This window comes from Anas platyrhynchos, chromosome 7 (assembly GCF_047663525.1).
Source record: "Anas platyrhynchos isolate ZD024472 breed Pekin duck chromosome 7, IASCAAS_PekinDuck_T2T, whole genome shotgun sequence".
Lineage (NCBI taxonomy): Eukaryota > Metazoa > Chordata > Aves > Anseriformes > Anatidae > Anas > Anas platyrhynchos.
The window spans coordinates 42,820,969-42,893,057 of record NC_092593.1 but is presented as its reverse complement, the minus strand read 5'-3'; positions in this window follow the sequence as shown (position 1 = coordinate 42,893,057).

Genomic DNA, 72,089 nt, shown 5'->3' with positions numbered 1-72,089 from the left:
AATCCAAGCCCCATGGACCCCCCCCCCGGTGCGCCCCGCAAATTCGTCCCCCCGGCAACCGAACCCCGCACACTTGGTTCCCCCTTCATTTTGGTTCCCCCCCGGTGCGCTCCGCAAATGCGTCCCCCCGGCAACCGCACCCCGCACACTTGGTTCCCCCCTCATTTTGGTCCCCCCCCCGGTGCGCCCCGTAAATGCGTCCCCCCGGCAAGCGCACCCCGCACACTTGGTTCCCCCCTCATTTTGGTTCCTCCCCCGGTGCGCCCCGCAAATGCGTCCCCCCGGCAAGCGCACCCCGCACACTTGGTTCCCCCTTCATTTTGGTTCCCCCCCGGTGCGCTCCGCAAATGCGTCCCCCCGGCAACCGCACCCCGCACACTTGGTTTTCCCCTCATTTTGGTTCCCCCCCCCCGGTGCGCCCCGTAAATGCGTCCCCCCGGCAAGCGCACCCCGCACACTTGGTTCCCCCCTCATTTTGGTTCCTCCCCCGGTGCGCCCCGCAAATGCGTCCCCCCGGCAAGCGCACCCCGCACACTTGGTTTTCCCCTCATTTTGGTTCCCCCCAACCCTTGCGGTCCCCCCAAGCCCCATGGACCCCCCCCCCTTGGTGCCCCCCCCCAATTTTGTACCCCCTGCCGTCCTACCCGTGCCCGCAGCAGCCGCTCGCGCTCCGCCAGCGCCTCCCGCACCCGACGCTGCATCTCGGCCAGGTGGAGGCAGGCGCTGGGGGGGGGGGAATAAATTGGGGGGGGGTCAATTTGGGGGGGGTCTGGGGGCATTTGGGGGGCTGGGGCGCATTTAGGGGGCGGAGGGGACTGGTTCTCACCTGTAGGACTCGGCGTCGAGCCCCCCCGGGGGCAGCTGCAGCGCCAGGATGCCTGGGGGGATGCGGGGGGGGGCATGTCAGCACCCCCCAGACCGAAACCCCAAAACCGCTGCCGTTGACCCCAAAACCGCCGCCGTTGACCCCAAGGTGGCCGCTGGTGACGCCGGTAGGGCCACCGGGCGCCCCGCGGGCCACTGGGAGCGGAAGACGGGCATGAAGCTGCCGGTGGACGGCGGCCACGCTAAAATGCTAGGTCAGCCGCGGGTTGGGGCTCTGGGGGGGGCACCCCATATGGTCACATCCCCCCCAAAACCCCCCCGGCCCCATAGAGACCCTCCCCAGCCCCACAGATCCCACCCCAAACCCTGTAGGTGCTCCCCCAAACCCTACAGGCACCTTCTCCAGATGTTCCCCACAACCTCCCAGCCCCACAAGTACAATGTGTCCGGGCGGCGCCGCGCTAAAATGTGTCCGGGCGGCGCCGCGCTGAAATGTGCCCGGGCGGCGCTGCGCTTAAATGTGTCCAGGCGGCGCCGCGCTAAAATGTGTCCGGGCAGCGTTGCGCTAAAATGTGCCCTAACCCTAACCCTAACCCTAACCCTAACCCTGCATTTCCAGGCATGCTCTGGGCACCCAACATGGCCTCCCGGAAGCCTGGTGCCGGAAAACTATATTGACCAGCATTCCTTGGACAGCCGGCACAGCCAATCACGGGCCGAGTTTTCAAGAATTACATTTACCAGCACGCACTGTAACCCTAGCCCTTACCGCCTTTACAGAAAAGCCTCAAGCCCTAACCCTAAAAATCCTCGAAACCCCTACAGACATAACCCAAAATATTTACCACACTAAACACCTGAAGACCTATGCCTAAAACTCCTAAGCCAATAAATTAAGACGTTCAAATCCCAAGCCCACAAAATTAAGACGTTCAAATCCCAAGCCCAAAAAACATGAATCTCAAAACCTAAACCCAAAAACTAAAACCTAAAAACCCAAAAACCTAAACCCAAAAACGCTCCAAACAATAATCCAAAAAAATAAGACGCTCAAAGCACTAACACAAAATATTAAGATGCTCAAAACCCTAACGCAAAAAATTAAGATGCTCCAAACCCTAACCCAAAAAATTAGGACACTCAAAACCCTAACCCTGGAGAACCTAACCTGAAAAAATAAATAAATAAATAAATAAATAAAAATAAAATTTTAAAATCCTAACCCTAAATAATTGACCAAAAAGAAAATCCTAAGACCCTAACCCTAAAAAACCTTTCAACACTACAACCCATAAACTCTAAAACCCTAACACACTAACCCTGAAAAACTTAAAACCTTAACCCCCAAATCCCTAAAATACTAACCGTTAAAAATCCAAACCTAAACAACTTAAAATCCTAAACATAAACCCTGAGAACACTTACGCTGAAACCCAACGCTAGTGCCCTACCCCTGAAACCTTAAAAGCGTCAATCAATCTTTGGAAAATAACATAGGCTCAGGAGAGGATCTCACTACGCTTACCCTGACTCTGACCCTAACCCTAACCCTAACCCTAACCCTAACCCTAACCCTAACCCTAACCCTAACCCTAACCCTAACCCTAATCCAAGCCCCATGGACCCCCCCCCCGGTGCGCCCCGCAAATTCGTCCCCCCGGCAACCGAACCCCGCACACTTGGTTCCCCCTTCATTTTGGTTCCCCCCCGGTGCGCTCCGCAAATGCGTCCCCCCGGCAACCGCACCCCGCACACTTGGTTCCCCCCTCATTTTGGTTCCCCCCCCCGGTGCGCCCCGTAAATGCGTCCCCCCGGCAAGCGCACCCCGCACACTTGGTCCCCCCCTCATTTTGGTTCCTCCCCCGGTGCGCCCCGCAAATGCGTCCCCCCGGCAAGCGCACCCCGCACACTTGGTTCCCCCTTCATTTTGGTTCCCCCCCGGTGCGCTCCGCAAATGCGTCCCCCCGGCAACCGCACCCCGCACACTTGGTTTTCCCCTCATTTTGGTTCCCCCCCCCCGGTGCGCCCCGTAAATGCGTCCCCCCGGCAAGCGCACCCCGCACACTTGGTTCCCCCCTCATTTTGGTTCCTCCCCCGGTGCGCCCCGCAAATGCGTCCCCCCGGCAAGCGCACCCCGCACACTTGGTTTTCCCCTCATTTTGGTTCCCCCCAACCCTTGGGGTCCCCCCAAGCCCCATGGACCCCCCCCCCTTGGTGCCCCCCCCCAATTTTGTACCCCCTGCCGTCCTACCCGTGCCCGCAGCAGCCGCTCGCGCTCCGCCAGCGCCTCCCGCACCCGACGCTGCATCTCGGCCAGGTGGAGGCAGGCGCTGGGGGGGGGGGAATAAATTGGGGGGGGGTCAATTTGGGGGGGGTCTGGGGGCATTTGGGGGGCTGGGGCGCATTTAGGGGGCGGAGGGGACTGGTTCTCACCTGTAGGACTCGGCGTCGAGCCCCCCCGGGGGCAGCTGCAGCGCCAGGATGCCTGGGGGGATGCGGGGGGGGGCATGTCAGCACCCCCCAGACCGAAACCCCAAAACCGCTGCCGTTGACCCCAAAACCGCCGCCGTTGACCCCAAGGTGGCCGCTGGTGACGCCGGTAGGGCCACCGGGCGCCCCGCGGGCCACTGGGAGCGGAAGACGGGCATGAAGCTGCCGGTGGACGGCGGCCACGCTAAAATGCTAGGTCAGCCGCGGGTTGGGGCTCTGGGGGGGGCACCCCATATGGTCACATCCCCCCCAAAACCCCCCCGGCCCCATAGAGACCCTCCCCAGCCCCACAGATCCCACCCCAAACCCTGTAGGTGCTCCCCCAAACCCTACAGGCACCTTCTCCAGATGTTCCCCACAACCTCCCAGCCCCACAAGTACAATGTGTCCGGGCGGCGCCGCGCTAAAATGTGTCCGGGCGGCGCCGCGCTGAAATGTGCCCGGGCGGCGCTGCGCTTAAATGTGTCCAGGCGGCGCCGCGCTAAAATGTGTCCGGGCAGCGTTGCGCTAAAATGTGCCCTAACCCTAACCCTAACCCTAACCCTAACCCTGCATTTCCAGGCATGCTCTGGGCACCCAACATGGCCTCCCGGAAGCCTGGTGCCGGAAAACTATATTGACCAGCATTCCTTGGACAGCCGGCACAGCCAATCACGGGCCGAGTTTTCAAGAATTACATTTACCAGCACGCACTGTAACCCTAGCCCTTACCGCCTTTACAGAAAAGCCTCAAGCCCTAACCCTAAAAATCCTCGAAACCCCTACAGACATAACCCAAAATATTTACCACACTAAACACCTGAAGACCTATGCCTAAAACTCCTAAGCCAATAAATTAAGACGTTCAAATCCCAAGCCCACAAAATTAAGACGTTCAAATCCCAAGCCCAAAAAACATGAATCTCAAAACCTAAACCCAAAAACTAAAACCTAAAAACCCAAAAACCTAAACCCAAAAACGCTCCAAACAATAATCCAAAAAAATAAGACGCTCAAAGCACTAACACAAAATATTAAGATGCTCAAAACCCTAACGCAAAAAATTAAGATGCTCCAAACCCTAACCCAAAAAATTAGGACACTCAAAACCCTAACCCTGGAGAACCTAACCTGAAAAAATAAATAAATAAATAAATAAATAAAAATAAAATTTTAAAATCCTAACCCTAAATAATTGACCAAAAAGAAAATCCTAAGACCCTAACCCTAAAAAACCTTTCAACACTACAACCCATAAACTCTAAAACCCTAACACACTAACCCTGAAAAACTTAAAACCTTAACCCCCAAATCCCTAAAATACTAACCGTTAAAAATCCAAACCTAAACAACTTAAAATCCTAAACATAAACCCTGAGAACACTTACGCTGAAACCCAACGCTAGTGCCCTACCCCTGAAACCTTAAAAGCGTCAATCAATCTTTGGAAAATAACATAGGCTCAGGAGAGGATCTCACTACGCTTACCCTGACTCTGACCCTAACCCTAACCCTAACCCTAACCCTAACCCTAACCCTAACCCTAACCCTAACCCTAACCCTAACCCTAACCCTAACCCTAACCCTAATCCAAGCCCCATGGACCCCCCCCCGGTGCGCCCCGCAAATTCGTCCCCCCGGCAACCGAACCCCGCACACTTGGTTCCCCCTTCATTTTGGTTCCCCCCCGGTGCGCTCCGCAAATGCGTCCCCCCGGCAACCGCACCCCGCACACTTGGTTCCCCCCTCATTTTGGTTCCCCCCCCCGGTGCGCCCCGTAAATGCGTCCCCCCGGCAAGCGCACCCCGCACACTTGGTTCCCCCCTCATTTTGGTTCCTCCCCCGGTGCGCCCCGCAAATGCGTCCCCCCGGCAAGCGCACCCCGCACACTTGGTTCCCCCTTCATTTTGGTTCCCCCCCGGTGCGCTCCGCAAATGCGTCCCCCCGGCAACCGCACCCCGCACACTTGGTTTTCCCCTCATTTTGGTTCCCCCCCCCCGGTGCGCCCCGTAAATGCGTCCCCCCGGCAAGCGCACCCCGCACACTTGGTTCCCCCCTCATTTTGGTTCCTCCCCCGGTGCGCCCCGCAAATGCGTCCCCCCGGCAAGCGCACCCCGCACACTTGGTTTTCCCCTCATTTTGGTTCCCCCCAACCCTTGCGGTCCCCCCAAGCCCCATGGACCCCCCCCCCTTGGTGCCCCCCCCCAATTTTGTACCCCCTGCCGTCCTACCCGTGCCCGCAGCAGCCGCTCGCGCTCCGCCAGCGCCTCCCGCACCCGACGCTGCATCTCGGCCAGGTGGAGGCAGGCGCTGGGGGGGGGGGAATAAATTGGGGGGGGGTCAATTTGGGGGGGGTCTGGGGGCATTTGGGGGGCTGGGGCGCATTTAGGGGGCGGAGGGGACTGGTTCTCACCTGTAGGACTCGGCGTCGAGCCCCCCCGGGGGCAGCTGCAGCGCCAGGATGCCTGGGGGGATGCGGGGGGGGGCATGTCAGCACCCCCCAGACCGAAACCCCAAAACCGCTGCCGTTGACCCCAAAACCGCCGCCGTTGACCCCAAGGTGGCCGCTGGTGACGCCGGTAGGGCCACCGGGCGCCCCGCGGGCCACTGGGAGCGGAAGACGGGCATGAAGCTGCCGGTGGACGGCGGCCACGCTAAAATGCTAGGTCAGCCGCGGGTTGGGGCTCTGGGGGGGGCACCCCATATGGTCACATCCCCCCCAAAACCCCCCCGGCCCCATAGAGACCCTCCCCAGCCCCACAGATCCCACCCCAAACCCTGTAGGTGCTCCCCCAAACCCTACAGGCACCTTCTCCAGATGTTCCCCACAACCTCCCAGCCCCACAAGTACAATGTGTCCGGGCGGCGCCGCGCTAAAATGTGTCCGGGCGGCGCCGCGCTGAAATGTGCCCGGGCGGCGCTGCGCTTAAATGTGTCCAGGCGGCGCCGCGCTAAAATGTGTCCGGGCAGCGTTGCGCTAAAATGTGCCCTAACCCTAACCCTAACCCTAACCCTAACCCTGCATTTCCAGGCATGCTCTGGGCACCCAACATGGCCTCCCGGAAGCCTGGTGCCGGAAAACTATATTGACCAGCATTCCTTGGACAGCCGGCACAGCCAATCACGGGCCGAGTTTTCAAGAATTACATTTACCAGCACGCACTGTAACCCTAGCCCTTACCGCCTTTACAGAAAAGCCTCAAGCCCTAACCCTAAAAATCCTCGAAACCCCTACAGACATAACCCAAAATATTTACCACACTAAACACCTGAAGACCTATGCCTAAAACTCCTAAGCCAATAAATTAAGACGTTCAAATCCCAAGCCCACAAAATTAAGACGTTCAAATCCCAAGCCCAAAAAACATGAATCTCAAAACCTAAACCCAAAAACTAAAACCTAAAAACCCAAAAACCTAAACCCAAAAACGCTCCAAACAATAATCCAAAAAAATAAGACGCTCAAAGCACTAACACAAAATATTAAGATGCTCAAAACCCTAACGCAAAAAATTAAGATGCTCCAAACCCTAACCCAAAAAATTAGGACACTCAAAACCCTAACCCTGGAGAACCTAACCTGAAAAAATAAATAAATAAATAAATAAATAAAAATAAAATTTTAAAATCCTAACCCTAAATAATTGACCAAAAAGAAAATCCTAAGACCCTAACCCTAAAAAACCTTTCAACACTACAACCCATAAACTCTAAAACCCTAACACACTAACCCTGAAAAACTTAAAACCTTAACCCCCAAATCCCTAAAATACTAACCGTTAAAAATCCAAACCTAAACAACTTAAAATCCTAAACATAAACCCTGAGAACACTTACGCTGAAACCCAACGCTAGTGCCCTACCCCTGAAACCTTAAAAGCGTCAATCAATCTTTGGAAAATAACATAGGCTCAGGAGAGGATCTCACTACGCTTACCCTGACTCTGACCCTAACCCTAACCCTAACCCTAACCCTAACCCTAACCCTAACCCTAACCCTAACCCTAACCCTAACCCTAATCCAAGCCCCATGGACCCCCCCCCCGGTGCGCCCCGCAAATTCGTCCCCCCGGCAACCGAACCCCGCACACTTGGTTCCCCCTTCATTTTGGTTCCCCCCCGGTGCGCTCCGCAAATGCGTCCCCCCGGCAACCGCACCCCGCACACTTGGTTCCCCCCTCATTTTGGTTCCCCCCCCCGGTGCGCCCCGTAAATGCGTCCCCCCGGCAAGCGCACCCCGCACACTTGGTCCCCCCCTCATTTTGGTTCCTCCCCCGGTGCGCCCCGCAAATGCGTCCCCCCGGCAAGCGCACCCCGCACACTTGGTTCCCCCTTCATTTTGGTTCCCCCCCGGTGCGCTCCGCAAATGCGTCCCCCCGGCAACCGCACCCCGCACACTTGGTTTTCCCCTCATTTTGGTTCCCCCCCCCCGGTGCGCCCCGTAAATGCGTCCCCCCGGCAAGCGCACCCCGCACACTTGGTTCCCCCCTCATTTTGGTTCCTCCCCCGGTGCGCCCCGCAAATGCGTCCCCCCGGCAAGCGCACCCCGCACACTTGGTTTTCCCCTCATTTTGGTTCCCCCCAACCCTTGGGGTCCCCCCAAGCCCCATGGACCCCCCCCCCTTGGTGCCCCCCCCCAATTTTGTACCCCCTGCCGTCCTACCCGTGCCCGCAGCAGCCGCTCGCGCTCCGCCAGCGCCTCCCGCACCCGACGCTGCATCTCGGCCAGGTGGAGGCAGGCGCTGGGGGGGGGGGAATAAATTGGGGGGGGGTCAATTTGGGGGGGGTCTGGGGGCATTTGGGGGGCTGGGGCGCATTTAGGGGGCGGAGGGGACTGGTTCTCACCTGTAGGACTCGGCGTCGAGCCCCCCCGGGGGCAGCTGCAGCGCCAGGATGCCTGGGGGGATGCGGGGGGGGGCATGTCAGCACCCCCCAGACCGAAACCCCAAAACCGCTGCCGTTGACCCCAAAACCGCCGCCGTTGACCCCAAGGTGGCCGCTGGTGACGCCGGTAGGGCCACCGGGCGCCCCGCGGGCCACTGGGAGCGGAAGACGGGCATGAAGCTGCCGGTGGACGGCGGCCACGCTAAAATGCTAGGTCAGCCGCGGGTTGGGGCTCTGGGGGGGGCACCCCATATGGTCACATCCCCCCCAAAACCCCCCCGGCCCCATAGAGACCCTCCCCAGCCCCACAGATCCCACCCCAAACCCTGTAGGTGCTCCCCCAAACCCTACAGGCACCTTCTCCAGATGTTCCCCACAACCTCCCAGCCCCACAAGTACAATGTGTCCGGGCGGCGCCGCGCTAAAATGTGTCCGGGCGGCGCCGCGCTGAAATGTGCCCGGGCGGCGCTGCGCTTAAATGTGTCCAGGCGGCGCCGCGCTAAAATGTGTCCGGGCAGCGTTGCGCTAAAATGTGCCCTAACCCTAACCCTAACCCTAACCCTAACCCTGCATTTCCAGGCATGCTCTGGGCACCCAACATGGCCTCCCGGAAGCCTGGTGCCGGAAAACTATATTGACCAGCATTCCTTGGACAGCCGGCACAGCCAATCACGGGCCGAGTTTTCAAGAATTACATTTACCAGCACGCACTGTAACCCTAGCCCTTACCGCCTTTACAGAAAAGCCTCAAGCCCTAACCCTAAAAATCCTCGAAACCCCTACAGACATAACCCAAAATATTTACCACACTAAACACCTGAAGACCTATGCCTAAAACTCCTAAGCCAATAAATTAAGACGTTCAAATCCCAAGCCCACAAAATTAAGACGTTCAAATCCCAAGCCCAAAAAACATGAATCTCAAAACCTAAACCCAAAAACTAAAACCTAAAAACCCAAAAACCTAAACCCAAAAACGCTCCAAACAATAATCCAAAAAAATAAGACGCTCAAAGCACTAACACAAAATATTAAGATGCTCAAAACCCTAACGCAAAAAATTAAGATGCTCCAAACCCTAACCCAAAAAATTAGGACACTCAAAACCCTAACCCTGGAGAACCTAACCTGAAAAAATAAATAAATAAATAAATAAATAAAAATAAAATTTTAAAATCCTAACCCTAAATAATTGACCAAAAAGAAAATCCTAAGACCCTAACCCTAAAAAACCTTTCAACACTACAACCCATAAACTCTAAAACCCTAACACACTAACCCTGAAAAACTTAAAACCTTAACCCCCAAATCCCTAAAATACTAACCGTTAAAAATCCAAACCTAAACAACTTAAAATCCTAAACATAAACCCTGAGAACACTTACGCTGAAACCCAACGCTAGTGCCCTACCCCTGAAACCTTAAAAGCGTCAATCAATCTTTGGAAAATAACATAGGCTCAGGAGAGGATCTCACTACGCTTACCCTGACTCTGACCCTAACCCTAACCCTAACCCTAACCCTAACCCTAACCCTAACCCTAACCCTAACCCTAACCCTAACCCTAACCCTAATCCAAGCCCCATGGACCCCCCCCCCGGTGCGCCCCGCAAATTCGTCCCCCCGGCAACCGAACCCCGCACACTTGGTTCCCCCTTCATTTTGGTTCCCCCCCGGTGCGCTCCGCAAATGCGTCCCCCCGGCAACCGCACCCCGCACACTTGGTTCCCCCCTCATTTTGGTCCCCCCCCCGGTGCGCCCCGTAAATGCGTCCCCCCGGCAAGCGCACCCCGCACACTTGGTTCCCCCCTCATTTTGGTTCCTCCCCCGGTGCGCCCCGCAAATGCGTCCCCCCGGCAAGCGCACCCCGCACACTTGGTTCCCCCTTCATTTTGGTTCCCCCCCGGTGCGCTCCGCAAATGCGTCCCCCCGGCAACCGCACCCCGCACACTTGGTTTTCCCCTCATTTTGGTTCCCCCCCCCCGGTGCGCCCCGTAAATGCGTCCCCCCGGCAAGCGCACCCCGCACACTTGGTTCCCCCCTCATTTTGGTTCCTCCCCCGGTGCGCCCCGCAAATGCGTCCCCCCGGCAAGCGCACCCCGCACACTTGGTTTTCCCCTCATTTTGGTTCCCCCCAACCCTTGGGGTCCCCCCAAGCCCCATGGACCCCCCCCCCTTGGTGCCCCCCCCCAATTTTGTACCCCCTGCCGTCCTACCCGTGCCCGCAGCAGCCGCTCGCGCTCCGCCAGCGCCTCCCGCACCCGACGCTGCATCTCGGCCAGGTGGAGGCAGGCGCTGGGGGGGGGGGAATAAATTGGGGGGGGGTCAATTTGGGGGGGGTCTGGGGGCATTTGGGGGGCTGGGGCGCATTTAGGGGGCGGAGGGGACTGGTTCTCACCTGTAGGACTCAGCGTCGAGCCCCCCCGGGGGCAGCTGCAGCGCCAGGATGCCTGGGGGGATGCGGGGGGGGGCATGTCAGCACCCCCCAGACCGAAACCCCAAAACCGCTGCCGTTGACCCCAAAACCGCCGCCGTTGACCCCAAGGTGGCCGCTGGTGACGCCGGTAGGGCCACCGGGCGCCCCGCGGGCCACTGGGAGCGGAAGACGGGCATGAAGCTGCCGGTGGACGGCGGCCACGCTAAAATGCTAGGTCAGCCGCGGGTTGGGGCTCTGGGGGGGGCACCCCATATGGTCACATCCCCCCCAAAACCCCCCCGGCCCCATAGAGACCCTCCCCAGCCCCACAGATCCCACCCCAAACCCTGTAGGTGCTCCCCCAAACCCTACAGGCACCTTCTCCAGATGTTCCCCACAACCTCCCAGCCCCACAAGTACAATGTGTCCGGGCGGCGCCGCGCTAAAATGTGTCCGGGCGGCGCCGCGCTGAAATGTGCCCGGGCGGCGCTGCGCTTAAATGTGTCCAGGCGGCGCCGCGCTAAAATGTGTCCGGGCAGCGTTGCGCTAAAATGTGCCCTAACCCTAACCCTAACCCTAACCCTAACCCTGCATTTCCAGGCATGCTCTGGGCACCCAACATGGCCTCCCGGAAGCCTGGTGCCGGAAAACTATATTGACCAGCATTCCTTGGACAGCCGGCACAGCCAATCACGGGCCGAGTTTTCAAGAATTACATTTACCAGCACGCACTGTAACCCTAGCCCTTACCGCCTTTACAGAAAAGCCTCAAGCCCTAACCCTAAAAATCCTCGAAACCCCTACAGACATAACCCAAAATATTTACCACACTAAACACCTGAAGACCTATGCCTAAAACTCCTAAGCCAATAAATTAAGACGTTCAAATCCCAAGCCCACAAAATTAAGACGTTCAAATCCCAAGCCCAAAAAACATGAATCTCAAAACCTAAACCCAAAAACTAAAACCTAAAAACCCAAAAACCTAAACCCAAAAACGCTCCAAACAATAATCCAAAAAAATAAGACGCTCAAAGCACTAACACAAAATATTAAGATGCTCAAAACCCTAACGCAAAAAATTAAGATGCTCCAAACCCTAACCCAAAAAATTAGGACACTCAAAACCCTAACCCTGGAGAACCTAACCTGAAAAAATAAATAAATAAATAAATAAATAAAAATAAAATTTTAAAATCCTAACCCTAAATAATTGACCAAAAAGAAAATCCTAAGACCCTAACCCTAAAAAACCTTTCAACACTACAACCCATAAACTCTAAAACCCTAACACACTAACCCTGAAAAACTTAAAACCTTAACCCCCAAATCCCTAAAATACTAACCGTTAAAAATCCAAACCTAAACAACTTAAAATCCTAAACATAAACCCTGAGAACACTTACGCTGAAACCCAACGCTAGTGCCCTACCCCTGAAACCTTAAAAGCGTCAATCAATCTTTGGAAAATAACATAGGCTCAGGAGAGGATCTCACTACGCTTACCCTGACTCTGACCCTAACCCTAACCCTAACCCTAACCCTAACCCTAACCCTAACCCTAACCCTAACCCTAACCCTAACCCTAATCCAAGCCCCATGGACCCCCCCCCCGGTGCGCCCCGCAAATTCGTCCCCCCGGCAACCGAACCCCGCACACTTGGTTCCCCCTTCATTTTGGTTCCCCCCCGGTGCGCTCCGCAAATGCGTCCCCCCGGCAACCGCACCCCGCACACTTGGTTCCCCCCTCATTTTGGTCCCCCCCCCGGTGCGCCCCGTAAATGCGTCCCCCCGGCAAGCGCACCCCGCACACTTGGTTCCCCCCTCATTTTGGTTCCTCCCCCGGTGCGCCCCGCAAATGCGTCCCCCCGGCAAGCGCACCCCGCACACTTGGTTCCCCCTTCATTTTGGTTCCCCCCCGGTGCGCTCCGCAAATGCGTCCCCCCGGCAACCGCACCCCGCACACTTGGTTTTCCCCTCATTTTGGTTCCCCCCCCCCGGTGCGCCCCGTAAATGCGTCCCCCCGGCAAGCGCACCCCGCACACTTGGTTCCCCCCTCATTTTGGTTCCTCCCCCGGTGCGCCCCGCAAATGCGTCCCCCCGGCAAGCGCACCCCGCACACTTGGTTTTCCCCTCATTTTGGTTCCCCCCAACCCTTGGGGTCCCCCCAAGCCCCATGGACCCCCCCCCCTTGGTGCCCCCCCCCAATTTTGTACCCCCTGCCGTCCTACCCGTGCCCGCAGCAGCCGCTCGCGCTCCGCCAGCGCCTCCCGCACCCGACGCTGCATCTCGGCCAGGTGGAGGCAGGCGCTGGGGGGGGGGGAATAAATTGGGGGGGGGTCAATTTGGGGGGGGTCTGGGGGCATTTGGGGGGCTGGGGCGCATTTAGGGGGCGGAGGGGACTGGTTCTCACCTGTAGGACTCAGCGTCGAGCCCCCCCGGGGGCAGCTGCAGCGCCAGGATGCCTGGGGGGATGCGGGGGGGGGCATGTCAGCACCCCCCAGACCGAAACCCCAAAACCGCTGCCGTTGACCCCAAAACCGCCGCCGTTGACCCCAAGGTGGCCGCTGGTGACGCCGGTAGGGCCACCGGGCGCCCCGCGGGCCACTGGGAGCGGAAGACGGGCATGAAGCTGCCGGTGGACGGCGGCCACGCTAAAATGCTAGGTCAGCCGCGGGTTGGGGCTCTGGGGGGGGCACCCCATATGGTCACATCCCCCCCAAAACCCCCCCGGCCCCATAGAGACCCTCCCCAGCCCCACAGATCCCACCCCAAACCCTGTAGGTGCTCCCCCAAACCCTACAGGCACCTTCTCCAGATGTTCCCCACAACCTCCCAGCCCCACAAGTACAATGTGTCCGGGCGGCGCCGCGCTAAAATGTGTCCGGGCGGCGCCGCGCTGAAATGTGCCCGGGCGGCGCTGCGCTTAAATGTGTCCAGGCGGCGCCGCGCTAAAATGTGTCCGGGCAGCGTTGCGCTAAAATGTGCCCTAACCCTAACCCTAACCCTAACCCTAACCCTGCATTTCCAGGCATGCTCTGGGCACCCAACATGGCCTCCCGGAAGCCTGGTGCCGGAAAACTATATTGACCAGCATTCCTTGGACAGCCGGCACAGCCAATCACGGGCCGAGTTTTCAAGAATTACATTTACCAGCACGCACTGTAACCCTAGCCCTTACCGCCTTTACAGAAAAGCCTCAAGCCCTAACCCTAAAAATCCTCGAAACCCCTACAGACATAACCCAAAATATTTACCACACTAAACACCTGAAGACCTATGCCTAAAACTCCTAAGCCAATAAATTAAGACGTTCAAATCCCAAGCCCACAAAATTAAGACGTTCAAATCCCAAGCCCAAAAAACATGAATCTCAAAACCTAAACCCAAAAACTAAAACCTAAAAACCCAAAAACCTAAACCCAAAAACGCTCCAAACAATAATCCAAAAAAATAAGACGCTCAAAGCACTAACACAAAATATTAAGATGCTCAAAACCCTAACGCAAAAAATTAAGATGCTCCAAACCCTAACCCAAAAAATTAGGACACTCAAAACCCTAACCCTGGAGAACCTAACCTGAAAAAATAAATAAATAAATAAATAAATAAAAATAAAATTTTAAAATCCTAACCCTAAATAATTGACCAAAAAGAAAATCCTAAGACCCTAACCCTAAAAAACCTTTCAACACTACAACCCATAAACTCTAAAACCCTAACACACTAACCCTGAAAAACTTAAAACCTTAACCCCCAAATCCCTAAAATACTAACCGTTAAAAATCCAAACCTAAACAACTTAAAATCCTAAACATAAACCCTGAGAACACTTACGCTGAAACCCAACGCTAGTGCCCTACCCCTGAAACCTTAAAAGCGTCAATCAATCTTTGGAAAATAACATAGGCTCAGGAGAGGATCTCACTACGCTTACCCTGACTCTGACCCTAACCCTAACCCTAACCCTAACCCTAACCCTAACCCTAACCCTAACCCTAACCCTAATCCAAGCCCCATGGACCCCCCCCCCGGTGCGCCCCGCAAATTCGTCCCCCCGGCAACCGAACCCCGCACACTTGGTTCCCCCTTCATTTTGGTTCCCCCCCGGTGCGCTCCGCAAATGCGTCCCCCCGGCAACCGCACCCCGCACACTTGGTTCCCCCCTCATTTTGGTTCCCCCCCCGGTGCGCCCCGTAAATGCGTCCCCCCGGCAAGCGCACCCCGCACACTTGGTTCCCCCCTCATTTTGGTTCCTCCCCCGGTGCGCCCCGCAAATGCGTCCCCCCGGCAAGCGCACCCCGCACACTTGGTTCCCCCTTCATTTTGGTTCCCCCCCGGTGCGCTCCGCAAATGCGTCCCCGCGGCAACCGCACCCCGCACACTTGGTTTTCCCCTCATTTTGGTTCCCCCCCCCCCGGTGCGCCCCGTAAATGCGTCCCCCCGGCAAGCGCACCCCGCACACTTGGTTCCCCCCTCATTTTGGTTCCTCCCCCGGTGTGCCCCGCAAATGCGTCCCCCCGGCAAGCGCACCCCGCACACTTGGTTTTCCCCTCATTTTGGTTCCCCCCAACCCTTGGGGTCCCCCCAAGCCCCATGGACCCCCCCCCCTTGGTGCCCCCCCCCAATTTTGTACCCCCTGCCGTCCTACCCGTGCCCGCAGCAGCCGCTCGCGCTCCGCCAGCGCCTCCCGCACCCGACGCTGCATCTCGGCCAGGTGGAGGCAGGCGCTGGGGGGGGGGGAATAAATTGGGGGGGGGTCAATTTGGGGGGGGTCTGGGGGCATTTGGGGGGCTGGGGCGCATTTAGGGGGCGGAGGGGACTGGTTCTCACCTGTAGGACTCGGCGTCGAGCCCCCCCGGGGGCAGCTGCAGCGCCAGGATGCCTGGGGGGATGCGGGGGGGGGCATGTCAGCACCCCCCAGACCGAAACCCCAAAACCGCTGCCGTTGACCCCAAAACCGCCGCCGTTGACCCCAAGGTGGCCGCTGGTGACGCCGGTAGGGCCACCGGGCGCCCCACGGGCCACTGGGAGCGGAAGACGGGCATGAAGCTGCCGGTGGACGGCGGCCACGCTAAAATGCTAGGTCAGCCGCGGGTTGGGGCTCTGGGGGGGGCACCCCATATGGTCACATCCCCCCCAAAACCCCCCCAGCCCCATAGAGACCCTCCCCAGCCCCACAGATCCCACCCCAAACCCTGTAGGTGCTCCCCCAAACCCTACAGGCACCTTCTCCAGATGTTCCCCACAACCTCCCAGCCCCACAAGTACAATGTGTCCGGGCGGCGCCGCGCTAAAATGTGTCCGGGCGGCGCCGCGCTGAAATGTGCCCGGGCGGCGCTGCGCTTAAATGTGTCCAGGCGGCGCCGCGCTAAAATGTGTCCGGGCAGCGTTGCGCTAAAATGTGCCCTAACCCTAACCCTAACCCTAACCCTAACCCTAACCCTGCATTTCCAGGCATGCTCTGGGCACCCAACATGGCCTCCCGGAAGCCTGGTGCCGGAAAACTATATTGACCAGCATTCCTTGGACAGCCGGCACAGCCAATCACGGGCCGAGTTTTCAAGAATTACATTTACCAGCACGCACTGTAACCCTAGCCCTTACCGCCTTTACAGAAAAGCCTCAAGCCCTAACCCTAAAAATCCTCGAAACCCCTACAGACATAACCCAAAATATTTACCACACTAAACACCTGAAGACCTATGCCTAAAACTCCTAAGCCAATAAATTAAGACGTTCAAATCCCAAGCCCACAAAATTAAGACGTTCAAATCCCAAGCCCAAAAAACATGAATCTCAAAACCTAAACCCAAAAACTAAAACCTAAAAACCCAAAAACCTAAACCCAAAAACGCTCCAAACAATAATCCAAAAAAATAAGACGCTCAAAGCACTAACACAAAATATTAAGATGCTCAAAACCCTAACGCAAAAAATTAAGATGCTCCAAACCCTAACCCAAAAAATTAGGACACTCAAAACCCTAACCCTGGAGAACCTAACCTGAAAAAATAAATAAATAAATAAATAAATAAAAATAAAATTTTAAAATCCTAACCCTAAATAATTGACCAAAAAGAAAATCCTAAGACCCTAACCCTAAAAAACCTTTCAACACTACAACCCATAAACTCTAAAACCCTAACACACTAACCCTGAAAAACTTAAAACCTTAACCCCCAAATCCCTAAAATACTAACCGTTAAAAATCCAAACCTAAACAACTTAAAATCCTAAACATAAACCCTGAGAACACTTACGCTGAAACCCAACGCTAGTGCCCTACCCCTGAAACCTTAAAAGCGTCAATCAATCTTTGGAAAATAACATAGGCTCAGGAGAGGATCTCACTACGCTTACCCTGACTCTGACCCTAACCCTAACCCTAACCCTAACCCTAACCCTAACCCTAACCCTAACCCTAACCCTAACCCTAACCCTAACCCTAATCCAAGCCCCATGGACCCCCCCCCGGTGCGCCCCGCAAATTCGTCCCCCCGGCAACCGAACCCCGCACACTTGGTTCCCCCTTCATTTTGGTTCCCCCCCGGTGCGCTCCGCAAATGCGTCCCCCCGGCAACCGCACCCCGCACACTTGGTTCCCCCCTCATTTTGGTTCCCCCCCCCCGGTGCGCCCCGTAAATGCGTCCCCCCGGCAAGCGCACCCCGCACACTTGGTTCCCCCCTCATTTTGGTTCCTCCCCCGGTGCGCCCCGCAAATGCGTCCCCCCGGCAAGCGCACCCCGCACACTTGGTTCCCCCTTCATTTTGGTTCCCCCCCCCCGGTGCGCTCCGCAAATGCGTCCCCCCGGCAACCGCACCCCGCACACTTGGTTTTCCCCTCATTTTGGTTCCCCCCCCCCGGTGCGCCCCGTAAATGCGTCCCCCCGGCAAGCGCACCCCGCACACTTGGTTCCCCCCTCATTTTGGTTCCTCCCCCGGTGCGCCCCGCAAATGCGTCCCCCCGGCAAGCGCACCCCGCACACTTGGTTTTCCCCTCATTTTGGTTCCCCCCAACCCTTGGGGTCCCCCCAAGCCCCATGGACCCCCCCCCCTTGGTGCCCCCCCCCAATTTTGTACCCCCTGCCGTCCTACCCGTGCCCGCAGCAGCCGCTCGCGCTCCGCCAGCGCCTCCCGCACCCGACGCTGCATCTCGGCCAGGTGGAGGCAGGCGCTGGGGGGGGGGGAATAAATTGGGGGGGGGTCAATTTGGGGGGGGTCTGGGGGCATTTGGGGGGCTGGGGCGCATTTAGGGGGCGGAGGGGACTGGTTCTCACCTGTAGGACTCGGCGTCGAGCCCCCCCGGGGGCAGCTGCAGCGCCAGGATGCCTGGGGGGATGCGGGGGGGGGCATGTCAGCACCCCCCAGACCGAAACCCCAAAACCGCTGCCGTTGACCCCAAAACCGCCGCCGTTGACCCCAAGGTGGCCGCTGGTGACGCCGGTAGGGCCACCGGGCGCCCCGCGGGCCACTGGGAGCGGAAGACGGGCATGAAGCTGCCGGTGGACGGCGGCCACGCTAAAATGCTAGGTCAGCCGCGGGTTGGGGCTCTGGGGGGGGCACCCCATATGGTCACATCCCCCCCAAAACCCCCCCGGCCCCATAGAGACCCTCCCCAGCCCCACAGATCCCACCCCAAACCCTGTAGGTGCTCCCCCAAACCCTACAGGCACCTTCTCCAGATGTTCCCCACAACCTCCCAGCCCCACAAGTACAATGTGTCCGGGCGGCGCCGCGCTAAAATGTGTCCGGGCGGCGCCGCGCTGAAATGTGCCCGGGCGGCGCTGCGCTTAAATGTGTCCAGGCGGCGCCGCGCTAAAATGTGTCCGGGCAGCGTTGCGCTAAAATGTGCCCTAACCCTAACCCTAACCCTAACCCTAACCCTGCATTTCCAGGCATGCTCTGGGCACCCAACATGGCCTCCCGGAAGCCTGGTGCCGGAAAACTATATTGACCAGCATTCCTTGGACAGCCGGCACAGCCAATCACGGGCCGAGTTTTCAAGAATTACATTTACCAGCACGCACTGTAACCCTAGCCCTTACCGCCTTTACAGAAAAGCCTCAAGCCCTAACCCTAAAAATCCTCGAAACCCCTACAGACATAACCCAAAATATTTACCACACTAAACACCTGAAGACCTATGCCTAAAACTCCTAAGCCAATAAATTAAGACGTTCAAATCCCAAGCCCACAAAATTAAGACGTTCAAATCCCAAGCCCAAAAAACATGAATCTCAAAACCTAAACCCAAAAACTAAAACCTAAAAACCCAAAAACCTAAACCCAAAAACGCTCCAAACAATAATCCAAAAAAATAAGACGCTCAAAGCACTAACACAAAATATTAAGATGCTCAAAACCCTAACGCAAAAAATTAAGATGCTCCAAACCCTAACCCAAAAAATTAGGACACTCAAAACCCTAACCCTGGAGAACCTAACCTGAAAAAATAAATAAATAAATAAATAAATAAAAATAAAATTTTAAAATCCTAACCCTAAATAATTGACCAAAAAGAAAATCCTAAGACCCTAACCCTAAAAAACCTTTCAACACTACAACCCATAAACTCTAAAACCCTAACACACTAACCCTGAAAAACTTAAAACCTTAACCCCCAAATCCCTAAAATACTAACCGTTAAAAATCCAAACCTAAACAACTTAAAATCCTAAACATAAACCCTGAGAACACTTACGCTGAAACCCAACGCTAGTGCCCTACCCCTGAAACCTTAAAAGCGTCAATCAATCTTTGGAAAATAACATAGGCTCAGGAGAGGATCTCACTACGCTTACCCTGACTCTGACCCTAACCCTAACCCTAACCCTAACCCTAACCCTAACCCTAACCCTAACCCTAACCCTAACCCTAACCCTAATCCAAGCCCCATGGACCCCCCCCCCGGTGCGCCCCGCAAATTCGTCCCCCCGGCAACCGAACCCCGCACACTTGGTTCCCCCTTCATTTTGGTCCCCCCCCGGTGCGCTCCGCAAATGCGTCCCCCCGGCAACCGCACCCCGCACACTTGGTTCCCCCCTCATTTTGGTTCCCCCCCCCGGTGCGCCCCGTAAATGCGTCCCCCCGGCAAGCGCACCCCGCACACTTGGTTCCCCCCTCATTTTGGTTCCTCCCCCGGTGCGCCCCGCAAATGCGTCCCCCCGGCAAGCGCACCCCGCACACTTGGTTCCCCCTTCATTTTGGTTCCCCCCCGGTGCGCTCCGCAAATGCGTCCCCCCGGCAACCGCACCCCGCACACTTGGTTTTCCCCTCATTTTGGTTCCCCCCCCCCCCGGTGCGCCCCGTAAATGCGTCCCCCCGGCAAGCGCACCCCGCACACTTGGTTCCCCCCTCATTTTGGTTCCTCCCCCGGTGCGCCCCGCAAATGCGTCCCCCCGGCAAGCGCACCCCGCACACTTGGTTTTCCCCTCATTTTGGTTCCCCCCAACCCTTGGGGTCCCCCCAAGCCCCATGGACCCCCCCCCCTTGGTGCCCCCCCCCAATTTTGTACCCCCTGCCGTCCTACCCGTGCCCGCAGCAGCCGCTCGCGCTCCGCCAGCGCCTCCCGCACCCGACGCTGCATCTCGGCCAGGTGGAGGCAGGCGCTGGGGGGGGGGGAATAAATTGGGGGGGGGTCAATTTGGGGGGGGTCTGGGGGCATTTGGGGGGCTGGGGCGCATTTAGGGGGCGGAGGGGACTGGTTCTCACCTGTAGGACTCGGCGTCGAGCCCCCCCGGGGGCAGCTGCAGCGCCAGGATGCCTGGGGGGATGCGGGGGGGGGCATGTCAGCACCCCCCAGACCGAAACCCCAAAACCGCTGCCGTTGACCCCAAAACCGCCGCCGTTGACCCCAAGGTGGCCGCTGGTGACGCCGGTAGGGCCACCGGGCGCCCCGCGGGCCACTGGGAGCGGAAGACGGGCATGAAGCTGCCGGTGGACGGCGGCCACGCTAAAATGCTAGGTCAGCCGCGGGTTGGGGCTCTGGGGGGGGCACCCCATATGGTCACATCCCCCCCAAAACCCCCCCGGCCCCATAGAGACCCTCCCCAGCCCCACAGATCCCACCCCAAACCCTGTAGGTGCTCCCCCAAACCCTACAGGCACCTTCTCCAGATGTTCCCCACAACCTCCCAGCCCCACAAGTACAATGTGTCCGGGCGGCGCCGCGCTAAAATGTGTCCGGGCGGCGCCGCGCTGAAATGTGCCCGGGCGGCGCTGCGCTTAAATGTGTCCAGGCGGCGCCGCGCTAAAATGTGTCCGGGCAGCGTTGCGCTAAAATGTGCCCTAACCCTAACCCTAACCCTAACCCTAACCCTGCATTTCCAGGCATGCTCTGGGCACCCAACATGGCCTCCCGGAAGCCTGGTGCCGGAAAACTATATTGACCAGCATTCCTTGGACAGCCGGCACAGCCAATCACGGGCCGAGTTTTCAAGAATTACATTTACCAGCACGCACTGTAACCCTAGCCCTTACCGCCTTTACAGAAAAGCCTCAAGCCCTAACCCTAAAAATCCTCGAAACCCCTACAGACATAACCCAAAATATTTACCACACTAAACACCTGAAGACCTATGCCTAAAACTCCTAAGCCAATAAATTAAGACGTTCAAATCCCAAGCCCACAAAATTAAGACGTTCAAATCCCAAGCCCAAAAAACATGAATCTCAAAACCTAAACCCAAAAACTAAAACCTAAAAACCCAAAAACCTAAACCCAAAAACGCTCCAAACAATAATCCAAAAAAATAAGACGCTCAAAGCACTAACACAAAATATTAAGATGCTCAAAACCCTAACGCAAAAAATTAAGATGCTCCAAACCCTAACCCAAAAAATTAGGACACTCAAAACCCTAACCCTGGAGAACCTAACCTGAAAAAATAAATAAATAAATAAATAAATAAAAATAAAATTTTAAAATCCTAACCCTAAATAATTGACCAAAAAGAAAATCCTAAGACCCTAACCCTAAAAAACCTTTCAACACTACAACCCATAAACTCTAAAACCCTAACACACTAACCCTGAAAAACTTAAAACCTTAACCCCCAAATCCCTAAAATACTAACCGTTAAAAATCCAAACCTAAACAACTTAAAATCCTAAACATAAACCCTGAGAACACTTACGCTGAAACCCAACGCTAGTGCCCTACCCCTGAAACCTTAAAAGCGTCAATCAATCTTTGGAAAATAACATAGGCTCAGGAGAGGATCTCACTACGCTTACCCTGACTCTGACCCTAACCCTAACCCTAACCCTAACCCTAACCCTAACCCTAACCCTAACCCTAACCCTAACCCTAACCCTAATCCAAGCCCCATGGACCCCCCCCCCGGTGCGCCCCGCAAATTCGTCCCCCCGGCAACCGAACCCCGCACACTTGGTTCCCCCTTCATTTTGGTCCCCCCCCCGGTGCGCTCCGCAAATGCGTCCCCCCGGCAACCGCACCCCGCACACTTGGTTCCCCCCTCATTTTGGTTCCCCCCCCCGGTGCGCCCCGTAAATGCGTCCCCCCGGCAAGCGCACCCCGCACACTTGGTTCCCCCCTCATTTTGGTTCCTCCCCCGGTGCGCCCCGCAAATGCGTCCCCCCGGCAAGCGCACCCCGCACACTTGGTTCCCCCTTCATTTTGGTTCCCCCCCGGTGCGCTCCGCAAATGCGTCCCCCCGGCAACCGCACCCCGCACACTTGGTTTTCCCCTCATTTTGGTTCCCCCCCCCCGGTGCGCCCCGTAAATGCGTCCCCCCGGCAAGCGCACCCCGCACACTTGGTTCCCCCCTCATTTTGGTTCCTCCCCCGGTGCGCCCCGCAAATGCGTCCCCCCGGCAAGCGCACCCCGCACACTTGGTTTTCCCCTCATTTTGGTTCCCCCCAACCCTTGGGGTCCCCCCAAGCCCCATGGACCCCCCCCCCTTGGTGCCCCCCCCCAATTTTGTACCCCCTGCCGTCCTACCCGTGCCCGCAGCAGCCGCTCGCGCTCCGCCAGCGCCTCCCGCACCCGACGCTGCATCTCGGCCAGGTGGAGGCAGGCGCTGGGGGGGGGGGAATAAATTGGGGGGGGGTCAATTTGGGGGGGGTCTGGGGGCATTTGGGGGGCTGGGGCGCATTTAGGGGGCGGAGGGGACTGGTTCTCACCTGTAGGACTCGGCGTCGAGCCCCCCCGGGGGCAGCTGCAGCGCCAGGATGCCTGGGGGGATGCGGGGGGGGGCATGTCAGCACCCCCCAGACCGAAACCCCAAAACCGCTGCCGTTGACCCCAAAACCGCCGCCGTTGACCCCAAGGTGGCCGCTGGTGACGCCGGTAGGGCCACCGGGCGCCCCGCGGGCCACTGGGAGCGGAAGACGGGCATGAAGCTGCCGGTGGACGGCGGCCACGCTAAAATGCTAGGTCAGCCGCGGGTTGGGGCTCTGGGGGGGGCACCCCATATGGTCACATCCCCCCCAAAACCCCCCCGGCCCCATAGAGACCCTCCCCAGCCCCACAGATCCCACCCCAAACCCTGTAGGTGCTCCCCCAAACCCTACAGGCACCTTCTCCAGATGTTCCCCACAACCTCCCAGCCCCACAAGTACAATGTGTCCGGGCGGCGCCGCGCTAAAATGTGTCCGGGCGGCGCCGCGCTGAAATGTGCCCGGGCGGCGCTGCGCTTAAATGTGTCCAGGCGGCGCCGCGCTAAAATGTGTCCGGGCAGCGTTGCGCTAAAATGTGCCCTAACCCTAACCCTAACCCTAACCCTAACCCTGCATTTCCAGGCATGCTCTGGGCACCCAACATGGCCTCCCGGAAGCCTGGTGCCGGAAAACTATATTGACCAGCATTCCTTGGACAGCCGGCACAGCCAATCACGGGCCGAGTTTTCAAGAATTACATTTACCAGCACGCACTGTAACCCTAGCCCTTACCGCCTTTACAGAAAAGCCTCAAGCCCTAACCCTAAAAATCCTCGAAACCCCTACAGACATAACCCAAAATATTTACCACACTAAACACCTGAAGACCTATGCCTAAAACTCCTAAGCCAATAAATTAAGACGTTCAAATCCCAAGCCCACAAAATTAAGACGTTCAAATCCCAAGCCCAAAAAACATGAATCTCAAAACCTAAACCCAAAAACTAAAACCTAAAAACCCAAAAACCTAAACCCAAAAACGCTCCAAACAATAATCCAAAAAAATAAGACGCTCAAAGCACTAACACAAAATATTAAGATGCTCAAAACCCTAACGCAAAAAATTAAGATGCTCCAAACCCTAACCCAAAAAATTAGGACACTCAAAACCCTAACCCTGGAGAACCTAACCTGAAAAAATAAATAAATAAATAAATAAATAAAAATAAAATTTTAAAATCCTAACCCTAAATAATTGACCAAAAAGAAAATCCTAAGACCCTAACCCTAAAAAACCTTTCAACACTACAACCCATAAACTCTAAAACCCTAACACACTAACCCTGAAAAACTTAAAACCTTAACCCCCAAATCCCTAAAATACTAACCGTTAAAAATCCAAACCTAAACAACTTAAAATCCTAAACATAAACCCTGAGAACACTTACGCTGAAACCCAACGCTAGTGCCCTACCCCTGAAACCTTAAAAGCGTCAATCAATCTTTGGAAAATAACATAGGCTCAGGAGAGGATCTCACTACGCTTACCCTGACTCTGACCCTAACCCTAACCCTAACCCTAACCCTAACCCTAACCCTAACCCTAACCCTAACCCTAACCCTAACCCTAATCCAAGCCCCATGGACCCCCCCCCCGGTGCGCCCCGCAAATTCGTCCCCCCGGCAACCGAACCCCGCACACTTGGTTCCCCCTTCATTTTGGTCCCCCCCCCGGTGCGCTCCGCAAATGCGTCCCCCCGGCAACCGCACCCCGCACACTTGGTTCCCCCCTCATTTTGGTTCCCCCCCCCGGTGCGCCCCGTAAATGCGTCCCCCCGGCAAGCGCACCCCGCACACTTGGTTCCCCCCTCATTTTGGTTCCTCCCCCGGTGCGCCCCGCAAATGCGTCCCCCCGGCAAGCGCACCCCGCACACTTGGTTCCCCCTTCATTTTGGTTCCCCCCCGGTGCGCTCCGCAAATGCGTCCCCCCGGCAACCGCACCCCGCACACTTGGTTTTCCCCTCATTTTGGTTCCCCCCCCCCCCGGTGCGCCCCGTAAATGCGTCCCCCCGGCAAGCGCACCCCGCACACTTGGTTCCCCCCTCATTTTGGTTCCTCCCCCGGTGCGCCCCGCAAATGCGTCCCCCCGGCAAGCGCACCCCGCACACTTGGTTTTCCCCTCATTTTGGTTCCCCCCAACCCTTGGGGTCCCCCCAAGCCCCATGGACCCCCCCCCCTTGGTGCCCCCCCCCAATTTTGTACCCCCTGCCGTCCTACCCGTGCCCGCAGCAGCCGCTCGCGCTCCGCCAGCGCCTCCCGCACCCGACGCTGCATCTCGGCCAGGTGGAGGCAGGCGCTGGGGGGGGGGGAATAAATTGGGGGGGGGTCAATTTGGGGGGGGTCTGGGGGCATTTGGGGGGCTGGGGCGCATTTAGGGGGCGGAGGGGACTGGTTCTCACCTGTAGGACTCGGCGTCGAGCCCCCCCGGGGGCAGCTGCAGCGCCAGGATGCCTGGGGGGATGCGGGGGGGGGCATGTCAGCACCCCCCAGACCGAAACCCCAAAACCGCTGCCGTTGACCCCAAAACCGCCGCCGTTGACCCCAAGGTGGCCGCTGGTGACGCCGGTAGGGCCACCGGGCGCCCCGCGGGCCACTGGGAGCGGAAGACGGGCATGAAGCTGCCGGTGGACGGCGGCCACGCTAAAATGCTAGGTCAGCCGCGGGTTGGGGCTCTGGGGGGGGCACCCCATATGGTCACATCCCCCCCAAAACCCCCCCGGCCCCATAGAGACCCTCCCCAGCCCCACAGATCCCACCCCAAACCCTGTAGGTGCTCCCCCAAACCCTACAGGCACCTTCTCCAGATGTTCCCCACAACCTCCCAGCCCCACAAGTACAATGTGTCCGGGCGGCGCCGCGCTAAAATGTGTCCGGGCGGCGCCGCGCTGAAATGTGCCCGGGCGGCGCTGCGCTTAAATGTGTCCAGGCGGCGCCGCGCTAAAATGTGTCCGGGCAGCGTTGCGCTAAAATGTGCCCTAACCCTAACCCTAACCCTAACCCTAACCCTGCATTTCCAGGCATGCTCTGGGCACCCAACATGGCCTCCCGGAAGCCTGGTGCCGGAAAACTATATTGACCAGCATTCCTTGGACAGCCGGCACAGCCAATCACGGGCCGAGTTTTCAAGAATTACATTTACCAGCACGCACTGTAACCCTAGCCCTTACCGCCTTTACAGAAAAGCCTCAAGCCCTAACCCTAAAAATCCTCGAAACCCCTACAGACATAACCCAAAATATTTACCACACTAAACACCTGAAGACCTATGCCTAAAACTCCTAAGCCAATAAATTAAGACGTTCAAATCCCAAGCCCACAAAATTAAGACGTTCAAATCCCAAGCCCAAAAAACATGAATCTCAAAACCTAAACCCAAAAACTAAAACCTAAAAACCCAAAAACCTAAACCCAAAAACGCTCCAAACAATAATCCAAAAAAATAAGACGCTCAAAGCACTAACACAAAATATTAAGATGCTCAAAACCCTAACGCAAAAAATTAAGATGCTCCAAACCCTAACCCAAAAAATTAGGACACTCAAAACCCTAACCCTGGAGAACCTAACCTGAAAAAATAAATAAATAAATAAATAAATAAAAATAAAATTTTAAAATCCTAACCCTAAATAATTGACCAAAAAGAAAATCCTAAGACCCTAACCCTAAAAAACCTTTCAACACTACAACCCATAAACTCTAAAACCCTAACACACTAACCCTGAAAAACTTAAAACCTTAACCCCCAAATCCCTAAAATACTAACCGTTAAAAATCCAAACCTAAACAACTTAAAATCCTAAACATAAACCCTGAGAACACTTACGCTGAAACCCAACGCTAGTGCCCTACCCCTGAAACCTTAAAAGCGTCAATCAATCTTTGGAAAATAACATAGGCTCAGGAGAGGATCTCACTACGCTTACCCTGACTCTGACCCTAACCCTAACCCTAACCCTAACCCTAACCCTAACCCTAACCCTAACCCTAACCCTAACCCTAACCCTAATCCAAGCCCCATGGACCCCCCCCCCGGTGCGCCCCGCAAATTCGTCCCCCCGGCAACCGAACCCCGCACACTTGGTTCCCCCTTCATTTTGGTTCCCCCCCGGTGCGCTCCGCAAATGCGTCCCCCCGGCAACCGCACCCCGCACACTTGGTTCCCCCCTCATTTTGGTTCCCCCCCCCGGTGCGCCCCGTAAATGCGTCCCCCCGGCAAGCGCACCCCGCACACTTGGTCCCCCCCTCATTTTGGTTCCTCCCCCGGTGCGCCCCGCAAATGCGTCCCCCCGGCAAGCGCACCCCGCACACTTGGTTCCCCCTTCATTTTGGTTCCCCCCCGGTGCGCTCCGCAAATGCGTCCCCCCGGCAACCGCACCCCGCACACTTGGTTTTCCCCTCATTTTGGTTCCCCCCCCCCGGTGCGCCCCGTAAATGCGTCCCCCCGGCAAGCGCACCCCGCACACTTGGTTCCCCCCTCATTTTGGTTCCTCCCCCGGTGCGCCCCGCAAATGCGTCCCCCCGGCAAGCGCACCCCGCACACTTGGTTTTCCCCTCATTTTGGTTCCCCCCAACCCTTGGGGTCCCCCCAAGCCCCATGGACCCCCCCCCCTTGGTGCCCCCCCCCAATTTTGTACCCCCTGCCGTCCTACCCGTGCCCGCAGCAGCCGCTCGCGCTCCGCCAGCGCCTCCCGCACCCGACGCTGCATCTCGGCCAGGTGGAGGCAGGCGCTGGGGGGGGGGGAATAAATTGGGGGGGGTCAATTTGGGGGGGGTCTGGGGGCATTTGGGGGGCTGGGGCGCATTTAGGGGGCGGAGGGGACTGGTTCTCACCTGTAGGACTCGGCGTCGAGCCCCCCCGGGGGCAGCTGCAGCGCCAGGATGCCTGGGGGGATGCGGGGGGGGGCATGTCAGCACCCCCCAGACCGAAACCCCAAAACCGCTGCCGTTGACCCCAAAACCGCCGCCGTTGACCCCAAGGTGGCCGCTGGTGACGCCGGTAGGGCCACCGGGCGCCCCGCGGGCCACTGGGAGCGGAAGACGGGCATGAAGCTGCCGGTGGACGGCGGCCACGCTAAAATGCTAGGTCAGCCGCGGGTTGGGGCTCTGGGGGGGGCACCCCATATGGTCACATCCCCCCCAAAACCCCCCCGGCCCCATAGAGACCCTCCCCAGCCCCACAGATCCCACCCCAAACCCTGTAGGTGCTCCCCCAAACCCTACAGGCACCTTCTCCAGATGTTCCCCACAACCTCCCAGCCCCACAAGTACAATGTGTCCGGGCGGCGCCGCGCTAAAATGTGTCCGGGCGGCGCCGCGCTGAAATGTGCCCGGGCGGCGCTGCGCTTAAATGTGTCCAGGCGGCGCCGCGCTAAAATGTGTCCGGGCAGCGTTGCGCTAAAATGTGCCCTAACCCTAACCCTAACCCTAACCCTAACCCTGCATTTCCAGGCATGCTCTGGGCACCCAACATGGCCTCCCGGAAGCCTGGTGCCGGAAAACTATATTGACCAGCATTCCTTGGACAGCCGGCACAGCCAATCACGGGCCGAGTTTTCAAGAATTACATTTACCAGCACGCACTGTAACCCTAGCCCTTACCGCCTTTACAGAAAAGCCTCAAGCCCTAACCCTAAAAATCCTCGAAACCCCTACAGACATAACCCAAAATATTTACCACACTAAACACCTGAAGACCTATGCCTAAAACTCCTAAGCCAATAAATTAAGACGTTCAAATCCCAAGCCCACAAAATTAAGACGTTCAAATCCCAAGCCCAAAAAACATGAATCTCAAAACCTAAACCCAAAAACTAAAACCTAAAAACCCAAAAACCTAAACCCAAAAACGCTCCAAACAATAATCCAAAAAAATAAGACGCTCAAAGCACTAACACAAAATATTAAGATGCTCAAAACCCTAACGCAAAAAATTAAGATGCTCCAAACCCTAACCCAAAAAATTAGGACACTCAAAACCCTAACCCTGGAGAACCTAACCTGAAAAAATAAATAAATAAATAAATAAATAAAAATAAAATTTTAAAATCCTAACCCTAAATAATTGACCAAAAAGAAAATCCTAAGACCCTAACCCTAAAAAACCTTTCAACACTACAACCCATAAACTCTAAAACCCTAACACACTAACCCTGAAAAACTTAAAACCTTAACCCCCAAATCCCTAAAATACTAACCGTTAAAAATCCAAACCTAAACAACTTAAAATCCTAAACATAAACCCTGAGAACACTTACGCTGAAACCCAACGCTAGTGCCCTACCCCTGAAACCTTAAAAGCGTCAATCAATCTTTGGAAAATAACATAGGCTCAGGAGAGGATCTCACTACGCTTACCCTGACTCTGACCCTAACCCTAACCCTAACCCTAACCCTAACCCTAACCCTAACCCTAACCCTAACCCTAACCCTAACCCTAATCCAAGCCCCATGGACCCCCCCCCCGGTGCGCCCCGCAAATTCGTCCCCCCGGCAACCGAACCCCGCACACTTGGTTCCCCCTTCATTTTGGTTCCCCCCCGGTGCGCTCCGCAAATGCGTCCCCCCGGCAACCGCACCCCGCACACTTGGTTCCCCCCTCATTTTGGTCCCCCCCCCGGTGCGCCCCGTAAATGCGTCCCCCCGGCAAGCGCACCCCGCACACTTGGTTCCCCCCTCATTTTGGTTCCTCCCCCGGTGCGCCCCGCAAATGCGTCCCCCCGGCAAGCGCACCCCGCACACTTGGTTCCCCCTTCATTTTGGTTCCCCCCCGGTGCGCTCCGCAAATGCGTCCCCCCGGCAACCGCACCCCGCACACTTGGTTTTCCCCTCATTTTGGTTCCCCCCCCCCGGTGCGCCCCGTAAATGCGTCCCCCCGGCAAGCGCACCCCGCACACTTGGTTCCCCCCTCATTTTGGTTCCTCCCCCGGTGCGCCCCGCAAATGCGTCCCCCCGGCAAGCGCACCCCGCACACTTGGTTTTCCCCTCATTTTGGTTCCCCCCAACCCTTGGGGTCCCCCCAAGCCCCATGGACCCCCCCCCCTTGGTGCCCCCCCCCAATTTTGTACCCCCTGCCGTCCTACCCGTGCCCGCAGCAGCCGCTCGCGCTCCGCCAGCGCCTCCCGCACCCGACGCTGCATCTCGGCCAGGTGGAGGCAGGCGCTGGGGGGGGGGGAATAAATTGGGGGGGGGTCAATTTGGGGGGGGTCTGGGGGCATTTGGGGGGCTGGGGCGCATTTAGGGGGCGGAGGGGACTGGTTCTCACCTGTAGGACTCAGCGTCGAGCCCCCCCGGGGGCAGCTGCAGCGCCAGGATGCCTGGGGGGATGCGGGGGGGGGCATGTCAGCACCCCCCAGACCGAAACCCCAAAACCGCTGCCGTTGACCCCAAAACCGCCGCCGTTGACCCCAAGGTGGCCGCTGGTGACGCCGGTAGGGCCACCGGGCGCCCCGCGGGCCACTGGGAGCGGAAGACGGGCATGAAGCTGCCGGTGGACGGCGGCCACGCTAAAATGCTAGGTCAGCCGCGGGTTGGGGCTCTGGGGGGGGCACCCCATATGGTCACATCCCCCCCAAAACCCCCCCGGCCCCATAGAGACCCTCCCCAGCCCCACAGATCCCACCCCAAACCCTGTAGGTGCTCCCCCAAACCCTACAGGCACCTTCTCCAGATGTTCCCCACAACCTCCCAGCCCCACAAGTACAATGTGTCCGGGCGGCGCCGCGCTAAAATGTGTCCGGGCGGCGCCGCGCTGAAATGTGCCCGGGCGGCGCTGCGCTTAAATGTGTCCAGGCGGCGCCGCGCTAAAATGTGTCCGGGCAGCGTTGCGCTAAAATGTGCCCTAACCCTAACCCTAACCCTAACCCTAACCCTAACCCTGCATTTCCAGGCATGCTCTGGGCACCCAACATGGCCTCCCGGAAGCCTGGTGCCGGAAAACTATATTGACCAGCATTCCTTGGACAGCCGGCACAGCCAATCACGGGCCGAGTTTTCAAGAATTACATTTACCAGCACGCACTGTAACCCTAGCCCTTACCGCCTTTACAGAAAAGCCTCAAGCCCTAACCCTAAAAATCCTCGAAACCCCTACAGACATAACCCAAAATATTTACCACACTAAACACCTGAAGACCTATGCCTAAAACTCCTAAGCCAATAAATTAAGACGTTCAAATCCCAAGCCCACAAAATTAAGACGTTCAAATCCCAAGCCCAAAAAACATGAATCTCAAAACCTAAACCCAAAAACTAAAACCTAAAAACCCAAAAACCTAAACCCAAAAACGCTCCAAACAATAATCCAAAAAAATAAGACGCTCAAAGCACTAACACAAAATATTAAGATGCTCAAAACCCTAACGCAAAAAATTAAGATGCTCCAAACCCTAACCCAAAAAATTAGGACACTCAAAACCCTAACCCTGGAGAACCTAACCTGAAAAAATAAATAAATAAATAAATAAATAAAAATAAAATTTTAAAATCCTAACCCTAAATAATTGACCAAAAAGAAAATCCTAAGACCCTAACCCTAAAAAACCTTTCAACACTACAACCCATAAACTCTAAAACCCTAACACACTAACCCTGAAAAACTTAAAACCTTAACCCCCAAATCCCTAAAATACTAACCGTTAAAAATCCAAACCTAAACAACTTAAAATCCTAAACATAAACCCTGAGAACACTTACGCTGAAACCCAACGCTAGTGCCCTACCCCTGAAACCTTAAAAGCGTCAATCAATCTTTGGAAAATAACATAGGCTCAGGAGAGGATCTCACTACGCTTACCCTGACTCTGACCCTAACCCTAACCCTAACCCTAACCCTAACCCTAACCCTAACCCTAACCCTAACCCTAATCCAAGCCCCATGGACCCCCCCCCGGTGCGCCCCGCAAATTCGTCCCCCCGGCAACCGAACCCCGCACACTTGGTTCCCCCTTCATTTTGGTTCCCCCCCGGTGCGCTCCGCAAATGCGTCCCCCCGGCAACCGCACCCCGCACACTTGGTTCCCCCCTCATTTTGGTTCCCCCCCCCGGTGCGCCCCGTAAATGCGTCCCCCCGGCAAGCGCACCCCGCACACTTGGTTCCCCCCTCATTTTGGTTCCTCCCCCGGTGCGCCCCGCAAATGCGTCCCCCCGGCAAGCGCACCCCGCACACTTGGTTCCCCCTTCATTTTGGTTCCCCCCCGGTGCGCTCCGCAAATGCGTCCCCCCGGCAACCACACCCCGCACACTTGGTTTTCCCCTCATTTTGGTTCCCCCCCCCCGGTGCGCCCCGTAAATGCGTCCCCCCGGCAAGCGCACCCCGCACACTTGGTTCCCCCCTCATTTTGGTTCCTCCCCCGGTGCGCCCCGCAAATGCGTCCCCCCGGCAAGCGCACCCCGCACACTTGGTTTTCCCCTCATTTTGGTTCCCCCCAACCCTTGGGGTCCCCCCAAGCCCCATGGACCCCCCCCCCTTGGTGCCCCCCCCCAATTTTGTACCCCCTGCCGTCCTACCCGTGCCCGCAGCAGCCGCTCGCGCTCCGCCAGCGCCTCCCGCACCCGACGCTGCATCTCGGCCAGGTGGAGGCAGGCGCTGGGGGGGGGGGAATAAATTGGGGGGGGGTCAATTTGGGGGGGGTCTGGGGGCATTTGGGGGGCTGGGGCGCATTTAGGGGGCGGAGGGGACTGGTTCTCACCTGTAGGACTCGGCGTCGAGCCCCCCCGGGGGCAGCTGCAGCGCCAGGATGCCTGGGGGGATGCGGGGGGGGGCATGTCAGCACCCCCCAGACCGAAACCCCAAAACCGCTGCCGTTGACCCCAAAACCGCCGCCGTTGACCCCAAGGTGGCCGCTGGTGACGCCGGTAGGGCCACCGGGCGCCCCGCGGGCCACTGGGAGCGGAAGACGGGCATGAAGCTGCCGGTGGACGGCGGCCACGCTAAAATGCTAGGTCAGCCGCGGGTTGGGGCTCTGGGGGGGGCACCCCATATGGTCACATCCCCCCCAAAACCCCCCCGGCCCCATAGAGACCCTCCCCAGCCCCACAGATCCCACCCCAAACCCTGTAGGTGCTCCCCCAAACCCTACAGGCACCTTCTCCAGATGTTCCCCACAACCTCCCAGCCCCACAAGTACAATGTGTCCGGGCGGCGCCGCGCTAAAATGTGTCCGGGCGGCGCCGCGCTGAAATGTGCCCGGGCGGCGCTGCGCTTAAATGTGTCCAGGCGGCGCCGCGCTAAAATGTGTCCGGGCAGCGTTGCGCTAAAATGTGCCCTAACCCTAACCCTAACCCTAACCCTAACCCTGCATTTCCAGGCATGCTCTGGGCACCCAACATGGCCTCCCGGAAGCCTGGTGCCGGAAAACTATATTGACCAGCATTCCTTGGACAGCCGGCACAGCCAATCACGGGCCGAGTTTTCAAGAATTACATTTACCAGCACGCACTGTAACCCTAGCCCTTACCGCCTTTACAGAAAAGCCTCAAGCCCTAACCCTAAAAATCCTCGAAACCCCTACAGACATAACCCAAAATATTTACCACACTAAACACCTGAAGACCTATGCCTAAAACTCCTAAGCCAATAAATTAAGACGTTCAAATCCCAAGCCCACAAAATTAAGACGTTCAAATCCCAAGCCCAAAAAACATGAATCTCAAAACCTAAACCCAAAAACTAAAACCTAAAAACCCAAAAACCTAAACCCAAAAACGCTCCAAACAATAATCCAAAAAAATAAGACGCTCAAAGCACTAACACAAAATATTAAGATGCTCAAAACCCTAACGCAAAAAATTAAGATGCTCCAAACCCTAACCCAAAAAATTAGGACACTCAAAACCCTAACCCTGGAGAACCTAACCTGAAAAAATAAATAAATAAATAAATAAATAAAAATAAAATTTTAAAATCCTAACCCTAAATAATTGACCAAAAAGAAAATCCTAAGACCCTAACCCTAAAAAACCTTTCAACACTACAACCCATAAACTCTAAAACCCTAACACACTAACCCTGAAAAACTTAAAACCTTAACCCCCAAATCCCTAAAATACTAACCGTTAAAAATCCAAACCTAAACAACTTAAAATCCTAAACATAAACCCTGAGAACACTTACGCTGAAACCCAACGCTAGTGCCCTACCCCTGAAACCTTAAAAGCGTCAATCAATCTTTGGAAAATAACATAGGCTCAGGAGAGGATCTCACTACGCTTACCCTGACTCTGACCCTAACCCTAACCCTAACCCTAACCCTAACCCTAACCCTAACCCTAACCCTAACCCTAACCCTAACCCTAACCCTAATCCAAGCCCCATGGACCCCCCCCCCGGTGCGCCCCGCAAATTCGTCCCCCCGGCAACCGAACCCCGCACACTTGGTTCCCCCTTCATTTTGGTTCCCCCCCGGTGCGCTCCGCAAATGCGTCCCCCCGGCAACCGCACCCCGCACACTTGGTTCCCCCCTCATTTTGGTTCCCCCCCCGGTGCGCCCCGTAAATGCGTCCCCCCGGCAAGCGCACCCCGCACACTTGGTTCCCCCCTCATTTTGGTTCCTCCCCCGGTGCGCCCCGCAAATGCGTCCCCCCGGCAAGCGCACCCCGCACACTTGGTTCCCCCTTCATTTTGGTTCCCCCCCGGTGCGCTCCGCAAATGCGTCCCCGCGGCAACCGCACCCCGCACACTTGGTTTTCCCCTCATTTTGGTTCCCCCCCCCCGGTGCGCCCCGTAAATGCGTCCCCCCGGCAAGCGCACCCCGCACACTTGGTTCCCCCCTCATTTTGGTTCCTCCCCCGGTGCGCCCCGCAAATGCGTCCCCCCGGCAAGCGCACCCCGCACACTTGGTTTTCCCCTCATTTTGGTTCCCCCCAACCCTTGGGGTCCCCCCAAGCCCCATGGACCCCCCCCCCTTGGTGCCCCCCCCCAATTTTGTACCCCCTGCCGTCCTACCCGTGCCCGCAGCAGCCGCTCGCGCTCCGCCAGCGCCTCCCGCACCCGACGCTGCATCTCGGCCAGGTGGAGGCAGGCGCTGGGGGGGGGGGAATAAATTGGGGGGGGTCAATTTGGGGGGGGTCTGGGGGCATTTGGGGGGCTGGGGCGCATTTAGGGGGCGGAGGGGACTGGTTCTCACCTGTAGGACTCGGCGTCGAGCCCCCCCGGGGGCAGCTGCAGCGCCAGGATGCCTGGGGGGATGCGGGGGGGGGCATGTCAGCACCCCCCAGACCGAAACCCCAAAACCGCTGCCGTTGACCCCAAAACCGCCGCCGTTGACCCCAAGGTGGCCGCTGGTGACGCCGGTAGGGCCACCGGGCGCCCCACGGGCCACTGGGAGCGGAAGACGGGCATGAAGCTGCCGGTGGACGGCGGCCACGCTAAAATGCTAGGTCAGCCGCGGGTTGGGGCTCTGGGGGGGGCACCCCATATGGTCACATCCCCCCCAAAACCCCCCCGGCCCCATAGAGACCCTCCCCAGCCCCACAGATCCCACCCCAAACCCTGTAGGTGCTCCCCCAAACCCTACAGGCACCTTCTCCAGATGTTCCCCACAACCTCCCAGCCCCACAAGTACAATGTGTCCGGGCGGCGCCGCGCTAAAATGTGTCCGGGCGGCGCCGCGCTGAAATGTGCCCGGGCGGCGCTGCGCTTAAATGTGTCCAGGCGGCGCCGCGCTAAAATGTGTCCGGGCAGCGTTGCGCTAAAATGTGCCCTAACCCTAACCCTAACCCTAACCCTAACCCTAACCCTGCATTTCCAGGCATGCTCTGGGCACCCAACATGGCCTCCCGGAAGCCTGGTGCCGGAAAACTATATTGACCAGCATTCCTTGGACAGCCGGCACAGCCAATCACGGGCCGAGTTTTCAAGAATTACATTTACCAGCACGCACTGTAACCCTAGCCCTTACCGCCTTTACAGAAAAGCCTCAAGCCCTAACCCTAAAAATCCTCGAAACCCCTACAGACATAACCCAAAATATTTACCACACTAAACACCTGAAGACCTATGCCTAAAACTCCTAAGCCAATAAATTAAGACGTTCAAATCCCAAGCCCACAAAATTAAGACGTTCAAATCCCAAGCCCAAAAAACATGAATCTCAAAACCTAAACCCAAAAACTAAAACCTAAAAACCCAAAAACCTAAACCCAAAAACGCTCCAAACAATAATCCAAAAAAATAAGACGCTCAAAGCACTAACACAAAATATTAAGATGCTCAAAACCCTAACGCAAAAAATTAAGATGCTCCAAACCCTAACCCAAAAAATTAGGACACTCAAAACCCTAACCCTGGAGAACCTAACCTGAAAAAATAAATAAATAAATAAATAAATAAAAATAAAATTTTAAAATCCTAACCCTAAATAATTGACCAAAAAGAAAATCCTAAGACCCTAACCCTAAAAAACCTTTCAACACTACAACCCATAAACTCTAAAACCCTAACACACTAACCCTGAAAAACTTAAAACCTTAACCCCCAAATCCCTAAAATACTAACCGTTAAAAATCCAAACCTAAACAACTTAAAATCCTAAACATAAACCCTGAGAACACTTACGCTGAAACCCAACGCTAGTGCCCTACCCCTGAAACCTTAAAAGCGTCAATCAATCTTTGGAAAATAACATAGGCTCAGGAGAGGATCTCACTACGCTTACCCTGACTCTGACCCTAACCCTAACCCTAACCCTAACCCTAACCCTAACCCTAACCCTAACCCTAACCCTAATCCAAGCCCCATGGACCCCCCCCCGGTGCGCCCCGCAAATTCGTCCCCCCGGCAACCGAACCCCGCACACTTGGTTCCCCCTTCATTTTGGTTCCCCCCCGGTGCGCTCCGCAAATGCGTCCCCCCGGCAACCGCACCCCGCACACTTGGTTCCCCCCTCATTTTGGTTCCCCCCCCCCCCGGTGCGCCCCGTAAATGCGTCCCCCCGGCAAGCGCACCCCGCACACTTGGTTCCCCCCTCATTTTGGTTCCTCCCCCGGTGCGCCCCGCAAATGCGTCCCCCCGGCAAGCGCACCCCGCACACTTGGTTCCCCCTTCATTTTGGTTCCCCCCCCCGGTGCGCTCCGCAAATGCGTCCCCCCGGCAACCGCACCCCGCACACTTGGTTTTCCCCTCATTTTGGTTCCCCCCCCCCGGTGCGCCCCGTAAATGCGTCCCCCCGGCAAGCGCACCCCGCACACTTGGTTCCCCCCTCATTTTGGTTCCTCCCCCGGTGCGCCCCGCAAATGCGTCCCCCCGGCAAGCGCACCCCGCACACTTGGTTTTCCCCTCATTTTGGTTCCCCCCAACCCTTGGGGTCCCCCCAAGCCCCATGGACCCCCCCCCCTTGGTGCCCCCCCCCAATTTTGTACCCCCTGCCGTCCTACCCGTGCCCGCAGCAGCCGCTCGCGCTCCGCCAGCGCCTCCCGCACCCGACGCTGCATCTCGGCCAGGTGGAGGCAGGCGCTGGGGGGGGGGGAATAAATTGGGGGGGGGTCAATTTGGGGGGGGTCTGGGGGCATTTGGGGGGCTGGGGCGCATTTAGGGGGCGGAGGGGACTGGTTCTCACCTGTAGGACTCGGCGTCGAGCCCCCCCGGGGGCAGCTGCAGCGCCAGGATGCCTGGGGGGATGCGGGGGGGGGCATGTCAGCACCCCCCAGACCGAAACCCCAAAACCGCTGCCGTTGACCCCAAAACCGCCGCCGTTGACCCCAAGGTGGCCGCTGGTGACGCCGGTAGGGCCACCGGGCGCCCCGCGGGCCACTGGGAGCGGAAGACGGGCATGAAGCTGCCGGTGGACGGCGGCCACGCTAAAATGCTAGGTCAGCCGCGGGTTGGGGCTCTGGGGGGGGCACCCCATATGGTCACATCCCCCCCAAAACCCCCCCGGCCCCATAGAGACCCTCCCCAGCCCCACAGATCCCACCCCAAACCCTGTAGGTGCTCCCCCAAACCCTACAGGCACCTTCTCCAGATGTTCCCCACAACCTCCCAGCCCCACAAGTACAATGTGTCCGGGCGGCGCCGCGCTAAAATGTGTCCGGGCGGCGCCGCGCTGAAATGTGCCCGGGCGGCGCTGCGCTTAAATGTGTCCAGGCGGCGCCGCGCTAAAATGTGTCCGGGCAGCGTTGCGCTAAAATGTGCCCTAACCCTAACCCTAACCCTAACCCTAACCCTGCATTTCCAGGCATGCTCTGGGCACCCAACATGGCCTCCCGGAAGCCTGGTGCCGGAAAACTATATTGACCAGCATTCCTTGGACAGCCGGCACAGCCAATCACGGGCCGAGTTTTCAAGAATTACATTTACCAGCACGCACTGTAACCCTAGCCCTTACCGCCTTTACAGAAAAGCCTCAAGCCCTAACCCTAAAAATCCTCGAAACCCCTACAGACATAACCCAAAATATTTACCACACTAAACACCTGAAGACCTATGCCTAAAACTCCTAAGCCAATAAATTAAGACGTTCAAATCCCAAGCCCACAAAATTAAGACGTTCAAATCCCAAGCCCAAAAAACATGAATCTCAAAACCTAAACCCAAAAACTAAAACCTAAAAACCCAAAAACCTAAACCCAAAAACGCTCCAAACAATAATCCAAAAAAATAAGACGCTCAAAGCACTAACACAAAATATTAAGATGCTCAAAACCCTAACGCAAAAAATTAAGATGCTCCAAACCCTAACCCAAAAAATTAGGACACTCAAAACCCTAACCCTGGAGAACCTAACCTGAAAAAATAAATAAATAAATAAATAAATAAAAATAAAATTTTAAAATCCTAACCCTAAATAATTGACCAAAAAGAAAATCCTAAGACCCTAACCCTAAAAAACCTTTCAACACTACAACCCATAAACTCTAAAACCCTAACACACTAACCCTGAAAAACTTAAAACCTTAACCCCCAAATCCCTAAAATACTAACCGTTAAAAATCCAAACCTAAACAACTTAAAATCCTAAACATAAACCCTGAGAACACTTACGCTGAAACCCAACGCTAGTGCCCTACCCCTGAAACCTTAAAAGCGTCAATCAATCTTTGGAAAATAACATAGGCTCAGGAGAGGATCTCACTACGCTTACCCTGACTCTGACCCTAACCCTAACCCTAACCCTAACCCTAACCCTAACCCTAACCCTAACCCTAACCCTAACCCTAACCCTAATCCAAGCCCCATGGACCCCCCCCCCGGTGCGCCCCGCAAATTCGTCCCCCCGGCAACCGAACCCCGCACACTTGGTTCCCCCTTCATTTTGGTCCCCCCCCCGGTGCGCTCCGCAAATGCGTCCCCCCGGCAACCGCACCCCGCACACTTGGTTCCCCCCTCATTTTGGTTCCCCCCCCCGGTGCGCCCCGTAAATGCGTCCCCCCGGCAAGCGCACCCCGCACACTTGGTTCCCCCCTCATTTTGGTTCCTCCCCCGGTGCGCCCCGCAAATGCGTCCCCCCGGCAAGCGCACCCCGCACACTTGGTTCCCCCTTCATTTTGGTTCCCCCCCGGTGCGCTCCGCAAATGCGTCCCCCCGGCAACCGCACCCCGCACACTTGGTTTTCCCCTCATTTTGGTTCCCCCCCCCCGGTGCGCCCCGTAAATGCGTCCCCCCGGCAAGCGCACCCCGCACACTTGGTTCCCCCCTCATTTTGGTTCCTCCCCCGGTGCGCCCCGCAAATGCGTCCCCCCGGCAAGCGCACCCCGCACACTTGGTTTTCCCCTCATTTTGGTTCCCCCCAACCCTTGGGGTCCCCCCAAGCCCCATGGACCCCCCCCCCTTGGTGCCCCCCCCCAATTTTGTACCCCCTGCCGTCCTACCCGTGCCCGCAGCAGCCGCTCGCGCTCCGCCAGCGCCTCCCGCACCCGACGCTGCATCTCGGCCAGGTGGAGGCAGGCGCTGGGGGGGGGGGAATAAATTGGGGGGGGGTCAATTTGGGGGGGGTCTGGGGGCATTTGGGGGGCTGGGGCGCATTTAGGGGGCGGAGGGGACTGGTTCTCACCTGTAGGACTCGGCGTCGAGCCCCCCCGGGGGCAGCTGCAGCGCCAGGATGCCTGGGGGGATGCGGGGGGGGGCATGTCAGCACCCCCCAGACCGAAACCCCAAAACCGCTGCCGTTGACCCCAAAACCGCCGCCGTTGACCCCAAGGTGGCCGCTGGTGACGCCGGTAGGGCCACCGGGCGCCCCGCGGGCCACTGGGAGCGGAAGACGGGCATGAAGCTGCCGGTGGACGGCGGCCACGCTAAAATGCTAGGTCAGCCGCGGGTTGGGGCTCTGGGGGGGGCACCCCATATGGTCACATCCCCCCCAAAACCCCCCCGGCCCCATAGAGACCCTCCCCAGCCCCACAGATCCCACCCCAAACCCTGTAGGTGCTCCCCCAAACCCTACAGGCACCTTCTCCAGATGTTCCCCACAACCTCCCAGCCCCACAAGTACAATGTGTCCGGGCGGCGCCGCGCTAAAATGTGTCCGGGCGGCGCCGCGCTGAAATGTGCCCGGGCGGCGCTGCGCTTAAATGTGTCCAGGCGGCGCCGCGCTAAAATGTGTCCGGGCAGCGTTGCGCTAAAATGTGCCCTAACCCTAACCCTAACCCTAACCCTAACCCTGCATTTCCAGGCATGCTCTGGGCACCCAACATGGCCTCCCGGAAGCCTGGTGCCGGAAAACTATATTGACCAGCATTCCTTGGACAGCCGGCACAGCCAATCACGGGCCGAGTTTTCAAGAATTACATTTACCAGCACGCACTGTAACCCTAGCCCTTACCGCCTTTACAGAAAAGCCTCAAGCCCTAACCCTAAAAATCCTCGAAACCCCTACAGACATAACCCAAAATATTTACCACACTAAACACCTGAAGACCTATGCCTAAAACTCCTAAGCCAATAAATTAAGACGTTCAAATCCCAAGCCCACAAAATTAAGACGTTCAAATCCCAAGCCCAAAAAACATGAATCTCAAAACCTAAACCCAAAAACTAAAACCTAAAAACCCAAAAACCTAAACCCAAAAACGCTCCAAACAATAATCCAAAAAAATAAGACGCTCAAAGCACTAACACAAAATATTAAGATGCTCAAAACCCTAACGCAAAAATTTAAGATGCTCCAAACCCTAACCCAAAAAATTAGGACACTCAAAACCCTAACCCTGGAGAACCTAACCTGAAAAAATAAATAAATAAATAAATAAATAAAAATAAAATTTTAAAATCCTAACCCTAAATAATTGACCAAAAAGAAAATCCTAAGACCCTAACCCTAAAAAACCTTTCAACACTACAACCCATAAACTCTAAAACCCTAACACACTAACCCTGAAAAACTTAAAACCTTAACCCCCAAATCCCTAAAATACTAACCGTTAAAAATCCAAACCTAAACAACTTAAAATCCTAAACATAAACCCTGAGAACACTTACGCTGAAACCCAACGCTAGTGCCCTACCCCTGAAACCTTAAAAGCGTCAATCAATCTTTGGAAAATAACATAGGCTCAGGAGAGGATCTCATTACGCTTACCCTGACTCTGACCCTAACCCTAACCCTAACCCTAACCCTAACCCTAACCCTAACCCTAACCCTAACCCTAACCCTAACCCTAATCCAAGCCCCATGGACCCCCCCCCCGGTGCGCCCCGCAAATTCGTCCCCCCGGCAACCGAACCCCGCACACTTGGTTCCCCCTTCATTTTGGTTCCCCCCCGGTGCGCTCCGCAAATGCGTCCCCCCGGCAACCGCACCCCGCACACTTGGTTCCCCCCTCATTTTGGTTCCCCCCCCCGGTGCGCCCCGTAAATGCGTCCCCCCGGCAAGCGCACCCCGCACACTTGGTTCCCCCCTCATTTTGGTTCCTCCCCCGGTGCGCCCCGCAAATGCGTCCCCCCGGCAAGCGCACCCCGCACACTTGGTTCCCCCTTCATTTTGGTTCCCCCCCGGTGCGCTCCGCAAATGCGTCCCCCCGGCAACCGCACCCCGCACACTTGGTTTTCCCCTCATTTTGGTTCCCCCCCCCCGGTGCGCCCCGTAAATGCGTCCCCCCGGCAAGCGCACCCCGCACACTTGGTTCCCCCCTCATTTTGGTTCCTCCCCCGGTGCGCCCCGCAAATGCGTCCCCCCGGCAAGCGCACCCCGCACACTTGGTTTTCCCCTCATTTTGGTTCCCCCCAACCCTTGGGGTCCCCCCAAGCCCCATGGACCCCCCCCCCTTGGTGCCCCCCCCCAATTTTGTACCCCCTGCCGTCCTACCCGTGCCCGCAGCAGCCGCTCGCGCTCCGCCAGCGCCTCCCGCACCCGACGCTGCATCTCGGCCAGGTGGAGGCAGGCGCTGGGGGGGGGGGAATAAATTGGGGGGGGGTCAATTTGGGGGGGGTCTGGGGGCATTTGGGGGGCTGGGGCGCATTTAGGGGGCGGAGGGGACTGGTTCTCACCTGTAGGACTCGGCGTCGAGCCCCCCCGGGGGCAGCTGCAGCGCCAGGATGCCTGGGGGGATGCGGGGGGGGGCATGTCAGCACCCCCCAGACCGAAACCCCAAAACCGCTGCCGTTGACCCCAAAACCGCCGCCGTTGACCCCAAGGTGGCCGCTGGTGACGCCGGTAGGGCCACCGGGCGCCCCGCGGGCCACTGGGAGCGGAAGACGGGCATGAAGCTGCCGGTGGACGGCGGCCACGCTAAAATGCTAGGTCAGCCGCGGGTTGGGGCTCTGGGGGGGGCACCCCATATGGTCACATCCCCCCCAAAACCCCCCCGGCCCCATAGAGACCCTCCCCAGCCCCACAGATCCCACCCCAAACCCTGTAGGTGCTCCCCCAAACCCTACAGGCACCTTCTCCAGATGTTCCCCACAACCTCCCAGCCCCACAAGTACAATGTGTCCGGGCGGCGCCGCGCTAAAATGTGTCCGGGCGGCGCCGCGCTGAAATGTGCCCGGGCGGCGCTGCGCTTAAATGTGTCCAGGCGGCGCCGCGCTAAAATGTGTCCGGGCAGCGTTGCGCTAAAATGTGCCCTAACCCTAACCCTAACCCTAACCCTAACCCTGCATTTCCAGGCATGCTCTGGGCACCCAACATGGCCTCCCGGAAGCCTGGTGCCGGAAAACTATATTGACCAGCATTCCTTGGACAGCCGGCACAGCCAATCACGGGCCGAGTTTTCAAGAATTACATTTACCAGCACGCACTGTAACCCTAGCCCTTACCGCCTTTACAGAAAAGCCTCAAGCCCTAACCCTAAAAATCCTCGAAACCCCTACAGACATAACCCAAAATATTTACCACACTAAACACCTGAAGACCTCTGCCTAAAACTCCTAAGCCAATAAATTAAGACGTTCAAATCCCAAGCCCACAAAATTAAGACGTTCAAATCCCAAGCCCAAAAAACATGAATCTCAAAACCTAAACCCAAAAACTAAAACCTAAAAACCCAAAAACCTAAACCCAAAAACGCTCCAAACAATAATCCAAAAAAATAAGACGCTCAAAGCACTAACACAAAATATTAAGATGCTCAAAACCCTAACGCAAAAAATTAAGATGCTCCAAACCCTAACCCAAAAAATTAGGACACTCAAAACCCTAACCCTGGAGAACCTAACCTGAAAAAATAAATAAATAAATAAATAAATAAAAATAAAATTTTAAAATCCTAACCCTAAATAATTGACCAAAAAGAAAATCCTAAGACCCTAACCCTAAAAAACCTTTCAACACTACAACCCATAAACTCTAAAACCCTAACACACTAACCCTGAAAAACTTAAAACCTTAACCCCCAAATCCCTAAAATACTAACCGTTAAAAATCCAAACCTAAACAACTTAAAATCCTAAACATAAACCCTGAGAACACTTACGCTGAAACCCAACGCTAGTGCCCTACCCCTGAAACCTTAAAAGCGTCAATCAATCTTTGGAAAATAACATAGGCTCAGGAGAGGATCTCACTACGCTTACCCTGACTCTGACCCTAACCCTAACCCTAACCCTAACCCTAACCCTAACCCTAACCCTAACCCTAACCCTAACCCTAACCCTAATCCAAGCCCCATGGACCCCCCCCCCGGTGCGCCCCGCAAATTCGTCCCCCCGGCAACCGAACCCCGCACACTTGGTTCCCCCTTCATTTTGGTTCCCCCCCGGTGCGCTCCGCAAATGCGTCCCCCCGGCAACCGCACCCCGCACACTTGGTTCCCCCCTCATTTTGGTTCCCCCCCCCGGTGCGCCCCGTAAATGCGTCCCCCCGGCAAGCGCACCCCGCACACTTGGTTCCCCCCTCATTTTGGTTCCTCCCCCGGTGCGCCCCGCAAATGCGTCCCCCCGGCAAGCGCACCCCGCACACTTGGTTCCCCCTTCATTTTGGTTCCCCCCCGGTGCGCTCCGCAAATGCGTCCCCCCGGCAACCGCACCCCGCACACTTGGTTTTCCCCTCATTTTGGTTCCCCCCCCCCGGTGCGCCCCGTAAATGCGTCCCCCCGGCAAGCGCACCCCGCACACTTGGTTCCCCCCTCATTTTGGTTCCTCCCCCGGTGCGCCCCGCAAATGCGTCCCCCCGGCAAGCGCACCCCGCACACTTGGTTTTCCCCTCATTTTGGTTCCCCCCAACCCTTGGGGTCCCCCCAAGCCCCATGGACCCCCCCCCCTTGGTGCCCCCCCCCAATTTTGTACCCCCTGCCGTCCTACCCGTGCCCGCAGCAGCCGCTCGCGCTCCGCCAGCGCCTCCCGCACCCGACGCTGCATCTCGGCCAGGTGGAGGCAGGCGCTGGGGGGGGGGGAATAAATTGGGGGGGGGTCAATTTGGGGGGGGTCTGGGGGCATTTGGGGGGCTGGGGCGCATTTAGGGGGCGGAGGGGACTGGTTCTCACCTGTAGGACTCGGCGTCGAGCCCCCCCGGGGGCAGCTGCAGCGCCAGGATGCCTGGGGGGATGCGGGGGGGGGCATGTCAGCACCCCCCAGACCGAAACCCCAAAACCGCTGCCGTTGACCCCAAAACCGCCGCCGTTGACCCCAAGGTGGCCGCTGGTGACGCCGGTAGGGCCACCGGGCGCCCCGCGGGCCACTGGGAGCGGAAGACGGGCATGAAGCTGCCGGTGGACGGCGGCCACGCTAAAATGCTAGGTCAGCCGCGGGTTGGGGCTCTGGGGGGGGCACCCCATATGGTCACATCCCCCCCAAAACCCCCCCGGCCCCATAGAGACCCTCCCCAGCCCCACAGATCCCACCCCAAACCCTGTAGGTGCTCCCCCAAACCCTACAGGCACCTTCTCCAGATGTTCCCCACAACCTCCCAGCCCCACAAGTACAATGTGTCCGGGCGGCGCCGCGCTAAAATGTGTCCGGGCGGCGCCGCGCTGAAATGTGCCCGGGCGGCGCTGCGCTTAAATGTGTCCAGGCGGCGCCGCGCTAAAATGTGTCCGGGCAGCGTTGCGCTAAAATGTGCCCTAACCCTAACCCTAACCCTAACCCTAACCCTGCATTTCCAGGCATGCTCTGGGCACCCAACATGGCCTCCCGGAAGCCTGGTGCCGGAAAACTATATTGACCAGCATTCCTTGGACAGCCGGCACAGCCAATCACGGGCCGAGTTTTCAAGAATTACATTTACCAGCACGCACTGTAACCCTAGCCCTTACCGCCTTTACAGAAAAGCCTCAAGCCCTAACCCTAAAAATCCTCGAAACCCCTACAGACATAACCCAAAATATTTACCACACTAAACACCTGAAGACCTATGCCTAAAACTCCTAAGCCAATAAATTAAGACGTTCAAATCCCAAGCCCACAAAATTAAGACGTTCAAATCCCAAGCCCAAAAAACATGAATCTCAAAACCTAAACCCAAAAACTAAAACCTAAAAACCCAAAAACCTAAACCCAAAAACGCTCCAAACACTAATCCAAAAAAATAAGACGCTCAAAGCACTAACACAAAATATTAAGATGCTCAAAACCCTAACGCAAAAAATTAAGATGCTCCAAACCCTAACCCAAAAAATTAGGACACTCAAAACCCTAACCCTGGAGAACCTAACCTGAAAAAATAAATAAATAAATAAATAAATAAAAATAAAATTTTAAAATCCTAACCCTAAATAATTGACCAAAAAGAAAATCCTAAGACCCTAACCCTAAAAAACCTTTCAACACTACAACCCATAAACTCTAAAACCCTAACACACTAACCCTGAAAAACTTAAAACCTTAACCCCCAAATCCCTAAAATACTAACCGTTAAAAATCCAAACCTAAACAACTTAAAATCCTAAACATAAACCCTGAGAACACTTACGCTGAAACCCAACGCTAGTGCCCTACCCCTGAAACCTTAAAAGCGTCAATCAATCTTTGGAAAATAACATAGGCTCAGGAGAGGATCTCATTACGCTTACCCTGACTCTGACCCTAACCCTAACCCTAACCCTAACCCTAACCCTAACCCTAACCCTAACCCTAACCCTAATCCAAGCCCCATGGACCCCCCCCCCGGTGCGCCCCGCAAATTCGTCCCCCCGGCAACCGAACCCCGCACACTTGGTTCCCCCTTCATTTTGGTTCCCCCCCGGTGCGCTCCGCAAATGCGTCCCCCCGGCAACCGCACCCCGCACACTTGGTTCCCCCCTCATTTTGGTTCCCCCCCCCGGTGCGCCCCGTAAATGCGTCCCCCCGGCAAGCGCACCCCGCACACTTGGTTCCCCCCTCATTTTGGTTCCTCCCCCGGTGCGCCCCGCAAATGCGTCCCCCCGGCAAGCGCACCCCGCACACTTGGTTCCCCCTTCATTTTGGTTCCCCCCCGGTGCGCTCCGCAAATGCGTCCCCCCGGCAACCGCACCCCGCACACTTGGTTTTCCCCTCATTTTGGTTCCCCCCCCCCGGTGCGCCCCGTAAATGCGTCCCCCCGGCAAGCGCACCCCGCACACTTGGTTCCCCCCTCATTTTGGTTCCTCCCCCGGTGCGCCCCGCAAATGCGTCCCCCCGGCAAGCGCACCCCGCACACTTGGTTTTCCCCTCATTTTGGTTCCCCCCAACCCTTGGGGTCCCCCCAAGCCCCATGGACCCCCCCCCCTTGGTGCCCCCCCCCAATTTTGTACCCCCTGCCGTCCTACCCGTGCCCGCAGCAGCCGCTCGCGCTCCGCCAGCGCCTCCCGCACCCGACGCTGCATCTCGGCCAGGTGGAGGCAGGCGCTGGGGGGGGGGGAATAAATTGGGGGGGGGTCAATTTGGGGGGGGTCTGGGGGCATTTGGGGGGCTGGGGCGCATTTAGGGGGCGGAGGGGACTGGTTCTCACCTGTAGGACTCGGCGTCGAGCCCCCCCGGGGGCAGCTGCAGCGCCAGGATGCCTGGGGGGATGCGGGGGGGGGCATGTCAGCACCCCCCAGACCGAAACCCCAAAACCGCTGCCGTTGACCCCAAAACCGCCGCCGTTGACCCCAAGGTGGCCGCTGGTGACGCCGGTAGGGCCACCGGGCGCCCCGCGGGCCACTGGGAGCGGAAGACGGGCATGAAGCTGCCGGTGGACGGCGGCCACGCTAAAATGCTAGGTCAGCCGCGGGTTGGGGCTCTGGGGGGGGCACCCCATATGGTCACATCCCCCCCAAAACCCCCCCGGCCCCATAGAGACCCTCCCCAGCCCCACAGATCCCACCCCAAACCCTGTAGGTGCTCCCCCAAACCCTACAGGCACCTTCTCCAGATGTTCCCCACAACCTCCCAGCCCCACAAGTACAATGTGTCCGGGCGGCGCCGCGCTAAAATGTGTCCGGGCGGCGCCGCGCTGAAATGTGCCCGGGCGGCGCTGCGCTTAAATGTGTCCAGGCGGCGCCGCGCTAAAATGTGTCCGGGCAGCGTTGCGCTAAAATGTGCCCTAACCCTAACCCTAACCCTAACCCTAACCCTGCATTTCCAGGCATGCTCTGGGCACCCAACATGGCCTCCCGGAAGCCTGGTGCCGGAAAACTATATTGACCAGCATTCCTTGGACAGCCGGCACAGCCAATCACGGGCCGAGTTTTCAAGAATTACATTTACCAGCACGCACTGTAACCCTAGCCCTTACCGCCTTTACAGAAAAGCCTCAAGCCCTAACCCTAAAAATCCTCGAAACCCCTACAGACATAACCCAAAATATTTACCACACTAAACACCTGAAGACCTATGCCTAAAACTCCTAAGCCAATAAATTAAGACGTTCAAATCCCAAGCCCACAAAATTAAGACGTTCAAATCCCAAGCCCAAAAAACATGAATCTCAAAACCTAAACCCAAAAACTAAAACCTAAAAACCCAAAAACCTAAACCCAAAAACGCTCCAAACAATAATCCAAAAAAATAAGACGCTCAAAGCACTAACACAAAATATTAAGATGCTCAAAACCCTAACGCAAAAAATTAAGATGCTCCAAACCCTAACCCAAAAAATTAGGACACTCAAAACCCTAACCCTGGAGAACCTAACCTGAAAAAATAAATAAATAAATAAATAAATAAAAATAAAATTTTAAAATCCTAACCCTAAATAATTGACCAAAAAGAAAATCCTAAGACCCTAACCCTAAAAAACCTTTCAACACTACAACCCATAAACTCTAAAACCCTAACACACTAACCCTGAAAAACTTAAAACCTTAACCCCCAAATCCCTAAAATACTAACCGTTAAAAATCCAAACCTAAACAACTTAAAATCCTAAACATAAACCCTGAGAACACTTACGCTGAAACCCAACGCTAGTGCCCTACCCCTGAAACCTTAAAAGCGTCAATCAATCTTTGGAAAATAACATAGGCTCAGGAGAGGATCTCACTACGCTTACCCTGACTCTGACCCTAACCCTAACCCTAACCCTAACCCTAACCCTAACCCTAACCCTAACCCTAACCCTAACCCTAACCCTAACCCTAACCCTAACCCTAATCCAAGCCCCATGGACCCCCCCCCCGGTGCGCCCCGCAAATTCGTCCCCCCGGCAACCGAACCCCGCACACTTGGTTCCCCCTTCATTTTGGTTCCCCCCCGGTGCGCTCCGCAAATGCGTCCCCCCGGCAACCGCACCCCGCACACTTGGTTCCCCCCTCATTTTGGTTCCCCCCCCCGGTGCGCCCCGTAAATGCGTCCCCCCGGCAAGCGCACCCCGCACACTTGGTTCCCCCCTCATTTTGGTTCCTCCCCCGGTGCGCCCCGCAAATGCGTCCCCCCGGCAAGCGCACCCCGCACACTTGGTTCCCCCTTCATTTTGGTTCCCCCCCGGTGCGCTCCGCAAATGCGTCCCCCCGGCAACCGCACCCCGCACACTTGGTTTTCCCCTCATTTTGGTTCCCCCCCCCCGGTGCGCCCCGTAAATGCGTCCCCCCGGCAAGCGCACCCCGCACACTTGGTTCCCCCCTCATTTTGGTTCCTCCCCCGGTGCGCCCCGCAAATGCGTCCCCCCGGCAAGCGCACCCCGCACACTTGGTTTTCCCCTCATTTTGGTTCCCCCCAACCCTTGGGGTCCCCCCAAGCCCCATGGACCCCCCCCCCTTGGTGCCCCCCCCCAATTTTGTACCCCCTGCCGTCCTACCCGTGCCCGCAGCAGCCGCTCGCGCTCCGCCAGCGCCTCCCGCACCCGACGCTGCATCTCGGCCAGGTGGAGGCAGGCGCTGGGGGGGGGGGAATAAATTGGGGGGGGGTCAATTTGGGGGGGGTCTGGGGGCATTTGGGGGGCTGGGGCGCATTTAGGGGGCGGAGGGGACTGGTTCTCACCTGTAGGACTCGGCGTCGAGCCCCCCCGGGGGCAGCTGCAGCGCCAGGATGCCTGGGGGGATGCGGGGGGGGGCATGTCAGCACCCCCCAGACCGAAACCCCAAAACCGCTGCCGTTGACCCCAAAACCGCCGCCGTTGACCCCAAGGTGGCCGCTGGTGACGCCGGTAGGGCCACCGGGCGCCCCGCGGGCCACTGGGAGCGGAAGACGGGCATGAAGCTGCCGGTGGACGGCGGCCACGCTAAAATGCTAGGTCAGCCGCGGGTTGGGGCTCTGGGGGGGGCACCCCATATGGTCACATCCCCCCCAAAACCCCCCCGGCCCCATAGAGACCCTCCCCAGCCCCACAGATCCCACCCCAAACCCTGTAGGTGCTCCCCCAAACCCTACAGGCACCTTCTCCAGATGTTCCCCACAACCTCCCAGCCCCACAAGTACAATGTGTCCGGGCGGCGCCGCGCTAAAATGTGTCCGGGCGGCGCCGCGCTGAAATGTGCCCGGGCGGCGCTGCGCTTAAATGTGTCCAGGCGGCGCCGCGCTAAAATGTGTCCGGGCAGCGTTGCGCTAAAATGTGCCCTAACCCTAACCCTAACCCTAACCCTAACCCTGCATTTCCAGGCATGCTCTGGGCACCCAACATGGCCTCCCGGAAGCCTGGTGCCGGAAAACTATATTGACCAGCATTCCTTGGACAGCCGGCACAGCCAATCACGGGCCGAGTTTTCAAGAATTACATTTACCAGCACGCACTGTAACCCTAGCCCTTACCGCCTTTACAGAAAAGCCTCAAGCCCTAACCCTAAAAATCCTCGAAACCCCTACAGACATAACCCAAAATATTTACCACACTAAACACCTGAAGACCTATGCCTAAAACTCCTAAGCCAATAAATTAAGACGTTCAAATCCCAAGCCCACAAAATTAAGACGTTCAAATCCCAAGCCCAAAAAACATGAATCTCAAAACCTAAACCCAAAAACTAAAACCTAAAAACCCAAAAACCTAAACCCAAAAACGCTCCAAACACTAATCCAAAAAAATAAGACGCTCAAAGCACTAACACAAAATATTAAGATGCTCAAAACCCTAACGCAAAAAATTAAGATGCTCCAAACCCTAACCCAAAAAATTAGGACACTCAAAACCCTAACCCTGGAGAACCTAACCTGAAAAAATAAATAAATAAATAAATAAATAAAAATAAAATTTTAAAATCCTAACCCTAAATAATTGACCAAAAAGAAAATCCTAAGACCCTAACCCTAAAAAACCTTTCAACACTACAACCCATAAACTCTAAAACCCTAACACACTAACCCTGAAAAACTTAAAACCTTAACCCCCAAATCCCTAAAATACTAACCGTTAAAAATCCAAACCTAAACAACTTAAAATCCTAAACATAAACCCTGAGAACACTTACGCTGAAACCCAACGCTAGTGCCCTACCCCTGAAACCTTAAAAGCGTCAATCAATCTTTGGAAAATAACATAGGCTCAGGAGAGGATCTCATTACGCTTACCCTGACTCTGACCCTAACCCTAACCCTAACCCTAACCCTAACCCTAACCCTAACCCTAACCCTAACCCTAACCCTAACCCTAACCCTAACCCTAACCCTAATCCAAGCCCCATGGACCCCCCCCCCGGTGCGCCCCGCAAATTCGTCCCCCCGGCAACCGAACCCCGCACACTTGGTTCCCCCTTCATTTTGGTTCCCCCCCGGTGCGCTCCGCAAATGCGTCCCCCCGGCAACCGCACCCCGCACACTTGGTTCCCCCCTCATTTTGGTTCCCCCCCCCGGTGCGCCCCGTAAATGCGTCCCCCCGGCAAGCGCACCCCGCACACTTGGTTCCCCCCTCATTTTGGTTCCTCCCCCGGTGCGCCCCGCAAATGCGTCCCCCCGGCAAGCGCACCCCGCACACTTGGTTCCCCCTTCATTTTGGTTCCCCCCCGGTGCGCTCCGCAAATGCGTCCCCCCGGCAACCGCACCCCGCACACTTGGTTTTCCCCTCATTTTGGTTCCCCCCCCCCGGTGCGCCCCGTAAATGCGTCCCCCCGGCAAGCGCACCCCGCACACTTGGTTCCCCCCTCATTTTGGTTCCTCCCCCGGTGCGCCCCGCAAATGCGTCCCCCCGGCAAGCGCACCCCGCACACTTGGTTTTCCCCTCATTTTGGTTCCCCCCAACCCTTGGGGTCCCCCCAAGCCCCATGGACCCCCCCCCCTTGGTGCCCCCCCCCAATTTTGTACCCCCTGCCGTCCTACCCGTGCCCGCAGCAGCCGCTCGCGCTCCGCCAGCGCCTCCCGCACCCGACGCTGCATCTCGGCCAGGTGGAGGCAGGCGCTGGGGGGGGGGGAATAAATTGGGGGGGGGTCAATTTGGGGGGGGTCTGGGGGCATTTGGGGGGCTGGGGCGCATTTAGGGGGCGGAGGGGACTGGTTCTCACCTGTAGGACTCGGCGTCGAGCCCCCCCGGGGGCAGCTGCAGCGCCAGGATGCCTGGGGGGATGCGGGGGGGGGCATGTCAGCACCCCCCAGACCGAAACCCCAAAACCGCTGCCGTTGACCCCAAAACCGCCGCCGTTGACCCCAAGGTGGCCGCTGGTGACGCCGGTAGGGCCACCGGGCGCCCCGCGGGCCACTGGGAGCGGAAGACGGGCATGAAGCTGCCGGTGGACGGCGGCCACGCTAAAATGCTAGGTCAGCCGCGGGTTGGGGCTCTGGGGGGGGCACCCCATATGGTCACATCCCCCCCAAAACCCCCCCGGCCCCATAGAGACCCTCCCCAGCCCCACAGATCCCACCCCAAACCCTGTAGGTGCTCCCCCAAACCCTACAGGCACCTTCTCCAGATGTTCCCCACAACCTCCCAGCCCCACAAGTACAATGTGTCCGGGCGGCGCCGCGCTAAAATGTGTCCGGGCGGCGCCGCGCTGAAATGTGCCCGGGCGGCGCTGCGCTTAAATGTGTCCAGGCGGCGCCGCGCTAAAATGTGTCCGGGCAGCGTTGCGCTAAAATGTGCCCTAACCCTAACCCTAACCCTAACCCTAACCCTGCATTTCCAGGCATGCTCTGGGCACCCAACATGGCCTCCCGGAAGCCTGGTGCCGGAAAACTATATTGACCAGCATTCCTTGGACAGCCGGCACAGCCAATCACGGGCCGAGTTTTCAAGAATTACATTTACCAGCACGCACTGTAACCCTAGCCCTTACCGCCTTTACAGAAAAGCCTCAAGCCCTAACCCTAAAAATCCTCGAAACCCCTACAGACATAACCCAAAATATTTACCACACTAAACACCTGAAGACCTATGCCTAAAACTCCTAAGCCAATAAATTAAGACGTTCAAATCCCAAGCCCACAAAATTAAGACGTTCAAATCCCAAGCCCAAAAAACATGAATCTCAAAACCTAAACCCAAAAACTAAAACCTAAAAACCCAAAAACCTAAACCCAAAAACGCTCCAAACAATAATCCAAAAAAATAAGACGCTCAAAGCACTAACACAAAATATTAAGATGCTCAAAACCCTAACGCAAAAAATTAGGACACTCAAAACCCTAACCCTGGAGAACCTAACCTGAAAAAATAAATAAATAAATAAATAAATAAAAATAAAATTTTAAAATCCTAACCCTAAATAATTGACCAAAAAGAAAATCCTAAGACCCTAACCCTAAAAAACCTTTCAACACTACAACCCATAAACTCTAAAACCCTAACACACTAACCCTGAAAAACTTAAAACCTTAACCCCCAAATCCCTAAAATACTAACCGTTAAAAATCCAAACCTAAACAACTTAAAATCCTAAACATAAACCCTGAGAACACTTACGCTGAAACCCAACGCTAGTGCCCTACCCCTGAAACCTTAAAAGCGTCAATCAATCTTTGGAAAATAACATAGGCTCAGGAGAGGATCTCACTACGCTTACCCTGACTCTGACCCTAACCCTAACCCTAACCCTAACCCTAACCCTAACCCTAACCCTAACCCTAACCCTAACCCTAACCCTAATCCAAGCCCCATGGACCCCCCCCCCGGTGCGCCCCGCAAATTCGTCCCCCCGGCAACCGAACCCCGCACACTTGGTTCCCCCTTCATTTTGGTTCCCCCCCGGTGCGCTCCGCAAATGCGTCCCCCCGGCAACCGCACCCCGCACACTTGGTTCCCCCCTCATTTTGGTTCCCCCCCCCGGTGCGCCCCGTAAATGCGTCCCCCCGGCAAGCGCACCCCGCACACTTGGTTCCCCCCTCATTTTGGTTCCTCCCCCGGTGCGCCCCGCAAATGCGTCCCCCCGGCAAGCGCACCCCGCACACTTGGTTCCCCCTTCATTTTGGTTCCCCCCCGGTGCGCTCCGCAAATGCGTCCCCCCGGCAACCGCACCCCGCACACTTGGTTTTCCCCTCATTTTGGTTCCCCCCCCCCGGTGCGCCCCGTAAATGCGTCCCCCCGGCAAGCGCACCCCGCACACTTGGTTCCCCCCTCATTTTGGTTCCTCCCCCGGTGCGCCCCGCAAATGCGTCCCCCCGGCAAGCGCACCCCGCACACTTGGTTTTCCCCTCTTTTTGGTTCCCCCCAACCCTTGGGGTCCCCCCAAGCCCCATGGACCCCCCCCCCTTGGTGCCCCCCCCCAATTTTGTACCCCCTGCCGTCCTACCCGTGCCCGCAGCAGCCGCTCGCGCTCCGCCAGCGCCTCCCGCACCCGACGCTGCATCTCGGCCAGGTGGAGGCAGGCGCTGGGGGGGGGGGAATAAATTGGGGGGGGGTCAATTTGGGGGGGGTCTGGGGGCATTTGGGGGGCTGGGGCGCATTTAGGGGGCGGAGGGGACTGGTTCTCACCTGTAGGACTCGGCGTCGAGCCCCCCCGGGGGCAGCTGCAGCGCCAGGATGCCTGGGGGGATGCGGGGGGGGGCATGTCAGCACCCCCCAGACCGAAACCCCAAAACCGCTGCCGTTGACCCCAAAACCGCCGCCGTTGACCCCAAGGTGGCCGCTGGTGACGCCGGTAGGGCCACCGGGCGCCCCGCGGGCCACTGGGAGCGGAAGACGGGCATGAAGCTGCCGGTGGACGGCGGCCACGCTAAAATGCTAGGTCAGCCGCGGGTTGGGGCTCTGGGGGGGGCACCCCATATGGTCACATCCCCCCCAAAACCCCCCCGGCCCCATAGAGACCCTCCCCAGCCCCACAGATCCCACCCCAAACCCTGTAGGTGCTCCCCCAAACCCTACAGGCACCTTCTCCAGATGTTCCCCACAACCTCCCAGCCCCACAAGTACAATGTGTCCGGGCGGCGCCGCGCTAAAATGTGTCCGGGCGGCGCCGCGCTGAAATGTGCCCGGGCGGCGCTGCGCTTAAATGTGTCCAGGCGGCGCCGCGCTAAAATGTGTCCGGGCAGCGTTGCGCTAAAATGTGCCCTAACCCTAACCCTAACCCTAACCCTAACCCTGCATTTCCAGGCATGCTCTGGGCACCCAACATGGCCTCCCGGAAGCCTGGTGCCGGAAAACTATATTGACCAGCATTCCTTGGACAGCCGGCACAGCCAATCACGGGCCGAGTTTTCAAGAATTACATTTACCAGCACGCACTGTAACCCTAGCCCTTACCGCCTTTACAGAAAAGCCTCAAGCCCTAACCCTAAAAATCCTCGAAACCCCTACAGACATAACCCAAAATATTTACCACACTAAACACCTGAAGACCTATGCCTAAAACTCCTAAGCCAATAAATTAAGACGTTCAAATCCCAAGCCCACAAAATTAAGACGTTCAAATCCCAAGCCCAAAAAACATGAATCTCAAAACCTAAACCCAAAAACTAAAACCTAAAAACCCAAAAACCTAAACCCAAAAACGCTCCAAACAATAATCCAAAAAAATAAGACGCTCAAAGCACTAACACAAAATATTAAGATGCTCAAAACCCTAACGCAAAAAATTAGGACACTCAAAACCCTAACCCTGGAGAACCTAACCTGAAAAAATAAATAAATAAATAAATAAATAAAAATAAAATTTTAAAATCCTAACCCTAAATAATTGACCAAAAAGAAAATCCTAAGACCCTAACCCTAAAAAACCTTTCAACACTACAACCCATAAACTCTAAAACCCTAACACACTAACCCTGAAAAACTTAAAACCTTAACCCCCAAATCCCTAAAATACTAACCGTTAAAAATCCAAACCTAAACAACTTAAAATCCTAAACATAAACCCTGAGAACACTTACGCTGAAACCCAACGCTAGTGCCCTACCCCTGAAACCTTAAAAGCGTCAATCAATCTTTGGAAAATAACATAGGCTCAGGAGAGGATCTCACTACGCTTACCCTGACTCTGACCCTAACCCTAACCCTAACCCTAACCCTAACCCTAACCCTAACCCTAACCCTAACCCTAACCCTAACCCTAACCCTAACCCTAACCCTAATCCAAGCCCCATGGACCCCCCCCCCGGTGCGCCCCGCAAATTCGTCCCCCCGGCAACCGAACCCCGCACACTTGGTTCCCCCTTCATTTTGGTTCCCCCCCGGTGCGCTCCGCAAATGCGTCCCCCCGGCAACCGCACCCCGCACACTTGGTTCCCCCCTCATTTTGGTTCCCCCCCCCGGTGCGCCCCGTAAATGCGTCCCCCCGGCAAGCGCACCCCGCACACTTGGTTCCCCCCTCATTTTGGTTCCTCCCCCGGTGCGCCCCGCAAATGCGTCCCCCCGGCAAGCGCACCCCGCACACTTGGTTCCCCCTTCATTTTGGTTCCCCCCCGGTGCGCTCCGCAAATGCGTCCCCCCGGCAACCGCACCCCGCACACTTGGTTTTCCCCTCATTTTGGTTCCCCCCCCCCGGTGCGCCCCGTAAATGCGTCCCCCCGGCAAGCGCACCCCGCACACTTGGTTCCCCCCTCATTTTGGTTCCTCCCCCGGTGCGCCCCGCAAATGCGTCCCCCCGGCAAGCGCACCCCGCACACTTGGTTTTCCCCTCATTTTGGTTCCCCCCAACCCTTGGGGTCCCCCCAAGCCCCATGGACCCCCCCCCCTTGGTGCCCCCCCCCAATTTTGTACCCCCTGCCGTCCTACCCGTGCCCGCAGCAGCCGCTCGCGCTCCGCCAGCGCCTCCCACACCCGACGCTGCATCTCGGCCAGGTGGAGGCAGGCGCTGGGGGGGGGGGAATAAATTGGGGGGGGGTCAATTTGGGGGGGGTCTGGGGGCATTTGGGGGGCTGGGGCGCATTTAGGGGGCGGAGGGGACTGGTTCTCACCTGTAGGACTCGGCGTCGAGCCCCCCCGGGGGCAGCTGCAGCGCCAGGATGCCTGGGGGGATGCGGGGGGGGGCATGTCAGCACCCCCCAGACCGAAACCCCAAAACCGCTGCCGTTGACCCCAAAACCGCCGCCGTTGACCCCAAGGTGGCCGCTGGTGACGCCGGTAGGGCCACCGGGCGCCCCGCGGGCCACTGGGAGCGGAAGACGGGCATGAAGCTGCCGGTGGACGGCGGCCACGCTAAAATGCTAGGTCAGCCGCGGGTTGGGGCTCTGGGGGGGGCACCCCATATGGTCACATCCCCCCCAAAACCCCCCCGGCCCCATAGAGACCCTCCCCAGCCCCACAGATCCCACCCCAAACCCTGTAGGTGCTCCCCCAAACCCTACAGGCACCTTCTCCAGATGTTCCCCACAACCTCCCAGCCCCACAAGTACAATGTGTCCGGGCGGCGCCGCGCTAAAATGTGTCCGGGCGGCGCCGCGCTGAAATGTGCCCGGGCGGCGCTGCGCTTAAATGTGTCCAGGCGGCGCCGCGCTAAAATGTGTCCGGGCAGCGTTGCGCTAAAATGTGCCCTAACCCTAACCCTAACCCTAACCCTAACCCTGCATTTCCAGGCATGCTCTGGGCACCCAACATGGCCTCCCGGAAGCCTGGTGCCGGAAAACTATATTGACCAGCATTCCTTGGACAGCCGGCACAGCCAATCACGGGCCGAGTTTTCAAGAATTACATTTACCAGCACGCACTGTAACCCTAGCCCTTACCGCCTTTACAGAAAAGCCTCAAGCCCTAACCCTAAAAATCCTCGAAACCCCTACAGACATAACCCAAAATATTTACCACACTAAACACCTGAAGACCTATGCCTAAAACTCCTAAGCCAATAAATTAAGACGTTCAAATCCCAAGCCCACAAAATTAAGACGTTCAAATCCCAAGCCCAAAAAACATGAATCTCAAAACCTAAACCCAAAAACTAAAACCTAAAAACCCAAAAACCTAAACCCAAAAACGCTCCAAACAATAATCCAAAAAAATAAGACGCTCAAAGCACTAACACAAAATATTAAGATGCTCAAAACCCTAACGCAAAAAATTAGGACACTCAAAACCCTAACCCTGGAGAACCTAACCTGAAAAAATAAATAAATAAATAAATAAATAAAAATAAAATTTTAAAATCCTAACCCTAAATAATTGACCAAAAAGAAAATCCTAAGACCCTAACCCTAAAAAACCTTTCAACACTACAACCCATAAACTCTAAAACCCTAACACACTAACCCTGAAAAACTTAAAACCTTAACCCCCAAATCCCTAAAATACTAACCGTTAAAAATCCAAACCTAAACAACTTAAAATCCTAAACATAAACCCTGAGAACACTTACGCTGAAACCCAACGCTAGTGCCCTACCCCTGAAACCTTAAAAGCGTCAATCAATCTTTGGAAAATAACATAGGCTCAGGAGAGGATCTCACTACGCTTACCCTGACTCTGACCCTAACCCTAACCCTAACCCTAACCCTAACCCTAACCCTAACCCTAACCCTAACCCTAACCCTAACCCTAACCCTAACCCTAATCCAAGCCCCATGGACCCCCCCCCCGGTGCGCCCCGCAAATTCGTCCCCCCGGCAACCGAACCCCGCACACTTGGTTCCCCCTTCATTTTGGTTCCCCCCCGGTGCGCTCCGCAAATGCGTCCCCCCGGCAACCGCACCCCGCACACTTGGTTCCCCCCTCATTTTGGTTCCCCCCCCCCGGTGCGCCCCGTAAATGCGTCCCCCCGGCAAGCGCACCCCGCACACTTGGTTCCCCCCTCATTTTGGTTCCTCCCCCGGTGCGCCCCGCAAATGCGTCCCCCCGGCAAGCGCACCCCGCACACTTGGTTCCCCCTTCATTTTGGTTCCCCCCCGGTGCGCTCCGCAAATGCGTCCCCCCGGCAACCGCACCCCGCACACTTGGTTTTCCCCTCATTTTGGTTCCCCCCCCCCGGTGCGCCCCGTAAATGCGTCCCCCCGGCAAGCGCACCCCGCACACTTGGTTCCCCCCTCATTTTGGTTCCTCCCCCGGTGCGCCCCGCAAATGCGTCCCCCCGGCAAGCGCACCCCGCACACTTGGTTTTCCCCTCATTTTGGTTCCCCCCAACCCTTGGGGTCCCCCCAAGCCCCATGGACCCCCCCCCCTTGGTGCCCCCCCCCAATTTTGTACCCCCTGCCGTCCTACCCGTGCCCGCAGCAGCCGCTCGCGCTCCGCCAGCGCCTCCCGCACCCGACGCTGCATCTCGGCCAGGTGGAGGCAGGCGCTGGGGGGGGGGGAATAAATTGGGGGGGGGTCAATTTGGGGGGGGTCTGGGGGCATTTGGGGGGCTGGGGCGCATTTAGGGGGCGGAGGGGACTGGTTCTCACCTGTAGGACTCGGCGTCGAGCCCCCCCGGGGGCAGCTGCAGCGCCAGGATGCCTGGGGGGATGCGGGGGGGGGCATGTCAGCACCCCCCAGACCGAAACCCCAAAACCGCTGCCGTTGACCCCAAAACCGCCGCCGTTGACCCCAAGGTGGCCGCTGGTGACGCCGGTAGGGCCACCGGGCGCCCCGCGGGCCACTGGGAGCGGAAGACGGGCATGAAGCTGCCGGTGGACGGCGGCCACGCTAAAATGCTAGGTCAGCCGCGGGTTGGGGCTCTGGGGGGGGCACCCCATATGGTCACATCCCCCCCAAAACCCCCCCGGCCCCATAGAGACCCTCCCCAGCCCCACAGATCCCACCCCAAACCCTGTAGGTGCTCCCCCAAACCCTACAGGCACCTTCTCCAGATGTTCCCCACAACCTCCCAGCCCCACAAGTACAATGTGTCCGGGCGGCGCCGCGCTAAAATGTGTCCGGGCGGCGCCGCGCTGAAATGTGCCCGGGCGGCGCTGCGCTTAAATGTGTCCAGGCGGCGCCGCGCTAAAATGTGTCCGGGCAGCGTTGCGCTAAAATGTGCCCTAACCCTAACCCTAACCCTAACCCTAACCCTGCATTTCCAGGCATGCTCTGGGCACCCAACATGGCCTCCCGGAAGCCTGGTGCCGGAAAACTATATTGACCAGCATTCCTTGGACAGCCGGCACAGCCAATCACGGGCCGAGTTTTCAAGAATTACATTTACCAGCACGCACTGTAACCCTAGCCCTTACCGCCTTTACAGAAAAGCCTCAAGCCCTAACCCTAAAAATCCTCGAAACCCCTACAGACATAACCCAAAATATTTACCACACTAAACACCTGAAGACCTATGCCTAAAACTCCTAAGCCAATAAATTAAGACGTTCAAATCCCAAGCCCACAAAATTAAGACGTTCAAATCCCAAGCCCAAAAAACATGAATCTCAAAACCTAAACCCAAAAACTAAAACCTAAAAACCCAAAAACCTAAACCCAAAAACGCTCCAAACAATAATCCAAAAAAATAAGACGCTCAAAGCACTAACACAAAATATTAAGATGCTCAAAACCCTAACGCAAAAAATTAAGATGCGCCAAACCCTAACCCAAAAAATTAGGACACTCAAAACCCTAACCCTGGAGAACCTAACCTGAAAAAATAAATAAATAAATAAATAAATAAAAATAAAATTTTAAAATCCTAACCCTAAATAATTGACCAAAAAGAAAATCCTAAGACCCTAACCCTAAAAAACCTTTCAACACTACAACCCATAAACTCTAAAACCCTAACACACTAACCCTGAAAAACTTAAAACCTTAACCCCCAAATCCCTAAAATACTAACCGTTAAAAATCCAAACCTAAACAACTTAAAATCCTAAACATAAACCCTGAGAACACTTACGCTGAAACCCAACGCTAGTGCCCTACCCCTGAAACCTTAAAAGCGTCAATCAATCTTTGGAAAATAACATAGGCTCAGGAGAGGATCTCACTACGCTTACCCTGACTCTGACCCTAACCCTAACCCTAACCCTAACCCTAACCCTAACCCTAACCCTAACCCTAACCCTAACCCTAACCCTAACCTTAATCCAAGCCCCATGGACCCCCCCCCCGGTGCGCCCCGCAAATTCGTCCCCCCGGCAACCGAACCCCGCACACTTGGTTCCCCCTTCATTTTGGTTCCCCCCCGGTGCGCTCCGCAAATGCGTCCCCCCGGCAACCGCACCCCGCACACTTGGTTCCCCCCTCATTTTGGTTCCCCCCCCCGGTGCGCCCCGTAAATGCGTCCCCCCGGCAAGCGCACCCCGCACACTTGGTTCCCCCCTCATTTTGGTTCCTCCCCCGGTGCGCCCCGCAAATGCGTCCCCCCGGCAAGCGCACCCCGCACACTTGGTTCCCCCTTCATTTTGGTTCCCCCCCGGTGCGCTCCGCAAATGCGTCCCCCCGGCAACCGCACCCCGCACACTTGGTTTTCCCCTCATTTTGGTTCCCCCCCCCCGGTGCGCCCCGTAAATGCGTCCCCCCGGCAAGCGCACCCCGCACACTTGGTTCCCCCCTCATTTTGGTTCCTCCCCCGGTGCGCCCCGCAAATGCGTCCCCCCGGCAAGCGCACCCCGCACACTTGGTTTTCCCCTCATTTTGGTTCCCCCCAACCCTTGGGGTCCCCCCAAGCCCCATGGACCCCCCCCCCTTGGTGCCCCCCCCCAATTTTGTACCCCCTGCCGTCCTACCCGTGCCCGCAGCAGCCGCTCGCGCTCCGCCAGCGCCTCCCGCACCCGACGCTGCATCTCGGCCAGGTGGAGGCAGGCGCTGGGGGGGGGGGAATAAATTGGGGGGGGGTCAATTTGGGGGGGGTCTGGGGGCATTTGGGGGGCTGGGGCGCATTTAGGGGGCGGAGGGGACTGGTTCTCACCTGTAGGACTCGGCGTCGAGCCCCCCCGGGGGCAGCTGCAGCGCCAGGATGCCTGGGGGGATGCGGGGGGGGGCATGTCAGCACCCCCCAGACCGAAACCCCAAAACCGCTGCCGTTGACCCCAAAACCGCCGCCGTTGACCCCAAGGTGGCCGCTGGTGACGCCGGTAGGGCCACCGGGCGCCCCGCGGGCCACTGGGAGCGGAAGACGGGCATGAAGCTGCCGGTGGACGGCGGCCACGCTAAAATGCTAGGTCAGCCGCGGGTTGGGGCTCTGGGGGGGGCACCCCATATGGTCACATCCCCCCCAAAACCCCCCCGGCCCCATAGAGACCCTCCCCAGCCCCACAGATCCCACCCCAAACCCTGTAGGTGCTCCCCCAAACCCTACAGGCACCTTCTCCAGATGTTCCCCACAACCTCCCAGCCCCACAAGTACAATGTGTCCGGGCGGCGCCGCGCTGAAATGTGCCCGGGCGGCGCTGCGCTTAAATGTGTCCAGGCGGCGCCGCGCTAAAATGTGTCCGGGCAGCGTTGCGCTAAAATGTGCCCTAACCCTAACCCTAACCCTAACCCTAACCCTGCATTTCCAGGCATGCTCTGGGCACCCAACATGGCCTCCCGGAAGCCTGGTGCCGGAAAACTATATTGACCAGCATTCCTTGGACAGCCGGCACAGCCAATCACGGGCCGAGTTTTCAAGAATTACATTTACCAGCACGCACTGTAACCCTAGCCCTTACCGCCTTTACAGAAAAGCCTCAAGCCCTAACCCTAAAAATCCTCGAAACCCCTACAGACATAACCCAAAATATTTACCACACTAAACACCTGAAGACCTATGCCTAAAACTCCTAAGCCAATAAATTAAGACGTTCAAATCCCAAGCCCACAAAATTAAGACGTTCAAATCCCAAGCCCAAAAAACATGAATCTCAAAACCTAAACCCAAAAACTAAAACCTAAAAACCCAAAAACCTAAACCCAAAAACGCTCCAAACAATAATCCAAAAAAATAAGACGCTCAAAGCACTAACACAAAATATTAAGATGCTCAAAACCCTAACGCAAAAAATTAAGATGCTCCAAACCCTAACCCAAAAAATTAGGACACTCAAAACCCTAACCCTGGAGAACCTAACCTGAAAAAATAAATAAATAAATAAATAAATAAAAATAAAATTTTAAAATCCTAACCCTAAATAATTGACCAAAAAGAAAATCCTAAGACCCTAACCCTAAAAAACCTTTCAACACTACAACCCATAAACTCTAAAACCCTAACACACTAACCCTGAAAAACTTAAAACCTTAACCCCCAAATCCCTAAAATACTAACCGTTAAAAATCCAAACCTAAACAACTTAAAATCCTAAACATAAACCCTGAGAACACTTACGCTGAAACCCAACGCTAGTGCCCTACCCCTGAAACCTTAAAAGCGTCAATCAATCTTTGGAAAATAACATAGGCTCAGGAGAGGATCTCACTACGCTTACCCTGACTCTGACTCTGACCCTAACCCTAACCCTAACCCTAACCCTAACCCTAACCCTAACCCTAACCCTAACCCTAACCCTAATCCAAGCCCCATGGACCCCCCCCCCGGTGCGCCCCGCAAATTCGTCCCCCCGGCAACCGAACCCCGCACACTTGGTTCCCCCTTCATTTTGGTTCCCCCCCGGTGCGCTCCGCAAATGCGTCCCCCCGGCAACCGCACCCCGCACACTTGGTTCCCCCCTCATTTTGGTTCCCCCCCCCGGTGCGCCCCGTAAATGCGTCCCCCCGGCAAGCGCACCCCGCACACTTGGTTCCCCCCTCATTTTGGTTCCTCCCCCGGTGCGCCCCGCAAATGCGTCCCCCCGGCAAGCGCACCCCGCACACTTGGTTCCCCCTTCATTTTGGTTCCCCCCCGGTGCGCTCCGCAAATGCGTCCCCCCGGCAACCGCACCCCGCACACTTGGTTTTCCCCTCATTTTGGTTCCCCCCCCCCGGTGCGCCCCGTAAATGCGTCCCCCCGGCAAGCGCACCCCGCACACTTGGTTCCCCCCTCATTTTGGTTCCTCCCCCGGTGCGCCCCGCAAATGCGTCCCCCCGGCAAGCGCACCCCGCACACTTGGTTTTCCCCTCATTTTGGTTCCCCCCAACCCTTGGGGTCCCCCCAAGCCCCATGGACCCCCCCCCCTTGGTGCCCCCCCCCAATTTTGTACCCCCTGCCGTCCTACCCGTGCCCGCAGCAGCCGCTCGCGCTCCGCCAGCGCCTCCCGCACCCGACGCTGCATCTCGGCCAGGTGGAGGCAGGCGCTGGGGGGGGGGGAATAAATTGGGGGGGGGTCAATTTGGGGGGGGTCTGGGGGCATTTGGGGGGCTGGGGCGCATTTAGGGGGCGGAGGGGACTGGTTCTCACCTGTAGGACTCGGCGTCGAGCCCCCCCGGGGGCAGCTGCAGCGCCAGGATGCCTGGGGGGATGCGGGGGGGGGCATGTCAGCACCCCCCAGACCGAAACCCCAAAACCGCTGCCGTTGACCCCAAAACCGCCGCCGTTGACCCCAAGGTGGCCGCTGGTGACGCCGGTAGGGCCACTGGGCGCCCCGCGGGCCACTGGGAGCGGAAGACGGGCATGAAGCTGCCGGTGGACGGCGGCCACGCTAAAATGCTAGGTCAGCCGCGGGTTGGGGCTCTGGGGGGGGCACCCCATATGGTCACATCCCCCCCAAAACCCCCCCGGCCCCATAGAGACCCTCCCCAGCCCCACAGATCCCACCCCAAACCCTGTAGGTGCTCCCCCAAACCCTATAGGCACCTTCTCCAGATGTTCCCCACAACCTCCCAGCCCCACAAGTACAATGTGTCCGGGCGGCGCCGCGCTAAAATGTGTCCGGGCGGCGCCGCGCTGAAATGTGCCCGGGCGGCGCTGCGCTTAAATGTGTCCAGGCGGCGCCGCGCTAAAATGTGTCCGGGCAGCGTTGCGCTAAAATGTGCCCTAACCCTAACCCTAACCCTAACCCTAACCCTAACCCTGCATTTCCAGGCATGCTCTGGGCACCCAACATGGCCTCCCGGAAGCCTGGTGCCGGAAAACTATATTGACCAGCATTCCTTGGACAGCCGGCACAGCCAATCACGGGCCGAGTTTTCAAGAATTACATTTACCAGCACGCACTGTAACCCTAGCCCTTACCGCCTTTACAGAAAAGCCTCAAGCCCTAACCCTAAAAATCCTCGAAACCCCTACAGACATAACCCAAAATATTTACCACACTAAACACCTGAAGACCTATGCCTAAAACTCCTAAGCCAATAAATTAAGACGTTCAAATCCCAAGCCCACAAAATTAAGACGTTCAAATCCCAAGCCCAAAAAACATGAATCTCAAAACCTAAACCCAAAAACTAAAACCTAAAAACCCAAAAACCTAAACCCAAAAACGCTCCAAACAATAATCCAAAAAAATAAGACGCTCAAAGCACTAACACAAAATATTAAGATGCTCAAAACCCTAACGCAAAAAATTAAGATGCTCCAAACCCTAACCCAAAAAATTAGGACACTCAAAACCCTAACCCTGGAGAACCTAACCTGAAAAAATAAATAAATAAATAAATAAATAAAAATAAAATTTTAAAATCCTAACCCTAAATAATTGACCAAAAAGAAAATCCTAAGACCCTAACCCTAAAAAACCTTTCAACACTACAACCCATAAACTCTAAAACCCTAACACACTAACCCTGAAAAACTTAAAACCTTAACCCCCAAATCCCTAAAATACTAACCGTTAAAAATCCAAACCTAAACAACTTAAAATCCTAAACATAAACCCTGAGAACACTTACGCTGAAACCCAACGCTAGTGCCCTACCCCTGAAACCTTAAAAGCGTCAATCAATCTTTGGAAAATAACATAGGCTCAGGAGAGGATCTCACTACGCTTACCCTGACTCTGACCCTAACCCTAACCCTAACCCTAACCCTAACCCTAACCCTAACCCTAACCCTAACCCTAACCCTAACCCTAACCCTAATCCAAGCCCCATGGACCCCCCCCCGGTGCGCCCCGCAAATTCGTCCCCCCGGCAACCGAACCCCGCACACTTGGTTCCCCCTTCATTTTGGTTCCCCCCCGGTGCGCTCCGCAAATGCGTCCCCCCGGCAACCGCACCCCGCACACTTGGTTCCCCCCTCATTTTGGTTCCCCCCCCCGGTGCGCCCCGTAAATGCGTCCCCCCGGCAAGCGCACCCCGCACACTTGGTTCCCCCCTCATTTTGGTTCCTCCCCCGGTGCGCCCCGCAAATGCGTCCCCCCGGCAAGCGCACCCCGCACACTTGGTTCCCCCTTCATTTTGGTTCCCCCCCGGTGCGCTCCGCAAATGCGTCCCCCCGGCAACCGCACCCCGCACACTTGGTTTTCCCCTCATTTTGGTTCCCCCCCCCCGGTGCGCCCCGTAAATGCGTCCCCCCGGCAAGCGCACCCCGCACACTTGGTTCCCCCCTCATTTTGGTTCCTCCCCCGGTGCGCCCCGCAAATGCGTCCCCCCGGCAAGCGCACCCCGCACACTTGGTTTTCCCCTCATTTTGGTTCCCCCCAACCCTTGGGGTCCCCCCAAGCCCCATGGACCCCCCCCCCTTGGTGCCCCCCCCCAATTTTGTACCCCCTGCCGTCCTACCCGTGCCCGCAGCAGCCGCTCGCGCTCCGCCAGCGCCTCCCGCACCCGACGCTGCATCTCGGCCAGGTGGAGGCAGGCGCTGGGGGGGGGGGAATAAATTGGGGGGGGGTCAATTTGGGGGGGGTCTGGGGGCATTTGGGGGGCTGGGGCGCATTTAGGGGGCGGAGGGGACTGGTTCTCACCTGTAGGACTCGGCGTCGAGCCCCCCCGGGGGCAGCTGCAGCGCCAGGATGCCTGGGGGGATGCGGGGGGGGGCATGTCAGCACCCCCCAGACCGAAACCCCAAAACCGCTGCCGTTGACCCCAAAACCGCCGCCGTTGACCCCAAGGTGGCCGCTGGTGACGCCGGTAGGGCCACCGGGCGCCCCGCGGGCCACTGGGAGCGGAAGACGGGCATGAAGCTGCCGGTGGACGGCGGCCACGCTAAAATGCTAGGTCAGCCGCGGGTTGGGGCTCTGGGGGGGGCACCCCATATGGTCACATCCCCCCCAAAACCCCCCCGGCCCCATAGAGACCCTCCCCAGCCCCACAGATCCCACCCCAAACCCTGTAGGTGCTCCCCCAAACCCTACAGGCACCTTCTCCAGATGTTCCCCACAACCTCCCAGCCCCACAAGTACAATGTGTCCGGGCGGCGCCGCGCTAAAATGTGTCCGGGCGGCGCCGCGCTGAAATGTGCCCGGGCGGCGCTGCGCTTAAATGTGTCCAGGCGGCGCCGCGCTAAAATGTGTCCGGGCAGCGTTGCGCTAAAATGTGCCCTAACCCTAACCCTAACCCTAACCCTAACCCTGCATTTCCAGGCATGCTCTGGGCACCCAACATGGCCTCCCGGAAGCCTGGTGCCGGAAAACTATATTGACCAGCATTCCTTGGACAGCCGGCACAGCCAATCACGGGCCGAGTTTTCAAGAATTACATTTACCAGCACGCACTGTAACCCTAGCCCTTACCGCCTTTACAGAAAAGCCTCAAGCCCTAACCCTAAAAATCCTCGAAACCCCTACAGACATAACCCAAAATATTTACCACACTAAACACCTGAAGACCTATGCCTAAAACTCCTAAGCCAATAAATTAAGACGTTCAAATCCCAAGCCCACAAAATTAAGACGTTCAAATCCCAAGCCCAAAAAACATGAATCTCAAAACCTAAACCCAAAAACTAAAACCTAAAAACCCAAAAACCTAAACCCAAAAACGCTCCAAACAATAATCCAAAAAAATAAGACGCTCAAAGCACTAACACAAAATATTAAGATGCTCAAAACCCTAACGCAAAAAATTAAGATGCTCCAAACCCTAACCCAAAAAATTAGGACACTCAAAACCCTAACCCTGGAGAACCTAACCTGAAAAAATAAATAAATAAATAAATAAATAAAAATAAAATTTTAAAATCCTAACCCTAAATAATTGACCAAAAAGAAAATCCTAAGACCCTAACCCTAAAAAACCTTTCAACACTACAACCCATAAACTCTAAAACCCTAACACACTAACCCTGAAAAACTTAAAACCTTAACCCCCAAATCCCTAAAATACTAACCGTTAAAAATCCAAACCTAAACAACTTAAAATCCTAAACATAAACCCTGAGAACACTTACGCTGAAACCCAACGCTAGTGCCCTACCCCTGAAACCTTAAAAGCGTCAATCAATCTTTGGAAAATAACATAGGCTCAGGAGAGGATCTCACTACGCTTACCCTGACTCTGACCCTAACCCTAACCCTAACCCTAACCCTAACCCTAACCCTAACCCTAACCCTAACCCTAACCCTAATCCAAGCCCCATGGACCCCCCCCCCGGTGCGCCCCGCAAATTCGTCCCCCCGGCAACCGAACCCCGCACACTTGGTTCCCCCTTCATTTTGGTTCCCCCCCGGTGCGCTCCGCAAATGCGTCCCCCCGGCAACCGCACCCCGCACACTTGGTTCCCCCCTCATTTTGGTTCCCCCCCCCGGTGCGCCCCGTAAATGCGTCCCCCCGGCAAGCGCACCCCGCACACTTGGTTCCCCCCTCATTTTGGTTCCTCCCCCGGTGCGCCCCGCAAATGCGTCCCCCCGGCAAGCGCACCCCGCACACTTGGTTCCCCCTTCATTTTGGTTCCCCCCCGGTGCGCTCCGCAAATGCGTCCCCCCGGCAACCGCACCCCGCACACTTGGTTTTCCCCTCATTTTGGTTCCCCCCCCCCGGTGCGCCCCGTAAATGCGTCCCCCCGGCAAGCGCACCCCGCACACTTGGTTCCCCCCTCATTTTGGTTCCTCCCCCGGTGCGCCCCGCAAATGCGTCCCCCCGGCAAGCGCACCCCGCACACTTGGTTTTCCCCTCATTTTGGTTCCCCCCAACCCTTGGGGTCCCCCCAAGCCCCATGGACCCCCCCCCCTTGGTGCCCCCCCCCAATTTTGTACCCCCTGCCGTCCTACCCGTGCCCGCAGCAGCCGCTCGCGCTCCGCCAGCGCCTCCCGCACCCGACGCTGCATCTCGGCCAGGTGGAGGCAGGCGCTGGGGGGGGGGGAATAAATTGGGGGGGGGTCAATTTGGGGGGGGTCTGGGGGCATTTGGGGGGCTGGGGCGCATTTAGGGGGCGGAGGGGACTGGTTCTCACCTGTAGGACTCGGCGTCGAGCCCCCCCGGGGGCAGCTGCAGCGCCAGGATGCCTGGGGGGATGCGGGGGGGGGCATGTCAGCACCCCCCAGACCGAAACCCCAAAACCGCTGCCGTTGACCCCAAAACCGCCGCCGTTGACCCCAAGGTGGCCGCTGGTGACGCCGGTAGGGCCACCGGGCGCCCCGCGGGCCACTGGGAGCGGAAGACGGGCATGAAGCTGCCGGTGGACGGCGGCCACGCTAAAATGCTAGGTCAGCCGCGGGTTGGGGCTCTGGGGGGGGCACCCCATATGGTCATATCCCCCCCAAAACCCCCCCAGCCCCATAGAGACCCTCCCCAGCCCCACAGATCCCACCCCAAACCCTATAGGTGCTCCCCCAAACCCTACAGGCACCTTCTCCAGATGTTCCCCACAACCTCCCAGCCCCACAAGTACAATGTGTCCGGGCGGCGCCGCGCTAAAATGTGTCCGGGCGGCGCCGCGCTGAAATGTGCCCGGGCGGCGCTGCGCTTAAATGTGTCCAGGCGGCGCCGCGCTAAAATGTGTCCGGGCAGCGTTGCGCTAAAATGTGCCCTAACCCTAACCCTAACCCTAACCCTAACCCTGCATTTCCAGGCATGCTCTGGGCACCCAACATGGCCTCCCGGAAGCCTGGTGCCGGAAAACTATATTGACCAGCATTCCTTGGACAGCCGGCACAGCCAATCACGGGCCGAGTTTTCAAGAATTACATTTACCAGCACGCACTGTAACCCTAGCCCTTACCGCCTTTACAGAAAAGCCTCAAGCCCTAACCCTAAAAATCCTCGAAACCCCTACAGACATAACCCAAAATATTTACCACACTAAACACCTGAAGACCTATGCCTAAAACTCCTAAGCCAATAAATTAAGACGTTCAAATCCCAAGCCCACAAAATTAAGACGTTCAAATCCCAAGCCCAAAAAACATGAATCTCAAAACCTAAACCCAAAAACTAAAACCTAAAAACCCAAAAACCTAAACCCAAAAACGCTCCAAACAATAATCCAAAAAAATAAGACGCTCAAAGCACTAACACAAAATATTAAGATGCTCAAAACCCTAACGCAAAAAATTAAGATGCTCCAAACCCTAACCCAAAAAATTAGGACACTCAAAACCCTAACCCTGGAGAACCTAACCTGAAAAAATAAATAAATAAATAAATAAATAAAAATAAAATTTTAAAATCCTAACCCTAAATAATTGACCAAAAAGAAAATCCTAAGACCCTAACCCTAAAAAACCTTTCAACACTACAACCCATAAATTCTAAAACCCTAACACACTAACCCTGAAAAACTTAAAACCTTAACCCCCAAATCCCTAAAATACTAACCGTTAAAAATCCAAACCTAAACAACTTAAAATCCTAAACATAAACCCTGAGAACACTTACGCTGAAACCCAACGCTAGTGCCCTACCCCTGAAACCTTAAAAGCGTCAATCAATCTTTGGAAAATAACATAGGCTCAGGAGAGGATCTCACTACGCTTACCCTGACTCTGACCCTAACCCTAACCCTAACCCTAACCCTAACCCTAACCCTAACCCTAACCCTAACCCTAACCCTAACCCTAATCCAAGCCCCATGGACCCCCCCCCCGGTGCGCCCCGCAAATTCGTCCCCCCGGCAACCGAACCCCGCACACTTGGTTCCCCCTTCATTTTGGTTCCCCCCCGGTGCGCTCCGCAAATGCGTCCCCCCGGCAACCGCACCCCGCACACTTGGTTCCCCCCTCATTTTGGTTCCCCCCCCCGGTGCGCCCCGTAAATGCGTCCCCCCGGCAAGCGCACCCCGCACACTTGGTTCCCCCCTCATTTTGGTTCCTCCCCCGGTGCGCCCCGCAAATGCGTCCCCCCGGCAAGCGCACCCCGCACACTTGGTTCCCCCTTCATTTTGGTTCCCCCCCGGTGCGCTCCGCAAATGCGTCCCCCCGGCAACCGCACCCCGCACACTTGGTTTTCCCCTCATTTTGGTTCCCCCCCCCCGGTGCGCCCCGTAAATGCGTCCCCCCGGCAAGCGCACCCCGCACACTTGGTTCCCCCCTCATTTTGGTTCCTCCCCCGGTGCGCCCCGCAAATGCGTCCCCCCGGCAAGCGCACCCCGCACACTTGGTTTTCCCCTCATTTTGGTTCCCCCCAACCCTTGGGGTCCCCCCAAGCCCCATGGACCCCCCCCCCTTGGTGCCCCCCCCCAATTTTGTACCCCCTGCCGTCCTACCCGTGCCCGCAGCAGCCGCTCGCGCTCCGCCAGCGCCTCCCGCACCCGACGCTGCATCTCGGCCAGGTGGAGGCAGGCGCTGGGGGGGGGGGAATAAATTGGGGGGGGGTCAATTTGGGGGGGGTCTGGGGGCATTTGGGGGGCTGGGGCGCATTTAGGGGGCGGAGGGGACTGGTTCTCACCTGTAGGACTCGGCGTCGAGCCCCCCCGGGGGCAGCTGCAGCGCCAGGATGCCTGGGGGGATGCGGGGGGGGGCATGTCAGCACCCCCCAGACCGAAACCCCAAAACCGCTGCCGTTGACCCCAAAACCGCCGCCGTTGACCCCAAGGTGGCCGCTGGTGACGCCGGTAGGGCCACCGGGCGCCCCGCGGGCCACTGGGAGCGGAAGACGGGCATGAAGCTGCCGGTGGACGGCGGCCACGCTAAAATGCTAGGTCAGCCGCGGGTTGGGGCTCTGGGGGGGGCACCCCATATGGTCACATCCCCCCCAAAACCCCCCCGGCCCCATAGAGACCCTCCCCAGCCCCACAGATCCCACCCCAAACCCTGTAGGTGCTCCCCCAAACCCTACAGGCACCTTCTCCAGATGTTCCCCACAACCTCCCAGCCCCACAAGTACAATGTGTCCGGGCGGCGCCGCGCTAAAATGTGTCCGGGCGGCGCCGCGCTGAAATGTGCCCGGGCGGCGCTGCGCTTAAATGTGTCCAGGCGGCGCCGCGCTAAAATGTGTCCGGGCAGCGTTGCGCTAAAATGTGCCCTAACCCTAACCCTAACCCTAACCCTAACCCTGCATTTCCAGGCATGCTCTGGGCACCCAACATGGCCTCCCGGAAGCCTGGTGCCGGAAAACTATATTGACCAGCATTCCTTGGACAGCCGGCACAGCCAATCACGGGCCGAGTTTTCAAGAATTACATTTACCAGCACGCACTGTAACCCTAG